The sequence below is a fragment of the Canis aureus genome, chromosome X (genome assembly GCF_053574225.1).
Source record: "Canis aureus isolate CA01 chromosome X, VMU_Caureus_v.1.0, whole genome shotgun sequence".
Classification (NCBI taxonomy): domain Eukaryota; kingdom Metazoa; phylum Chordata; class Mammalia; order Carnivora; family Canidae; genus Canis; species Canis aureus.
The window spans coordinates 47854616-47926704 of record NC_135649.1 but is presented as its reverse complement, the minus strand read 5'-3'; the positions used below and the strand labels follow the sequence as shown (position 1 = coordinate 47926704).

The window sequence follows — 72089 nt, the reverse complement described above, 5'->3', positions numbered from 1 at the left end:
ATACTCTAGGATTTATGTGGATTTTACCACTTTGTTCACTGTCTCTTTCTTTGCAGGTTTCAATCCAAGATGCCACATTGCATTTAGTTGTCATATTTTCCCAGTCTCCTGGCTTTGATCACTAAAGTTTGTTAACATTGGATTGTTTCTACTGTGAAGTCCTTTTTTTAAAAGATTTTCTTTATTCCTGTGAGACACACACACACACACACACAGAGAGAGAGAGAGAGAGAGAGAGAGAGAGGCAGAGACAGAGGCTGAGGGAGGCTCCATGCAGGGAGCCTGGTGCGGGACTCGACCCCGGGACTCGATCCCAGAACTTGATCCTGGGACTCCAGGACCACGCTCTGAGCCAAAGGCAGGCACTAAACCGCTGAACCACCCAGGGATCCCCTACTGTGAAGTTCTTAAACATTTTTGCTTCATAATATTAAAGCAACTCAGCTTAAAGACCCTTTCAACATGAAAGGTTTGTAGTTAAGACATTAAATATGTTTTATTGCTTATAATAAAAATAATCTATACTTGAGTGTTAATTTTAATATTTGCACAAGACCTGTTTTACCATGAAATGTTAACACCTACAGTTTCACTAATTGTTGATGTTATTTTCTATTGAGAGCTTGAAGCCTAGAGGACTATGAGTTCTTTTGTTTATTTTCTTCCTTATTGCCCTGAAGCAAGAAGTTGTAGAGCCTTTGGTGCAGTTTAGAACAATTCTTTGCATTATAATTGGTTGCCTCTTGGCTATAAAACTTCTGAGTGTAAGTCATTGAACTATTTAACACAGTATTATAGATAATAAATAATAATGGGCTTTAAAAATGTGAATTCAGGAGGTAGGCAGAAACTATCTGGTAGATGGGAGTCCATGGGACCCAGAGTCAGAGAGCACATAAAGGGAGTGGATGATTTCCAGAGTGGTAGATTCAATTAATTATAAAAAATTTCGTTTAAAATCAGCTTCCTAATATTAATGAAGGTTTAGGGAACTAAACATCCTTTTGTCTTCACTGCTCTCAATGCTTCTGGCCCTTCCCTGCCACCATGGATGAGTGACAAAGGTGTGGGCTTTCTTCTTATCAACATTTGTGTCATTTAGTGTGTAAAGGGGCTATGTAGCATTCCATTGAAGCAAGCATCTTCCTTTTCTCATCAGTCCTAACCGTGGACAAGCTTTCACCCATAAAGTTTCTAATCATTTATCTCTGAGCCCTTGTCTGCTTGAATAGGAGGCCCCTACTCTTCACTCATTCAGGCTAGACTCCCTGTCCCCTCTCTCTCACTCAACATTGCATAAGCTCTACCTGCCAAGTCTAACTCCTCTTCAAGGAGTCTCTGACAACTTCAGTGAGGCTTCCCTTCTCTTTATATATTAACATGGTTTTATAGAATTCACCCTAACTTCCACAAGAAACTAGACCTTGTTCAATGATTTTCTTAATGTTTCACAGCATGTAGGCCACGGATGCTGAGAGTAGCTACACAGGTGCTCATTCATTCTGATAATTTCTCTTGAGAGGTTCTGGAGTACAGTAGTTAAGAGCCCTGGCTTTAAAGCCATACCTACAGAGTTCAAATCCAAGATTTTGCCCCGTTGATTAGGATAATGATTGTGGAAGTAAAATTCTGCCTCTTGGATCAGGAGGTCTGGGTGTTGGAGTTATGCACATTGACTGGTCCCTGAGGTACTGTGTTATTCAGGCAGAATCCTAGGTTCTTAACACAGGGTAACTGACCTAAGAGGTAGAGAATTAAAATTATAGAATTATTGTATTCCAGGTATTATACATGCTTATCTCATTTGACCTTACCTTTTATTATTACCATGACTAAGATCATGTGTTAAGAGAATTGATTTTCCCCAGGGAAAAATTCATGTCAATTACTTTTCAGGGACTCAAACCCTGGAAATACTCAACATCCCAATATTTTTCTATTCTATCATGTGAACAGACCTTCAGTGTCCCCAAGTTTATCTTTTTCTCCTAAATAATGAAAGGTACTACTTCTTAAAATTAAGAAATATATGTATATATATAATGTGAAATGTCTTATGTATAGCTATATATATATGCATATGTTTAATGTACATATATGATATTTATGAATGTCTTTATATGGCCTCCTCTATAAATAGCTATCATATTACAATTGGAAGAAGATAAATTGCATATATATTTGCATAAATATATTTGCATAATATATATATGCAACAGCTTAAGAAAGAAATAGGCAATGAATAAAAATAGAATGCACATAAGAACCATGTAATATCCAAAAAGCATTTGAATATGTGCTCAACCAAATGAAATGGCAAATGAAAATTTAAAGGTAGCACAATAAGAGAAAGAAATAGGGTAATATATAGAGTGCAGTCACAGTTTTGTGAACTAATGTTTTGTTATGTGTATATATATTTGAATATTTTTTATATAAAGAGTACATTACAGAAATAGAAATAGTCTGCAAAATATACACCTGAGATTAATAGAGAATGGATAATAAAGTGCTGAAAAATCTCTACTAACAATTGCTAAAATTTATTTTGTCATTCAACCCTCAAACATATCTATAAGGTATATCTAGAGAAAGGATTAAATCACTTTACATTTAGGCAAATATAAGATTTAGAAGTATGAATTCCCCTTAAACAATAGAAATTAATTTGAAACCTCCAAAGGACTTGCTGGCTCAAAGTGGAAGGCCAACTGCTTCAATTACTGTTCTGAGTTATTGACACCCCCCAAAAAGAAACATGAAATCAGGTGCTAAAAAATACTTAGATTACTTTTCGATATACCCTTTGATCTTCCAAATGTCCTTGAAATATTCTTTTTTTTTAATTAAAAAAAGTTTTAAGTAGTCTCTACACCCAAAATGGGGCTTAAACTCATAACCCCAAGATCAAGAGTCATATGCTTCACCCATCAACTGATCCACAAAGGCACCCTCATCCTTGAAATGTTATTAGGATAATTACAAAAGCCATAAAATAGCAGTTATTATGAAAACTAATGATAAGTTTTTAAAAAATTATATCACAGGCATATTTCAGTAGTGAGGTCATTAAGCCTTCCTAAATGTGTTGTATTCAGGCTATATAAATTCAAAATGTAATTATGATAAGTCACATTTCTGATCCATGGGTAATTGGAGTCAGAGAAGACTTGGGGAGGAAGATTGAATGGGTCAGAAGCAATATTTGAAATGATAATTGATAAGGAGTTTTCAATTCTGATAAAAACTATCAAGCCACATAGTCGAAAATATCCATGAAATTTGTAAGATAATCATATACACATGGAATCTCCATCTTAATAAAACTTCTAAGAAGTAAATAAAAAAGAAAAATTTTTAATCAGTAAGAGGAAAAAATTCCACTACTATTAAAGAAAGAACCAATAAAAGTGATAGCTAAGATTCCAACAACAGGTAAAAAAGGAGGTCAAAAGATAATAGAATGACATTTTTAAGTGGTGAAAAGAAATGAGTACCAACATAGAATTTGGTGCAGAGCGAAAATAATCTTTATATATTGTGGTAAATAAAGAATTTTCAGACAAACAAAAGAAGAATTTATCTTCCACAGAATTACATTAAAAAAATAGGAGTTATCCAAGCAAAAGAAAAATGATCCCAGACAGAAATAGAGAAATGCAGGAATAGATAAAGATCACTGTGAAGTGGGAGCCCTTGGTTCTTGTCTCACAGAGTCGAAGAATGAATCTCACAGACAAAGGAGAGTGAGTAAAGCGATAGAGGTTTATTAAGCAAGGATACAGAAAAAAACTCTCAGAAGTGAGGGGTCCCAACAGGATTGCCACCAAAGGTTTTTTGGCTGGCCTTTCATTGAGAACCTAACCAGGGAGTTTTTGGCCTTGAGATTTCTTGTGCCATCTTGAGGGAATGACATGTGGCTGCATTTTGGTCTGGTGAGTCTCTGTGACTACTTTGTAGCTGTCAAAAGAAGATACTCCCTAACATTTGGGGCCAGGTGGCCAGATCTATTTCCTTATCTCTGGTTTTGTTGCATCTAGGTGTCCTTGGTCTTTATGGGAGCCTGACTCTGGGCCTTTCTCTTATATTTCCCTGCCTAGCCCCATTTGTCCCTAACTCAACTGCAACAGGTAAAAGTGTGGGCAAATCTAAATGAATATCAATTGTATAAAATAACAATGATGATAATGATGGTGATGTTTCTGGGAGTTTAAATAACATGTAGAGATAAACTCCAAAGAAACAATATCAGAAAATAATGGAGGAATATAGTGCTAAAATGTCCTAAGTTCTCAACGTTGACAAAGGAGTGCTGAAAAGCATTTATTATAAGCCTAAATAGGTCAAAGGTACATGTAAAATCTAGGATAACCTAAAAGAATGATAACAGATGACATAGCTAGCAACCTAATGGAGAAACTTAATATTTTTTAAAATAATCAATTTACTCAAAAGAATTAAGTACATGAAAGAAAAATGGACATTGTAACAAATGAGAAAAATAGAAAATGAATAGTAAAATGCAGATTTAAAACCAATTACAGAGAAGGAGACCAAGATGGCAAAGAAGTGGAGACCTTAGATTTGTCTGGTCCCAGGAATTCAGCTAGATAGCTATCAAATCATTCTGAACACCTGTGAACTCAACTGGAAGTCTAAGAAAAGAATTGCTGCAAATCTATAAATAGAAAAAAAACCACTTTCTGCAAGGTAAGAGGTGCAGAGAAGTGAATCCATCCATGGTGATATATCAGAAGATAAACTGAGGGGAGAGGGAGGCTCTGATATAGCAGCAGAGCACAAAATTGGAACTTTTGGAAGTCTTCTCTGATGAGGGACATCCCTTCCTGAAAGGCACTCAGGTGGCAAAGTGGGGTAGAATCCTAAGTGGGAAGTGTGTGCTCTCAGGATTCCCAGGGTCACAGAAAGAACAGGGGTGCCTGAGCGTGGCAGAGTTCCCAGTCATCAGAGTGAGAAGCCCAGTAAGCCCAGGAATGGGCTTTCAGCTCCATGTTTCCAAAAACCACAAACCCCTGCAGGGTCAGGGGACTGCTCTCCAAGAAGGGGCCCAGCAAGTGCCAGGACTGTAAGGAGACTCCTCTGGGTCTCCCAGGAGGAGCGTTGGAGTTGTGGGCCACAGAAGTCTGCAAGGTTTGGATACTAGAAGTGGGGTTGTATGGCTGACATAGAAATGCTTGGTCACAGGCTGGGTGAGCACAGAGTGGGGCAGAGACTAGGGAGACAGGAGTGATTGCTTTGCTCTGAGAGTGCAAGGAGGAGTGTGGGACATGACCTTTCAGCTCTGGGGCTGGAGACTGCCATCTTCATTCTCATCCTTTAAAGCACACAGAAAACCTTCAGGGAATAAAAGTCACCTAGAGCAATCTGGAGTACCTGACTTACCCTGGCCCCTGGCAAGGGTGGTGCAATTCCACCCAAGGCATGAGAATCAGCCCAGCAGGCCCCTCTCCAAGAAGATCAGCAAGAAATTCCTGCTAAGACCAAGTTTACCAATCACACAGAACTACACAACTCCAGTGCCAGGGGAAAATTGTCAAAGAATTCATGGGGCTTTTCCCCCATGACTCTTTAGTCTTCCGATTTTAATTTTTTTCCTATTTCCTTTATCAACCAATTTCTTATTTTATCAACTCTTTTTAAAAATCTTTTTTAATTTTAATTTTTACAGTTACATTCTATCCTTTCATTGTGTATATACTTTCTTTACAATTTTGGGATCTAGTTTTTTAACAGACCAAAATACACAGGATCCAGTGTGTTGCTTGTTCTGCTCACCTGTCTCATTATGTTTTCTCATTAAAAATTTTGTTTTCAGCTTTGAATCTCTTTTGTTTACTGTATATTTCTCTGTGGTCATTGTTGCCGTTTTAGTATTTTGTTCTCTTGTTCATCTATTCTCTGGACATAATTACAAGATGAAAAAACTTACATCAAAAAAGAGAACAAGAGGCAGTACTGATTGCCAGGGACCTAATCAAAATGAATATAAGTAAGATGTCGGAACTAAAGTTCAGAATAATGACTCTAAAGATAATAGCTGGGCTTGAAAAAACATAGAAGATACTAGAGAATCCCTTTCTGAAAAAATAACTAAAATCTAATCAAGTCGAAACCAAAAAAGCTATTAATGAGATGCAATAAAAAATGGAGGCTCTAAATGAGACAGAAGAATGAATTAATGATATGGAAGACAAAATGATGGAGAATAAAGAAGCTGAGAAAGAGAGATAAACAACTACTGGATTACAAGGGGAGAATGTGAGAGATAAGTGATACTATAAAGCAAAACAGTGTTACAATAATTGGGATCCTAGAAGAGAAAGGAGATAGAGAAGGCAGATGGCATATTAGAGCAAATTATAGTGAGAACTTCCCTAATCTGGGGGAGGAAACAGGCATTCAAGTCCAGGAGGTACAGAGAAGCACATGCAAAATTAATAAAAATTGGTAAATAATACCTTGATACATAATAGTGAAACTTGCAAATCTCAGAGACAAAGAGAAAATCCTGAAAGCAGCTCGGGACAAGAGGTCTGTAACCTAAAAGGGTAGACACATAAGATTGGCAGACCTATCTAGAGAGTTCTGTCAGAGGAGAAATGACTGGCATGATATATTCAGAGTGCTAAATTAGAAAATTATACAGTCAACAATACCTTATCCAGCAAGGCTATCATTCAGAATGGAAAGAGAGGTAAAAAGCTTCCAGGACAAAAAGAAACTGAAAGAATTTGTGATCATTAAATCAGCCCTGCAAGAAATATTAAAGAGGATCCTGTAAGCAAAGAAAGAGACCCAAAGTAACATAGACCAGAAAGGAACAGAGACAATCTATAGAAAGAGTGACTTTACAAGTAATATAATGGCACCGAATTCATTTCTTTCAACAGTTATTCTGAATGTAAATGGCTAAATGCTCCAATCAAAAGACACAGGGTATTAGATTGGATAAAAAAAAGCAAGACCTATCAATATGCTGTCTGCAAGAGGTACATTTTAGATCCAAAGACACCTCCAGATTGGAATTAAGGGGATGGAAAACAATTTATCATGCTAATGGACATCAAAAGAAAGCTGGGGTAGCAATCCTTTTACCAGACAAACTAGATTAAACCAAAGACTGTAATGAGATGAAGAAGGATACTATATCATAATTCAATGTCCTATCCAACAGGAAGATCTAACAATTTTAAATATTTATGCTCTTAACTTGGGAGCAACCATTTATATAAACCAATTAATAACAAAACTAAAGAAATACATTGACAAGAATACAATAATAGTAGAGGACTTTAACACCTCACTCATAGCAGTGGAAAGATAATCTAAGCAGAAGATCAACAAGGAACAAGGGCTTTGAATGACACACTGGACCAGATGGACTTCACACATATATCCAGAGTATTCCATTCTAAAGCAAAAAACAAACAAACAAACAAACAAACAAACACATTCTTCTCAAGTGCACATGGAACTTTCTCCAGAATATCTCACATACTGGGTCACAAATCAGATGCCAATAAGTACCAAAGTTTAGGATTACTCCTGTATATTTTCAAATCACAATGCTTTGAAACTTGAACTCAATCACGAGAGGAATTTTGGAAGAACTCAAATACACTGAGGCTAAAGAGCAACCTACTAAAGAATGAATGGGTCAACCAGGAAATTAAATTAAAAATCATGGAAATAAAAATGAAAACACAGTTGTTCAAAAACCTTTGGGATTCAGCAAAGGTGGCCCTATGAAGGAAGTATATAGCAATACAAGCCTTTCTCAAAAAACAAGAAAAGTCCCAAATACACAACCTAAACGTTCACCTAAAGCAGCTGGAAGAATAGCAAATAAAGCCTAAACCAAGCAGGAGACAAGAATTAATAAAGATCAGAGCAGAAATCAATGAAATAGAAACCAAAAGTACAGTAGAACAGATCAATGAAAATAGGAGCTAGTGCTTGAAAGAATTAATAAGATTGATAAACCCCTGTCCAGACTTATCAAAAAGAAAAAAGGAAGGACCCAAATCAATAAAACCATGAATGAAAGAGGAGAGGTCACAACCAACACCAAAGAAATACAAACAATTATAAGAACATATTATACCAGCAAATTAGGCAATCTGGAAGAAATGGATGCATTCCAAGAAACATATATAACTACCAAAACTACCAAAACTGAAACAGGAAGAAATAGAAAATCTGAACAGACCCATAACAAAATTGAAGCAGTAATCAAAAATCTCCCAACAAGAAAGAGTCCAGGGCTGGATGGCTTCCCAAAGGAATTCTACCAAGAATTCAAGGAAGAATCAATACCTATTCTTCTGAAACTGTTTCAAAAAATAGAAATGGAAGGAAAATTTCCAAACACTTTCTATGAGGCCAGCATTACCTTGATCCCAAAACCAGATAAAGACTCCAGTAAAAAGGAGAATTACAGACCAATATCCCTGATGAACATGGATGCCAAAATTCTCATCAAGATACTAGCCAATAAGATCCAATAGTACATTAAAAGGATTATTTACCATGACCAAGTGGGATTTATTTCTGGGCTGCATGGGTGGTTCAGTATCTGCAAATCAATTAATGTGATGTATTACAGTAATAAAAGAAGGGACAAGAACTATATGATCCTCTCAAGAGATGCAGGAAAAGTTGAGAAAGTATAATATGCTTTCTTGAGTCAAACTATTCACAGTGTAGGGCTAGAGGGAACATATCATAAAAGCTATCTATGAAAAGCCCACAGCAAATATCATTCTCAATGGGGAAAAAGTGAGCGATTTTCCCCTAAGGTCAGAAATGTTCACTCTCACCACTGATGTTCAACATAGTACTGGTCCCTCAGCAATTAGACAACAAAAAGAAATAAAAGGCATCTGAATAGGCAAAGAAATCAAACTCTCACTCTTTGCAGATGACATGATACTCTATGTGGAAAACCCAAAAGACTCCACCCCAAAATTGCTAGAACTCACACAGGAATTCAGCAAAGTGGCAGAATACAAAAATCAATGCACAGAAATCAGGTGCATTTCTATACACAAACAATGAAACAGAAGAAAGAGATATTGAGGAGTCAATCCCACTTTATTTTCACCAAAAACATAAGATACCTAGGAGTAAACCTAACCAAAGAGGTGAAGGATCTGTACTCAGAAAACTATAGACCACTCCTGAAAGAAATTGAGGAAGTCACAAAAAATGGAAAAACATTCCACGCTTATAGATTGGAAGAACAAATATTGTTAAAATCTTTATATGACTCAAAGCAATCTACACATTCAATGCAATTTCTATCAAATACCATCATATTTTTCACAGAGCTGGAACAAAGAATCCTAAATTTTGTATGGAACCAGAAAAGACCTCAAATAGCCAAAGGAATGTTGAAAAAGAAAACCAGGGATCCCTGGGTGGCGCAGCGGTTTAGCGCCTGCCTTTGGCCCAGGGCGTGATCCTGGAGACACGGGATCAAATCCCACGTCAGGCTCCCGGTGCATGGAGCCTGCTTCTCCCTCTGCCTATGTTTCTGCCTCTCTCTCTCTCTGTGTGTGTGTGACTATCATAAATAAAAATTAAAAAAAAAAAAACAAAGCTGGTGGCTTCACAATTCTGGACTTCAGGCTCTATTACAAAGCTGTGATCATCAAAATAGTATGGTACAAAAAGAGACACGTAGATCAATAGAACAGAATAGAGAGCCCAGAAATAAACCCTCAAATCTATGGTCAACTGATCTTTGACAAAGCAGGAAATAATACCCAATGGAAAAAAGACAGCCTCTTCAACAAATGGTGGTGCGAAAATTGGACAGCCACATGAAGAAGAATGAAACTGGACTACTTTCTTACACCATACACAAAAATAGACTAAAAATAGATGAAAGACCTAAATATGAGACAGGAATCCATCAAAATCCTAGAGGAGAACCCAGGCAGCAACATCTTTGACCTCGGCCACAGCAACTTCTGACTAGATACATCTCCAAAGTCAAGGGAAACACAGGCAAAAATGAGTTATTGGGACTTCATCAACATAAAACGCTTTTTCACAGCGAAGGAAACAGTAAAAAAAAAAAAAAAAAAAAAAGACAACCTAAAGAAGGGGAGAAGAATATTTGCAAATGTCTTATCAGATAAAGGGCTAGCATCCAAAATCTATAAAGAACTTATGAAACTTAATACCCAAAGAACAAATAATCCAGTCAAGAAATGGGCAGAAGTTATGAACAGACATTTCTCCAAAGAAGATATACAATGGGCTAACAGACATGAAAAAAAAATGATCAACATCACTCGGCATCAGGGTAATACTAATCTAAGCCACAATGAGATACCACCTCACACCAGTCATTATGGCTATAATTAACAAGTCAGAAAGACGATGTTGTATAGATATTCAATGGAATATTACTCAGCCATTAGAAATGACAAATACCCACCATTTGCTTCAACGTGGGTAGAACTGGAGGGTATTATGCTGAGTGAAGTAAGTCAATTGGAGAAGGACAAACATTATATGGTTTCACTCATTTGGGCAATATAAAAAATAGTGAAAGGGATTAAAAGGGAAAGGAGAGAAAATGAGTGGGAAATAATCAGTAGGGTGACAGAACATGAGAGACTCCTAACTTTAGGAAACAATGTGTAGTGGAAAGGGAGGTGGGCGGAGGGATGGGGTGACTGGGTGGCAGGCACTGAGGGGGGCACTTGACGGGATGAGCACTGGGTGTTATACTATATGTTGGCAAATCAAACTCCAATAAAAAAATATATATATAATTAAAAAAACAAGTCAGGAAACGATAGATGTTGGTGAGGATGCAGAGAAAGAAAGGGCAGTGCTCTTACACTGCTGGTGGGAATGAAAGCTGGTGTAGCCATTCTGGAAAATAGTACAAAGGTTCATCAAAAAGTTGAAAATAGAGCTACCCTATGACCCAGCAATTGCACTACTAGGCATTTACCCCAAAGATACAAATGTAATGATTCAAAGGGGTACCTGCAGCCCACTTTTATAGCAGGAATTCCCAGAATAGTGTGTATGTATGTGTGTGTGTGTGTGTGTATATATATATATATATATATATATATATATATATATATATACTACTCAGCCTTGCCATTTTCAATGACATGAATGGAACTAGATGGTATTATGTTAAGTGAAAGAAGTCAATCAGAGAAAGACAATTATCATGTGATCTCACATGTGGAATTTAAGAAATAAAACAGGATAATAGGGGAATGGAGACAAAAACAAAACAAGACAAAATCAGAGAGAGAGACAAGCCATAAGAGACTCTTAATCATAGAAAACAAACAGGGTTTCTGGAAGGGAAGTGGTTGAGGGATGGGTAACTGGGTGATGGACATTAAGGAGGGCACATCATGTGATGAGCACTGGGCATCATATAAGACTGGTGAATCACTGCAATCTACCTCTGAAACTAACAATACATTATATGTTAATTAATTTAATATAAATTTAAAAAGACTCAAGGAAGACTAAGAATCCCAAGCAAAATAATTCTAAAGTAAACATCTTTTAAACTTACATTGTCAAACTGCAAAAGAGAGAGAGAGAGAGAGAACATCATGAAAGCAACCATAGAAAATAAAGGCATGGGCTTCAGAACAGGACATTGGGAGTGACAATTGAATTTCAAATAAACAAGGAAGTCCAGAAGTCTGTAGGATGAAATATTCAAAGTGCCAACTTAGGGCTCTTTTACCAGGAATAAGTCCCTTCAAGATGGAGGTGAAATAAAGGCATTTTCAGACAAACAAAACAATGAATGTTTCATATTCCTATTATGCGATCCAGTTATGCTTCTTGGTAGTTACCCAAATACATTGAAAATATTTGTCCACTCTAAAACGTGCATGCAAAAATTTATAGCAGTTTTATTCATAAGTGCTAAAACTTGGATACAACCATTACATCATGGTGACTACAGTAAATAACAGTATATTGTGGGGATCCCTGGGTGGCTCAGTGGTTTAGCGCCTGCCTTTGGCCCAGGGCGTGATCCTGGAGTCCCGGGATCGAGTCCCACGTCAGGCTCCCTGCATGGAGCCTGCTTCTCCCTCTGCCTGTGTCTCTGCCTCTCTCTCTGTCTCTGTGTCTCTCATGAATAAATAAATTTAAAAAAAATCTTTTAAAAAAAAACACTATATTGTATACTTGAAATTTGCTGAGATAGTACATACCAAGAGTTCCCTGTCCAAGAAAGGGGTAACAATGTTAATTATTATGATTATGGTAGTCATTCTACTGTGTATATCAAAAAATTATGTTGTACCACCTACATATATGCAATTATTACTTGTCAACTATATCCCAATAAAGCTGAAATAAAAGATGACCCACAATAGGTAAGTGAATAAACTCTGGTACATCCATATAATGCAGTATTATTCAGCGATAAAGAAAAGAACTACTGAGTTGCAAAGAGACATTCAGGAACCTAAAAGCATGTTGCTACATGGAAAAAAAACACTCTGAAAAGGCTAACTACTGTATGATTCCAATTGCCACATATAATATTTTGGAAAAGGCAAGACTATGGAAACCCTAAAAAGATCGTTTGCCAGGATTTGGGGGGAGTGAAGGAAGGAAGGATAAATCGAGCAAAAGGGCATCTTAGGACAATGAAAGTATTCTCTGTGTTACAGTAATGATGGACCTGTCATTATGTTTTGTCAAAAATACAATATAAAGAGTGAACTGGGATGTAAACTATGGATTAAAATAATCATGAATCAATATTGATTGTTTCATCAATTGTAACAGATGGACCACAATAATACAAGATGTAAATGGTAGGGGAAACCAAGAGCAGGGTGCAGGTGGTGGGGATAAGGAGTATGCAGGAACTCTCTATGCTTTCCAATTTTATTCTAAGTGCAAAACTGAGGTAAACATTAAAATTTATTAATTTATTTTTTTTCTTTTTTTAAATTTTTATTTATTTATGATAGGCACACACAGAGAGAGAGAGAGAGGCAGAGACACAGGCAGAGGGAGAAGCAGGCTCCACTCCATGCAGGGAACCCGTCGTGGGATTCGATCCCGGGTCTCCAGGATCGCGCCCTGGGCCAAAGGCAGGTGCCAAACTGCTGCGCCACCCAGGAACCCCCAAAATTTATTAATTTAAATTAGTAAGGGATGTTTCACCAGCACACCCATTCTAAAGGAAATATTTAAGTGTATTCTATAAGTAGAAAAAGAACCACCCGTGATCAAACAAAGATAAGGATGTAATGAAGAGTGACATATAGGATAAATGTGTGGGTATATTTAAATGATACTGGTTTTATAAAGTGATACTAAAAATAACAATGTCTTTTGAGGTTAAAAATCAATTATATCAATAATTACATTAAATAAAGGTGAACTAAAAGGTACAATTTTATGGTGTGCCTGGGTGACTCAGTTGATTGAGTGTCCAACTCTTGATTTTGGCTCAGGTCATGATCTCAGGGTCACAGGATCAAACCTTGCCTTTGGGCTCTATGTTCAGCGGGGAGACTGCTGGAGATTCTCTCTCTCTCTCTCTCTCTCTCTCTCCCTTTTCCCCTCCCCACCAAAGATAAAGAAATAAATATTTTAAAAAGGGACAACTGTGAAGCTGAATTTAAAGAGAAAACTATTAGGCTGCATCAACAGATATAGCATAAAAATTAAAGCACAGGAATTTTATAGGATGTAGCTATAATAATATTAAAAATGTAGACATAAAGGGAATAAACATTATTAGAAATAGGGAACTTTCATAAAGTTAAGGGTCAATCCACCGTGATATTATAATCCTACATTCGTGTATTCCAAATAACATAGTTCCAAAACATACAAAGGATAAATTGTAGAAGTAAAAGGACTAGTTAAAAAAAAAAACACAAGGTGGTAGGCATTAACATGAGTCTTTTGATAAGTGTTAGAACAAACAGAAAAATCCAGTTGATATATGGAAAATTTGAAACAAATGACTAATAAACTTAACCTCATTGACATAGAATTGTAAAATAAACAATTAAAGAATGTTCATTCTTTATTATATACATTTATATACAATATTATAAACATTTTTTCAAGTGAATATAGAACATGGAACATTTTTCATGAGAACAAATTTCTCAATGCATTGCAAGCAACTGAAATCAACAATATTGTTAAAAACAAAACAAAAGGCCCAAAGTGGAGTCATTTCTGCTAAGAACCAAGTTACCAAGTCAAGTTTTACCTTAATTATATTTTTGACCTCCCCCAGAAGTGTAATCTTGGACAAGTCAGTCAGGAGCTACCTGATCAGCACTAGTGAAGTAGTCTACCTGGTAGACCCCTGCAATTCCCCTAAAGAAAAGCAATCTTTCTACAACAAATCCACTTTTTGCTAGTATAACTTTCTTGTTTTTGCTCCTTTCTGCCTATAGGCCTTTCATTTTGTATAATTCCTTGGAGCTCCTTTCTTTTTTTAAAGATTTTATTTATTTATTCATGAGAGACACAGAGAGAGAGAGAGAGAGAGAGAGAGGCAGAGACACAGGCAGAGGGAGAAGCAGGCCCCATGCGGGGAGCCGGACATGGGACTCGAACCCTGGTCTCCAGGATCACACCTTGGGCTGAAGGTGGCGCTAAACCACTGAGCCACCCGGGCTGCCCTTGGATCTCCTTTCTATCTGCTAAATGGGATGCTGACTGATTCATGATTCAATGAATAAAGTCAATAAGATCGTCAATATTTACTCAGTTGAATTTTGATTTTTAACAGTATATTCCTCAATAACAGTGAAATTATGCTAACAATTTAAATATATATAATATATATACTATAGAAAATTTTTAAATAATTTTGAAATTAGGCAATACAGTTTCAACCTTTAAAATAAGCTTTAAATTCAATATCCTCCAGCCAAAGAACACAGGAATACACTTGAAGTTGAGTAAGCTGTATCCATTACTCTTTGTTTTGTGAGACAACATACAGCATGCAGAACCATGGGACATCTCGGTTAGAGGGTATTAAAATAGATTTAGTGTAGTATTTGAGGTTGTGTTACACTACTTTATGGAAAATTTAAAGCAGTGATATTTTGGATTTAAAAATTTTTGGTAAAATACAGACATCATAACATTTACCATTTTAAGCATTTTATTTATTTTTTAAAAGATTATTTATTTGAGAGAGAGAGAGAGAGAGATTGAGTGGGGAGAGGGGACAGAGAGAGGAGAAGCAGGCTCCCTGCTGAGCAGAGGGCCCCATGGAGTGGGGGCTTGATCCTAGGCTCTGGGATCATGACCTGAGACAAAGGCAGACCTTAACTGACTGAGCCACCCAGGTTCCCCCCCCCCCTTTTTTTTAGCATTTTAAAGCATATAATTAAGTGGCATTAAGTATACCCAAAATGTTATACAACCGTCACCATTATCTAGTTTCAGAAATTATTCAGAAACTTCATACCATTAATCACTCACTACCATTCCTCCTCCATCCTGTTTCTGGCAATCACTAATCTGCTTTCTGTCACTGTTGTTTACCTATCCTGGATATTTTACATAAATTACTTTTTTTTCATTTAGGAATGTTTCCAAGGTTAGTCCATGTTTTAGCTATTTTTTATTGTGGAAAATGTCACATAACATAAAATTCACCTTTTTAACCATTTTAAAGTATACAATTTAGTGGTATTTAGTATAATCAAATTTTCTACAAACATCACCATTATCTAGTTCCATAACATTTTCATCACCCCAAAAGCATTCTCATATCTGCCATATCTATTAAGCAGTCATGCCCCATTTCTCCCTTTCCCTAGCCTCTGGCAAACACTAATCTACTTTCTAGATCTGTGGATTCTGGATGTTTCATATAAATGAAATCATTCTATATATGGTCCTTTGTGACTTCATTTAGCATGTTTTCAAGGTTCATTTAGATTGTAGCATGTACCAGTGCTTCATTCCTTTTTATGGCTAAATAATATTCCATGGCATGTATATACTATATTTTGTTTATCCATTCATCTGTCAATGGGCATTTGGGTTGCTTCTACCTTTTTGCTATTGCAAATAATGCTGCAGTGAACATTGGTGTATAAATATCTGTTTGGGTCCATGCTTTCAATTCTTTTGGGCATATACATAGAAATAGAATTGCTGGATCATATGGTAAATCTATGTTTAATTTTTTGAGGAACTGCCATATTATTTTCCACAATTGCTGCCCCATTTTTGCATTCCCACTAGCAATACACAAGAGTTTCTCCACATCTTTTCCAACACTTGTTATGTTATATGGGTTTTTTTGTTTTGTGTGGTTTTTTAAAAAGATTTTATTTATTTATTCACGAGAAACACACAGAAAGAGAGGCAGAGACATACGCAGAGGGAGAAGCAGGTTCCACACAGGAAGCCTGATGTGGGAATTAATCCCAGGACCCCAGGATCACACCCTGGGCCAAAGGCAAGCACTAAACTGCTGAGCCATCCAGGGATCTCTGTTTTGAGTTGTTTTAATATAGCCATTCTAATGGGTATAGAGTGGTATCTCCCTGTAGTTTTTTTTTTTTTTAAGATTTTATTTATTTGAGAAAGAGAGTGCGCAAGCACAAATAGGCAGAGTGGCAGGCAGAGGGAGAGGGAGAAACAGGCTCTCTGCTTAGCAAAAATCCCAATGTGGGGCTAGATCCCAGTACTCTGGGATCATGAGCTGAACCGAAGGCAGATGTTTAACTGACTGAGCCACCCAGGCGCCCTCCCTATGGTTTTTAATTTGCATTTCCCTAATGATTTCTGATGTTGGTCATCTTTTCATATGCTTGGTCATTTATATATCTTCTTTGGGGAAGTCCCTATCCAAATGCTTTATGTTTTAATTGGATCTTTTTTTGTCTTTTTGTTATTGAGTTGTAAGAATTCTTTATATATTCCAGATCCAAGTTCCTTATTAGACATATTTTTCATAAAAATAGACAACCAAATTATCAAATTTATTTAAAAATTCAAAGGACCTGGAAGAGCAATAACAATATGAAAAGAAAAACAATGTTGAAGGACTTACACTGCTGATTTTTAAGCTATAAATGAGGCATTGGTATAAGGACATAAACATGGATTAATGCAGCAAGATAGAGTCTAGAAATAGACAAATATAAGCCATCAATTGATTTTTTAAAAAGGTATTCAGATAATTTAAGTGATCAAGGGAATGGACAGTCAGTCCTTCTAACAAATAAAGCTGGTTCTACTGTATATTTTTTTGGGGGGGGGGGCGGGAAATGAACCTAGATCCTTACCATACATTTTACAGAAAATTTACTTGAAATTTATTGTGGACTTCAAAATAAGAGCTCAAACTATAAAGTGTCTACAAGACAATGTAGGAGAAATTCTTTGTAACTTTGAGGTAGAAAAGATTTCTTAGGGACACCTGGGTGGCTCAGTGGTTGAGCGTCTGCCTTTGGCTCAGGGCGTGATCCTGGTGTCCTGGGTTTGAGTCCTACATTGGGCTCCCTGTGAGAAGCCTGCTTCTCCCTCTGCCTATGTCTGTCTTTCATGAATAAATAAAAAAAAAATCTTAAAAAAAGAAAAGATTTTTAGGACAAAAAATCATGAACCCTAAGAGAAAAAAAATTAAACATCTTAAAATGTTTTGCTCCTAGAAAGACAACATTAAGATAATGAAAATACTTGCAAGAGATATGTAACAAAGGATTTATATGCAGAATATATTTAAAAAGTTACAAATCAAAAAAAAAATAAAATTTACAAATCAATAATATGAAGACAATCCAATATAAAATCAAATATAAAATATTTAAAAATCCAATAAAATCCAATCCAATGTAAAATGCAAAACAAATATAATATCAAATGTGCAAACAACAGTGGATTTGTCACAAAAGGAGATATATAAATGGCCAATGAGCACATAAAGGGATATTCAACATTATTTATCATCATGGAATTGCAAATTAAAATTAAAATGAGAAACTTATATGAAATCTCGATAATTTCTAAATCTATTTTAATTTTTTAAAGATTTTATTTATTTATTCATGAGACACAGAGAGGCAGAGACTTAGGCAGAGGGAGAAACAGGCTCCCTGAGGGAAGCCCAATGTGGGACCCGATCCCAGGACCCCGAAACCATGCCCTGAGCCAAAGGCAAATGCTCAACCACTGAGCCACTCAGGCGTCCCTAATTCCTAATTTTAAAAAGGCTGACAAAAAAAAAAAAAAAAAAAAAAAGGCTGACAGGGCAGCCCCGGTGGCTCAGCGGTTTAGCGCCACCTTCAGCCCAGGTCGTGATCCTGGAGACCTGGATCGAGTCCCATGTTGGGCTTCCTGCATGGAGCCTGCTTCTCCCTCTGCCTGTGTTTTTGCCTCTTTCTCTCTGTGTGTATCTCTCATGAATAAATAAGCAAAATCCTTAAAAAATAAAATAAAAAGGCTGACAATATCAGGTGCTGGAAAGAGTGTGATGCAATTTGAAATCACATGCATTTTTGTTGGGAATATAAAACAGTATGGCAAGTTCAGACAATGGTTGTGTAGTTTATTATAAAATTAAAAATATACTTACTATAATATATATAAATACCACTCCCAAGTATCAATCCCACTCCACTGTGAGATCTTTTAAAATAATACTGAATTTTTCATGAATATAATATAATTACTGTAGAAATGTGGGAAATACAGGTTATAAAACTATGGGGAAAACTATAATCGAAATCATAAATACAATCACTACTGATTTTTGGTTTTCTTTGCACATACCATTTCCCTATATAATTTATATTCTGGATAAAATTGTTTTAGAGAATATATTTTTTCACTTGGCATCATTTCATAAGAGTTTTCCCTATGTCATTAAAATTTTCCTAAACATAATTTTAAGAAAGCAAATTGCAAACTACTATAAATAAACAAGTAGAAAAATCTTTGAACCAAGAAATGGTGGAAGCAGAAGCTTTGGGGGAAATAGGGGCCTCAAGATAGTGTGTTTTTAAAATGGGAGAAAAAAAACAGCATGTTTTATGCTGCTGAAAAGATAACTGATTACAATGAAATAAGTATAATGAAATCTTTTCTTGAAAAATGTGTGTGTGTATATGTGTGTAAATATATATACACATATTGGCATTGATAAAAGTCTGGGAGGGTATATATCAAAATGTTAGGAGTATTTATCAGTGTTAGGAAATGCAATATATATATTTTTAATTTTCCATATAATTACTAGGTTTTCTACTGTGAACATATATAACTTATGTAATAAAAAATAAGTTAAAGGATATGGAAGAGACACATTCCTAGCAATTTCAATAGAAAAAATACAATAGAAAAGAAGCTGAACCATTTTTGGGATAAGGAACATTTCTTTTTTTTTTTAAGGATTCATTTATTTATTTTTGAGAGAGAGTCAAGAGAGGCAGAGGGAGAAAATATTCAAGCAGACTCCCTGCTGAGCACAGAGCCTGATACAGGGCTCAATCTCACTACCCATGAGATAATGATCTGAGCTGAAACTAAGAGTTGGACACTTAACTGACTGAGCCACACAGGTGCCCCTAAGGAACAGTTCTAAAGCAACCTATGGATTTAGTTAAAAGTATGATCGTGAGAACTATCTCACTGTTCTCTGTTTCCTCCAATGGATGTGCCCAAATCTGGAACCTTTCCAAAACAATAAAGGTGCCTAAGAAATAGAATGTATATCTCCCATATACAAACAATAATCATAAACAAACAATAATCATTGTTTTCAATAGGTACCCCTTCTATTCTTTGAGTGTTTCATAAGTATCAACAGTGCTGTTTTACATCTGATTTCTGTATGGATTCAAATACATTCTCCTAAATGGAAAGCATTATCTTTGGTAGTAGTAGTAGTACTAGAATAGCATTTATTATGGACTTACTTAGTAAACTACATTGTGAATCGCACAGGAAAAGTGTGTAAAGAAGTATTAGAAGCTCGTCCTTCAAATCTGGAGGGTAAGCCACCTACCCTCACTAATGTTATTGCAGAATTAGAAATATTCCTAAACAAACAAAAAGGACTCTCTCACTGTTTTTTCCTGACACAGTGGCCCAGCTTAGAATCCAAGGGTGTAGGCCTGCAGAGTTTTAGCATTCCTAAGAACATGTGGTATAGGTTTTTTTTTTGGTATAGGTTATTAAATATCCTATGATTCTAAGGAATATATTAAATTAAATTTTATTTTTGAGTGGTTAATACAAACATGGGGTTCCAAATTCCAAAAGCACAAAAGTTCACACAGGTAAGTCTTCAAGTCTCCTTCCACTTTCTCTGCAAATAGGTTACCCTTCAAAAAAGGCAAGCACTGTTACCAGTTACTTGTTGATATTAACAGGGATATTCAATGTATACATATATGTAGTAAAGTATCATTAAGCAAATGATGGCACACTAAACATTGCTATGCACCCTGTTTTCTTCACTTAAAAATGTGTTTTGGACATCATTCCATATCAGTATACATAGATAGAGCTGCTCTTTCTTTTTAATAGCTGCATATTACAGGGAGATACACCACAATTTTACTATTTATAATTATTTAGAATCTTTCCAATCTTTTACTATTAAAAAATTCTGCAGTGAATATTTTTTTACATATAGTATTTTGCAATGTACAAATATTACATTAGGATAGATTCTTTAAATATAATTGCTGGTCAATAGTTACGTGCATTTGTGCACATGTCCCTTGACTTGTCTTTTTAATGAACAGTCTTGTCATTTGTTTTTCTACTGGATTGTTGGTCATTATCCTTTCTTTATAAGTTCATAGGGGTTTGCACTATATTAGGGAGCTTAGTAAGGCATAATTCTAAACATGAATAGAAGACCAAAAAAGAGGGAATCCCTTGGTGGCTCAGGGGTTTAGTGCCTGCCTTTGGCCCAGGGCGTGATCCTGGAGTCCTGGGATGGAGTCCCACATCAGGCTCCCTGCATGCAGCCTGCTTCTCCCTCTGCCTGTGTCTCTGCCTCTCTCTCTCCTCTGTGTCTTTCATGAATAAGTAAATAAAATCTTTAAAAAAAGAAGACCAAAAAAGAGTAACAAAGCACCAAATCCAAATTATATGTATCCACCAAATGTTATTACAGTATGAGATATTAAGATACCCCAAGTTTCTTTCTAAAATATATTTTAGTAAACTCTTGCTTCCTCCCTCCTCTATTGAAAAATCACATATAAAGCATCTCCTGTGTGGCAGACTCTAGGCTACGCTCTGGGGTTACAGACATTAAAGACAAAGACATACTTTTAGGCAGGCATTGATCTATAATCAACAGAAGATATCGTGGAATTCTCATGAGTCAATGGTCTTCACTTCCTTCAACTATTAACTGACTACTTTGTCTTCCATGTATAACACTGAGAATACAGTGGTGAACAAGACTGAGAAAGTGGCCCTTCCTTCATGGAACTTACAGTCTAATTCAAATTCCCTCCTGACAGTGCTTGGAATGCAAATTCAAAGAATTTTATATATTCAGAGATAAAGCATATGCATTCATTAGGCAGGTGAGAGAAAAGGAGGCAGGAGAGCAGCTAGGATCTGCCTTGAGAAGTACATGGGTAGTATCCCTTTCCTTAGATAGAAATGTGGAAGAGAAGCCAGACCATCCCTAACTAGTGCCTGACACCTGGCCGTGAGGTGACAGATAGGAAGGATTGCATGACCGGTTTGGATCCTTACAGAGACAGGCCCTTTTTCTTGAGCAACTGTAGGGACCTAGAAATGGCACAGTGTGCTACCGTTTCAAGTGAGAAAAAAAGCAGCGTGGCATAAAGAATGACTTGGCACAGATCAGTGGTTTGTTTCTTTGTGTTAGAGGGCAAGGTCTGCTTTCCTTTAGAACAGAAACAGTAACGAGGCCTCCACGGGAACCCCTTCCCACCTTCTTCCTTTCCACCGCCCCATAAGCAATGAAAAAATTTGGGAAGGCCACCATAGAACCTCCAACATAGGTGGTTTACAGGTACAAGGTTATTTGATGAGTAAGCTTCTTTCATGAGTACAGAATTGTTACCCTCTTGTGCACGCTCAAGACCACACATATTTAGGTGCAAGAAATACTGTGGACAGGAGGAGAGGCAGGGCGTGAGAATGGGATAGGTACACACAAGAATATTTGGAATTAAGATGCTTCTCTCCTTTACTGCTTTCCCCATATCTTTATCCCATTTTGCCTTTACTATTTTAGTACAAGAAACACGGTAGGCAATAAGATGAGAAACTTAGAAGATAGCAATAAAAGCCCATGATGTTTGATATTGTTCAGCAAGTCAGACCAGAGTAGTCTTCCAGACACCAAGCCCACAGTATCCCATTTTGTGCAGAGAATTAAGTGCTTGGTGCTTCAGCTTGAGGTGTCTTCTCTCATTGACGGCTTTTGGAATAGATTAGAATGTACCCTCTTCCCTCAGTCTTGAGCCTCTTTGTCGACCCTCTCATCCCCTCCCCCAACCCGCCTCTTTAGGTGGACCTAGGACTTTGGAAAGTGTGTAAGACACTGAGGTATCCTTCCGCATGGTCGGGCCAGAGTGGAGTCAGCGACGCCACCGCCTGATAATCCACATGCGCTTCAGTTCAAGAAAAAACAAAAGTGTTGGCTTGGTTGGGGGAAGATCCTGAAAGAAGGGAACTAACTAATGCTGAGACCCTTTAGTGTTGGTCTGCTTCCCTCTGTATCGCGCCGCTTCTTCTACGTTCAAATGCCGCTCCAGCTCTTACCAGGATGAGAAAAGGCTAGAGTTGAGCTCACCGACAGAGGGCGCAGTGGCGCTATACAAAGCTTAGTATCACTCCGCTTCTGTAAGGCCGGATCGCCTTACACAACTCTCCAGAGACTGCGGCTGCGGATGTGGGTACGGGGACGTGGCAAAGCAAAGTCTGCGGAGGAGAAGGTAGCTGTTAATTAGTCACTAGACGTGGGTATCGGAGGAGCTTTGGGTAGGGGGGGAAGGGAATACCAAAAAGTGGCAATTGTTTGCCAGTTACGGCCCTTAATATGACAAAGCAGGTTTCACGTCCGAAATCCCAGGTGCCGGGCCAATCCACAAACGTAGTCGCCGCCATTGTCTCGAGTCCTCGTGTCCAGCTGACTGTCCGTCCCTCTTTCTGTAGGGCACAGCACCCCTTGAGGCAAGAAAATAAGAGAACTGCCTCTGATCCAAGCAGAGCAGGTCAGTGAGAAGGCGGGCATTTCTTGGGAGTGTGGATATGGTATCAGAGAGAAATCTGGGAAAAGTGATCTGGTCGTGGGGCGCGGGCGGTGAAAGGGAGAGGGGGACAGGGGTAATTTGAGTGGCACGCAACTATAAATTTAAAATGATCTTGCTAGCTTGATTTCCAGACACTAACTCCACCTCCGACCGTATTTGGGAAGGTAAAGGAGTATAGTAGCGGCTTCTAGCGGAGAAATGGCGGTTTGTATAATGGAAGGAGGGGCTATTGCTGTAGGTGAGCGTGGTTGTCAGGGGAACCCTGGGAGGGAGAGTGTAAAAAGCAGTTTCAAGTGTTTGATAATCAAGGCCCTGGATTAGAAAATGGTCTCATGTCCTGGTTACTAGTCAGACCATTAATAACCAAGTCTCTCTCACTGCCTTTTTGTTTGGTCTTTGGGTGTGTATCATGCGTTTACATATTTAGGTCTGTTCTGAAGTTTTCGGTACAGATGTTTTTGTAAAGATCTGTAGAGGGCCTTGGACCTCAGAGGGAGGGGATAAGAAAAGGACGCTGGGCCTAATTTCTGTGGAGTGGGCAGTGTTTGGAGTTGGTAGATGGCTAAGACTAGAACAGGCAGGAATCTAGGTGAAACTCCAGATCTCCTTTCTACATGCTTTGTAAACAGTCCTCCCTTACTCCTGCTGTGTTGCAGAAAATGATAGGCTTTAGGGAGAGGAAGGAAACAAACGCTTAGATGAAATTTGGAGATAATACTTTTCATTTATTTGCAGCCAATTTCCATGGCTTGTCTGAGCATTTCATCTCTACTACCACCACCACTATCTTGTTAGGGATGTAGGAGTTGTCTGTGTAGGGGAATTGTCAGACTTTAGGAGTGGAGCAGAGGAACATGAAGGGAGAGGGAGGAAGAAAGGGACACAGAAAATTTTGGCAAACAGGTACCTGTCTCCAGAAAGGATAGGTGTCCCAGGTGCTGATCTCTCCTAAGGAATTAGTCTCCATTGTCTCATGTGTCTTCATTTACTTATTTATCACCACATTTGTGACTCTCTGGCTATGGACCCATCTCCAGGTCTGTGGAACTCTGTTGTGAAGGTTTACAAATGGTAACCCAGCTTGAACCTAGGAAATAATGAAAAGAAACATGCCCTGTATCAGTTAACGATTGGTGTGAGGGTAGACAGGAGAAGATTGAGACTAGGGAATTCTATTCTCTTTTGTTTTGCCAGTTTACTAACCCCTCTTTGGTTCCCTGCTGATTTAGATAGGAGTCTTTGAAAGCTTTGGGAGTATAGAAGGGTAACACTTGTTTTTCCGATTTCCCACTTGCTTTTCCTATTTTTATGCTTCACCTAAGCCAATTTTAAACTAGAGAAATGAAAGGACAGTCACTGAATAGTAAAATGGTGGGCAACAGGGAGAAGGAGGATCAGTCCTGAATTAGGGCGATGGTGGTATGGGACCAGAAGGAGGGAAACATTACACAAACTACAAATATAGGGACTAGACCAAGGACCATGATCTTTCTACCATGAGGTCAGTGTCCATATCCTCCGATTTGTTTATTTGTCCATTGATCTGCCTGTAGGTCTGCCATAGGGCTTGTCAACATCGGAAGCAAGGAAAGGAGGAGAAAATTACTCCAGATCAGTGAAGTTTGGTATGAATATGGAGACTTCCTCAGTAGACGTGTAGGATGAAGTAGTAGTCCAGCAGGGATAAAGAGCCAGTCTAGGGATTCCTTAGTCTCTCTCATTCCCATTAAGCTTTCCCACTCCATACTCCTGTTTTGTGTCTAGAAAGAAAATTAGTAGCACCTGAAGTTTTGTAGAGAGTGTGAAATGAGGAGAGAGAGAGTTTGATAATTATCTACCTCTCTCACTTAGCCCTGAATGTTCATACTCTCCTGTCTCTCTGTGCTAATCAACGTAAGAAATACATTGGAAGAGACTCAAAGCCCCATTTCCTTCCTCCACTCCTAGGTCCAACTTCAGTGGCAGATCTGGTGGCCTTGGAGTGGCTGAAGACCACCACCCTCCACAGGGCTGCGCTCAGGCACAAAGCCATTCTTCCTTTCCCTGAGTGAGCTTCCTCTGCACGTTGTTTATATCATTGGCAGAGCTTGTAGGTGGAAAGGGGGCTGAGTGACGAATGGACTTTGTATGAAAACACCAACCTGGGACAGACCTTCAGTCAAGGCTGAGACGGGGTTGGGGTATATAACTTGGCCTTGCCTTTAACTTGGATCATGACTGGCTCTGAGGCTGAGGCAGGGGCAGAGCAGGTGCTGGGACTGCCCTAAAAGCTGGAATCAGTAGCCCTGCCAACCCTAGAGCCAAGGCTAGGATCCAGGCCAAGGCAGTGGGTGAGGCAGAACTGGAAACAGGAACAGTGACCCAGGCCAAGGCTGGGGATGGAGCAGTGGCCAGGACACAGACAGTGACCTGCACTGAGGCCGTGGCTGTGACAAGGGATGTGGGCAAGATGGAAACTATGACTAAGAATAGAGTCATGACTGAGACTAAGGCAAAATCCGTGGCAGAACCTGGTATAGTGCCCCAAACCAAGTCAAAGGTGATGCCTATGGCCAGGGTCAGTGCAGTAACCAAGTGTGAAGTCAAGGCTGCTGCTGGAAGTAAAACTGCTATCAGGTCCTTTGCCAAGGCTGATGATAAGGCCAGTATTGATTCCAGGCCCGAGAGAAAGAGAGAGGATGACATCAAATTCAGGGCTGAGGCTGGGGACAGAGCTGGTATTATAATCGAGTCCAGTGATGAGGATGAAGAAAATGTCTGCTCCTGGTTCTGGACCGGAGAAGAGCCTAGTGTAGGATCCTGGTTCTGGCCTGAAGAGGAGACTCCTTCTCAAGTTTATAAGCCTCCACCTAAGATCCAGGAAAAGCCCAAGCCCATACCCAAACCTGAACTCACCATAAAGCAAAAAGCAGCAGCATGGTCAAGGGCCAGGTATAGTGTCCTAGTCCCAATAGAGGGAGGGGAGCCATCCTTGCCTCCAGAAGGGAATTGGACTCTGGTTGAGACCTTGATTGAAACTCCTCTGGGAATTCGGCCTCTGACCAAGATCCCACCCTATAAAGGGCCCTACTTCCAAACCTTAGCTGAGATAAAAAACCAAGTTAGGTATAGGGAAAAGTATGGGCCCAATCCAAGAGCCTGCCGCTGTAAATCACGTGACTTTAGTTTGGAGCCTAAAGAGTTTGATAAACTCGTTGCCCTACTTAAGTTAACTAAGGATCCTTTTATTCATGAAATAGCTACTATGATAATGGGCATCAGTCCTGCTTATCCATTTACCCAAGATATAATTCATGATGTAGGTATTACTGTTATGATTGAAAACTTGGTCAGTAATCCCAATGTTACAGAACACCCTAGAGCTTTAAATATGGTAGATGATAACTCTGAGTCTTCTGAAGAACGAAAACCAGCAGAGTCATACATACATCAAGTTTGTAAGGACATAATCTCTTATCCATTGAACTCCCCTGTGCAACTGGCTGGACTAAAATTATTAGTGCACCTGAGTGTGAAATTTGAGGATCACCATATAATTGCAAATTACATTCCAGATTTCCTTACTTTGTTAAACAATGGAAGTGTCAAAACTAAGTTTTATGTTTTAAAAGTCTTCTTGCGCTTGTCTAAAAATCAAGCCAATACAAGAGAACTGATTAGTGCCAAAGTACTATCATCATTGGTCGCACCCTTTAACAAGAATGAGTCAAAGGCCAATATTCTTAGTATCATTGAAATATTTGAGAATATAAATTTCCAATTCAAAAAGAAGGCGAAGCTGTTTACCAAGGAAGAGTTCACTAAATCTGAGCTTATTTCCATATTCCAGGAAGCAAAAGAGTTTGGTCAGAAACTCCAAGACTTAGCAGAGCACAGTGATCCTGAGGTGAGAGATAAAGTTATACGATTAATACTCAAACTCTGAATAGCTGTATGTTCTCACAAAACCGTGAACAATTTTTTTGGTGTTGTAATATGAAGCCATGCATATTATAATTGTAAGTTAAATATTTATGTTATTTCTATTGATTGAAGGAAGCGATTTTATGGATACCAAATGATCTTGAGAGCTTTGAGTGTTTGTTGATTTTTATTGTGCTATATAAATTGAGATATTTTTAGTATTTCTGCAGCATTACCTGATAATGAATCTATTCATCCTGAGTAAGCTATATTTCTGTGCTTTATATTGACATAAGTGTATTCATTTGAGACTTTATTTACATGTTAATAAAGTTATACGCTAAAACTGATGAAAACATTGTCGTAGTTCTTCAGTTGAAGTCTAGTTAGAGGGATCCCTGAGTGGCACAGCGGTTTAGCGCCTGCCTTTGGCCCAGGGCACGATCCTGGAGACCCGGGATCGAATCCCACCTCGGGCTCCCGGTGCATGGAGCCTGCTTCTCCCTCTGCCTATGTCTCTTCCTCCCTCTCTCTCTGTGTGACTATCATAAATAAATAAAAATTAAAAAACAAACAAAACAAAAAAAAAACATGAAGTCTAGTTAGAAGGATAAAGCACAATTATCACAAAGATGTTATAAAGAGTACTGTCTGTGTGTGTGGGACGGAGGGTACAAACAAAATAAGTTCACATAGATCCTGTAGTTTCAACGTGTTCAAGGAATGGAATCACTCAATACCATGAGAGAGGACTATGCTACTAGATGACATTCTGGGCTCATCTGGGGAAGGGGGTGAGGACACAGTCCTAGGAGAAAGGGAACATATATACTTTCATTCCAGTCTGAGTCCCAGAACCTCTGTTCACCCTTTAACATAGGATATCTCATCAGGATACCTTGAAGCTTTTTAAGTCCCAGGAGGATTCCTGGTTCTCACTCCCATTCAGCAAAGACATGGGAGTATGATTCTGAAAGGACCCAGCCCCACCATGCCCTCAAACTCCAGGTACCCCCATCAAGGTACCAGGTTTACTGCTTCATCCCCTGTAGTCCGGGCCTTAAAGAAAGGTCTTCCTGGAGACCAACTACAAAAACTGCTTCATGGATAGTCTCATTTGTCTTGCCTTGGTGACTGTTTACTCTCATCCTTGCTTTTGTTTGCTTGCCAGTACTTTGGGCTTGGTACTTTGCACCTATCCTGGTGGCAGCACCTTGTTTGTGCTGACCCCTTTTGGTCAGATTTCAGCAAGCTGAGCTCAGTGAGATGGCTATAGGATTCCAAAGTCCTTTAGGGATGTGTGGTTAGGAAGAAATTAATTCCCCTAGTTCCATTATCCTATCTATTGGTGCAGGTTACAGAGCTGAAGCCTTGTCTGTACTGCTTCAGCTCCTCCTGCCTATACTTAATGAAAACTAGGTTCTGGCTGGGGGTTACTGGCATAGATTTCAGAGTATAGATTGGGATCTGGGATCATCTCTGCTTCCTTTGCTGTTATTGTTCTCTTTCCTTTACTACTAAGAATTGAGAAATATAGATATTAGGATCAGTGTACAAATACTAGTCTTTCTTTTAAACTTCCTCTTGTTCCTAGTTTATGTTTTTGATGGAAGACCTAAACTGAAAAACTTGAACAAGGTTTCATATACTCCCAGTTTTAGAAGCCATGCTTAGTTTAATTTCCATTAAGGTCAGTTCTGAACTCATCTTTTATACACTTAGGAATTGAAATGAAGGATAACTGGCCACACATGTACATTAAGTGTGAAAAAAGTAGGGTTTTTGCAATATGTAATTGCAGCTTAGATTTTTGAAGTTCTTTGTAATTTTTTTTAAGTAGGCTCCATTAAGCATTGAGTCCAACACAGGGCTTGAACTCACAACCCTGAAATCAAGACCAGAGCTGAGATCTAGAGTCAGATGCTCAACCTATTGAGCCACCCAGGTGCTTGTTTATAATTTTTTTAATCCCCTGGAATTCCAACTATGTGTACTAATTTCAGAGTTGGGGTTGTCACAATACAATTGGACCAGGCCCTTTGGAAATATTCTCTATCTCAAATGCTCTATGGAGCACACAATCAGTTGACATCTATGGAATTTTCTATCAGCTAAAGAGTGGGGTATGCAGCTATTTGTTTCAAAGCAAGAAGCTGATGGTTTCTCCTTGGGTGGGAATTAGGGGAGACATTCATTTCCTAAATTGTTCCTGGGGTGTGCTTGAAGTCAAAACCCTATTGCTCATCCCTTGTTTCACTCCTTTCCTGGAAAAATAATTCAGGCAACTCCATGTAGTATCAGGGCTGATCTGATACTACTTCTAAAATGTTGCTGCCTGGGAGTAAAAATCAGGATGGATTTCTCATCTTCCTGTTACGAAGTAATCTTCCTACAGCACACCTGGACTGTTAGCACACACTGACACTGTCTACCATACCCTCAATTTTAAAAGAGGACTTTTCTATGGGAATTCATCTTTACAATATCACCAAATTCCCCAGTAAGACTTTCAGAGCTCTGTATCCTTCACCTTTCTATTTTTCCCATTATATCCCACTATGTGGCCTACATTCAAACCACAATGGGCCAATGTTTCCATACTTTTAATGCACTTTCCTGCTTTTGTTTGTTTGCTTAGGCCAACTGCAATGCTTTTACAAACCTTTTTTTTTTCTTTTTTTTTGCTTTTGGGCATACTACTCATTCCTTTTAAGGTCAGCTCAAATGCAAGGTTGTTTTGAAGTCTTCCCTGACGTGCTTATCCTCCTTGTGTCCATGTTGGAATTAATAGCCCCTTCTGCATTTCCAAAGTTTTTTATTTACTCCTCTATTTTAGCATTTGTGTCTTTATATTGTGCCTTGGAATCTTCTTAGTAAGTTGGAGCTTGTATTTAGAGTCAGCATAGAGGGGGAAGCTTGGGCTTTGAGAATATCTGAATTTCAAAGCCTGAACTTTTTATTATGTGTAGTAATAATAATTATTAATACTTATACATTCATTAAGTGTTTACTGTGTGCCAGATACCATCCTATGTGCTTTACTTGTACTAACTCATTTAAATCCTAAAACATCCCTATGGAGTAGGTCCCCCTATCCACATTTTACATGGAGAAAGCTGATATACTGATTGGTTAACTAACTTGCCCAAGCTCATTGAGTTGGTTAGCAGCAGAGCTGAGATTCAAACCTTTGCAGTCTGAGTCTGGAGCCAGCATATGTACCCACTTTTTAACTCCATAACCCCACATAGCTTTACATTAGTAATGTACATGGCCCGTCTCAAACTTAAGTTTGAGTGATGTAAGATTGCACAGGTCCCTTATCTCTTCTGCTTTGTTCCTGTAGGACACCTCCTGGCTTTATCTTCATTCCCTACCCAACTAAGCATTTATGGTCCATCATTTTCAACATGTTTTTAAGTACTTTTTAGTGTGGTAAAATACATATAACATGAAAGTTGCCATTTTAATGACTTTTATGTGCACAATTCAGTGATGTTAATTGCATTCACAATGTTGTGCAGCCATCAGTACTATCTATTTCCAAACTTTTTCATCACCCAAAAGAGAAACTATATAAACCATTAAGCAGTAACTCTCAATTCCCTCCTCCCTTCAGCACCTGGTAATTCCTAATCTACTTTCTGTATCCATGAAAATGCCTATTCTGAATATTTCTTTTATATATAAATATATTTTTATTGAAGTTCAATTTGCCAACATATAGTATAATACCCAGTGCTCATGCCATCAAGTGCCCTCCTCAGTGCCCGTCACCCAGTCACCCCATACCCCCACCCGCCTCCCCTTCCACTACCCATTGTTCATTTCCCTGAATATTTATTATAGGTAGAATCATATGATTTTGTTCTTTTGTGTCTGGTTTATTTCACTTAGCATGTTTTTAGTGTTTATCCATGTTCAGGCACCTGGGTGGCTCAGTCAGTTAATCATCTATCTTAGCTCAGGTCATGATCCTAGGGCCCTGGGATTGAGCCCCGAGTGGCAGGAGTGTTGGCTCCGTCCCTCAGCACAGAGTCTGCTTCTCCCTCTCCCTCTGCCCCTCCCCCTTTCCCATGTGTACACTCTCTCTCCAAAAATAAAGTTTATCCATGTTGTAGCATGTATTAGAACTTTATTCCTTTTTTGTGCCTGAGTATTCCACTGTGTGTGTGTGTCTGCATATCTGTGTATCTGTGTGTGTGCACCAAATTTTGTATATTCTTTATCTGTTGATGGGCACTTAAGTTGTTTCCACTTATTGGCTATTATAAATAATACTGCAGTGAACATTGGTGAACAAGTATCTGTTTGAATCTCTTCTTTCAAAATTTTTATTTATTTTTATTATTTTTTTAAAGATTTTATTTTATTTATTCATGAGAGACACACAGAGAGAGAGGCAGAGACACAGGCAGAGAGAGAAGCAGGTCCCATGCAGGGAGCCCAATATGGGACTTGATCCCAGGACTCCAGGACCACACCCTGGGCCGAAGGCAGGCACTAAACCGCTGCGCCATCCAGAGATCCCCTGCTTTCAAAATTTTTAAATATAAACCTAGAACTAGAATTTCTGAACCATATAATAATTTTATGTTAAGCAATTTGAGGAACTGCCCAATTTTTCCACCGCAGCTGCACCATTTAACAATTCCATTAGTAACAGCAGGGGTTCTAGTTTATCTACATCCTTAGCAATACTTGTTATTTTACATTTTTAGTAGCTATCCTAGTAGGTATGAAGTACAATTTCATGGTAGTTTTCATTTGCATTTCCCTAATGACTAATGGTGTTGGGCTTTTTTTCATGTGTTTATTGGCTATTTGCATATCTTCTTTGGAGTAATGTCTAGTCAAGTTCTCTGCCTATTTTTAAATTGAGTTGTTTTGTTGTTATATTGTAGTAGTTCTTTATATATTAAGGATACAAGTCACTTATTAGCTATATGATTTGCAAGTATTTTACTCTAGGTTTTTTAATGTTAATGATGTCCTTTGATGCATAAAAGTTTTTAATTGTGATGATGTCAGATTTATCTATTTTTTGTCTTTTGTTGCTTGTGCTTTTGGTGTCATATCTAAGAATACATTGCCAGATCCAAAAGCCAGGAAGATTTATTCTTGTTTTCTTCTGAGAGTTTTATAGTTGTAACTTATATTTAACTCATTGATCCCTTTTGAGTTGATTTTTGCATACGAAATGAAGAAAGGATCCAACTTCATATTTTTACATATGGGAATCCAGTTGTTTCAGCACCATTTGATGAATAATATAGTCTTTCTCCATTTAATGGACTTGGCGCTCTTGTCAAAATCAATTTGCCATAGACATATTGGTTTATTTTGGGACTCTCAATTCTGTTCCATTCATCTCTATGTCTATCTTATACCTGTACCACAGGGTTTTGATTACTGTAGCTTTGTAATAAGTTTAGAAATCAAAAGTGTAAGTGCTCCAACTTTTTCTTCTTTAAAAAATTTTTTAAAAATCTGAATCCCTTTCCATTCCATTTGAATTTTAGAATCAGCTTTTCCATTTACATCACAGAAGCCATTGAGTTTTTTATGTATATTTTTATTGAAGTTCGATTTGACAATATATACTATAACACCCAGTACTCATCCTGTCAAGTGCCCCCCTCAGTGCCTGTCACCCAGTCACTCCATCCCCCTACATTGGGATTTTAATAGGGATTGCATTGAATCAGTGGATTGCTTTGGGGATATTATTATCTCAACAACATTAAGTCTTCCAATCTATGGACATGGGATACCTTTATATTCATGTAAATCCTTAAATCCTTTTAGCAGTATTTTGTAGTCTATATACAAGCCTTTCATCTCCTTGGTTACACTTATTCCTAGAGGTTTTATTCTTTTAAATACTAGTGTAAGTGAAATTGCTTCCCTAATTCCCTTCTCAGATTATTCATTGCTGGTATATAGAAACAACTGATTCTTGTGTGTTGATCTTTTGTAAATTTTTGTGTGCTGTAACCTGCAACTTTGCTGTATTTGTTTATTAAATTTAGCGGCTTTTTTGGTGAACTCTTTGGGAATTTCTCTATATAGGATTATGTCATCTACAAATAGCAATACTTTTTTTTCTTCCTTTCCTATTTGGATACCTTTTATTTCTTTGTCCTAATTACTGTGGCTAGATCTTTCAGAATAATGTTGAATAACATTGGGGAATATGGGCATGCTTGTCTTTTTCCTGAATTTAGGGGGAAAACTTTTAGTCTTTCATTACTGAGTATAATGTTAGCTGTGGGCTTTTCATAAATGCCCTTTATCATGTTAAGGAAGTTCCCTACTCTGCCTAATATTCTGAAATTTTTTTATCATGATAGAGTATCAGACTTAATCAAATGTCTTTTTTGCATTAAATGAGGCTGTTATGTGGGTTTTATTGTTGCTGTTCTATTAAGGTGATGTATTACACTGTTCTAGTAAAGTGATGTATTACATTGATTGACTTACAAATATTTACACTCTTGATTTCTTGGAATAAATCCCTCTTGGTTATGGTGTATAATCCTTTTGATATGCTGTTAGATTTAGTGTGCTGGTATTTAGTTGAGAATTTTTGCAACTATATCTCATATCTACATTCATAAGGTCTCTTTTGTTCTTTCCTTGTGATATCTTTATCTGGCTTTGGTGTCAGGGTAATGCTGGCTTCATGGAATTAGTTAGGAAATGTTCCCTGCTCTGTTTTAGAAAAGTTGAGGATTGGTGTTAATTCTTTAAATATTTGGTACAATACTCCAGTGAAACCATCTGGTCCTGGACTTTTCTTTGTTGGGAGGTTTTTGAGTACAGATATAATCTCTTTACCATTTATGGTCTGTTGAAATTTTCTATTTCTTCTTAAGTTGGTTTAGGTAATTTGTGTGTTTTGGGGACTTTCTCAGTTTTATCTAGGTTATCTAATTTGTTGTGTACAATGTTTATAGTATTCTTGTAGTTTTTAAAATTTCTGTATGGTTAGTAATAATGCCCCCACCTTCATTTCTGAATTTTGTTATTTGTTGTGTCTTCTCTTTTTCTTTGTCAGTCTAGCTAAAGGTTTGTCAGTCTTGTTGATCTTTTCAAAGAACCAACATTTGGTTTTGTTCATTGTCTCTTCTCTACTGTTTTTTTATACTCTATTTTGTTTATCTCCACTTGAATCTTTATTATTTCCTTTCTTCTGCTAGGTTTGGGTTTCATCTTCTTTTCCTAGTTCCTGAAGATGGAAAGCTAGGTAATTGGGGATTTTTCTTACTTTTTAAAGCACACATTAACAATGATAAATTTCCTTCTGAACACTGCCCTTGCTGCAAACTGTTAAGATTTCATATATTATTTTTTTCATTTTCATTCATCTCTAAGTATCTTCTAATTTCCCTGTGACTTTTTCTTTGACCCATTGCCTGTTTAAGACTGTGTTATTTAATTTCCACATTTGTTAATTTTCCACTTTTCCTTCTGTCATTGATTCTTAGCTTCATCTCTTGTCAGTGGAGATACTTCATATCATCTCAGTCATTTTAAGTTTATTGAGATTTGTTATAGGACACTTGCAGTGTCCTAACATGTCTGGAGTATGTTCCATGTACACCAGAGAAAAATGTGTATCTTGCTGTTGTTTTGTGGAGTATTCTATATATGTCTGATAGGTCTAGTTGATTTATAACACTGCTGAAACCCTCTGTTTCCTTTTCCATATTCTTACCAAATGTTCTACCCATTGAATGTAATGTTGGGAGTCTTCACCTATTATTGTAGAACTGTGAACCACCCAGATGCCCTATTTTTACCATTTTTAAGTCCACTCTATCTATAGGTTCCTTTAGAACTCTCAACTGCATGAGAGTATATATATTATATATTGTTATTATATATATGAAAAGGAATAATAATTTTTTCAATTCTAACTCCACACACTTTTCCATCTACTACTCCATCTTTCTCTACCCTTTCACAACAGTGTTTTCTCCATTGTTTTTTTTTCCTGCTTTCTCATCTCTTACTTAGTCCTCACACAATTGCAATCTAGTTTCTTTCTCTATTCTGTATGGGAACTCTGCCCCAAAACTCTCATCTTCCCTAAAGAAAAGGGACAATTTAATTTTTAAAATATTTTAAGCATGGTATTGGAGATTAATGCATATTTTCTACTTTTGATGTATTCTTCCATGTGGTGGGAACTTCATTAGAATGACAACTGTGATGTTTCTCTGCCTTCACCCTTACTTTTGTTTCTCTATCTTCCCTTTCTCTTTGAAAATTTGCCTTACCACAGAGGGCTGTGTCCTACTTTGCTTTTCCATAATATAAATTTTCATGTGTATATTGGAATAGATCCCCAGTTTCTAACTGGGTGGGATATTGTAGCAAATTCTTGGATTTATTTTTAGGGATACTGTTGTCTAAAATTCTAAGTTACATTCATCTGTGTAAAATTTGTCAGTAACAAAGATTCTTTTATTTGGATGTCTGGGTGGCTCAGCGGTTGTTGAGCGTCTGACTTTGGCTCAGGGCATGATCCCGAAGTCCCGGGATGGGTTCCCACATCAGGCTCCCTGCATGGAACCTGCTTCTCCCTCTGCCTATGTTTCTGCCTCTCTCTCTGTGTCTCTCATGAATAAATAAATAAAATCTTTAAAAAAGGGAATCTTTTATTCCCCAGCTTCACAGAGATATTATTAACATAATAACATATGTAAATTTGTATAACATCATGATTTGATACATGTATATATTGTGAGATGATTACCACTATAAGATTAGGTAACACCACCATTCCCTGACATGATTACCATTTTCTTTGTGGTAATATTTAAGACTTACTCTCTTAACAACTTATTTATATGTGTAATACAGTATTGTTAGTTATAGTCACCATGCTGTACATCAGATCACCAGGGCTTATTCATCTTATAGGTGGAAGTTTGTACTCTTTGACCAACATCTCATCTTACCCATCCTCAGCCCCTGGCAACCACCATGCTACTCTCTATTTCTATGAGTTTTTTTTTATATTCCACATATGAGTAAGAACATACAATATTTGTCTTTCTCTCTCTGGCTTATTTCACATGATGTAATGCCCTCACGGTCCATTGTTACTGTTCCTGTACTGCAGGATTTACATTTTTATGGCTGAATAATATTCTTCTGTATATATGCCCATCACCAAACAACTCATCCAGGGATTCTGAATGAGCTATCCACTGGTGTCCATGTTGGGCTTTCTATTGGACAGGCAGGTTTGGTATCTGGGTCAGCAAGTGGGCAGATCTCATGCATGTGTACATGGGGATCCAACTGGTACCTGGTTCCAAGGAGGCAGGCCTGGAGCCTAAGTTCACTGGGGCCTGATAGGCACCAGGGACCACTGGAGTTGGCCTGATGTCTCAGTCCAAAGGGTCCAGTCCTGTACTAGAGGAAGCTGTGAGCCTGGTTTCACAGGAGCCAGCCTGAAGGCTGGGGCCATTGTGGCTGCTCTGGTGATGGGGAAGGCCAGGCACATGGTATGTCGGAGCTGTCTTTGAGACTGGATCACAGAGGCTGGCCTGGTGCTAGGGCAGGGCTAAGAGCCTGGATCCATAGGAACTGGCCTAGAAGTAAGGGCTGCACTGGGGTGAACTGAGACTAGTGCTGCAGGAACTAGCCTCGTGCTGGGGTGGATCAAAAGCCTGGGTCTGCAGTGGCCAGCCTGGTGTTGGGCCTAGCTGGGAGCCTGAATTCACAATGGTTGTTTGATTGCCTGAGGTGATAGGAACCACCTGGGTCTACGGGAGCTGGCAAGCATGAGGATGTGCTGAGAGCCTGGGCCACAGAACCACTTATGGCCTCAGGAGCCAGCCAGCAATGTGGTAACCCAGGAAGCTAGGTATGCAGGAGCCTCCTATGAGCATGGGCCCACAGACACCACCCTAGACCATTGGGGCTGGTTGTTGCCAGGGTGAAGCAGAAGCTTGGGTTTATGAGAACCCTCTGGAATCCTGATGCCACAGAAGCCACCTGAAGCCTGAGGAGTTGACAGACACCAGGAGAAATCAGAGGCTTGGGTTTGTAGGAGCCCCCCAGGAGTCTGGTGCTCTGAAAGCTGTCTGGAGCCATGGGAGCCACTTGGGCATGCTGGAGCTGATAGGCACTGAGGTGAGCCAGGAGCCTGAGTTGGCAGGAGCTGACTGGGAACCCAGTGTCATGGGAGATGCCTAAAGCTGTGGAGCTGGTAGGCACTGCAGTGAGCTGGGTGCCTGGTTTTGTGGGAGTCTACAGAGAGCCACTTAGGGCCACAAGAGTTGGCCTTGTGCTGGGACAGTCTGGCTCTGGAGTCTGGTGAAATTGGGTACTCACTTTGCTCTCCGTTTTCCATGGGAAGGATATCTTCCCATGCTGGGCTACTGGGTCTGGGGGTAGATGGAGTTAATATGAATCTATCTTTCCTACCCTCCTCAAAACATCTTTTCTTATTTCTATGCTTCACCCAGGTGCTGTCATCCCTCAACTGGAATCCTTGGCTCTTTTGAAGGTATTTTTGTGCATGGATAGTTATTCAAGTTGATATTTCTAAGGTAGTTGAGTACTAGACAGCTCTTTGCATCTGTGTTGCTGATATCACATCCTTACTTTATTATTTTTACTCATTTTATCTAGAGTATGGGTAGGGCAATAGGATAGATACTTACTTGGTCCCTCAAACCTCTATTTGTGCAGTATCTTAATACAGTGAGGTTTCAAAAAATTAGACATCATAAATAAATACCTCTTTGAATGCAACTCCAATCCCAGTCCCCTTCCTAGAGGCAACACATAGTCAGTTTCTAGAACTTTTCTATGCATTGCCTACATACAAAGATATGCAAGTATCCTGAGAATTAAAGTATTAAATTTTGTCATAGTATATATATTATTCTTTAACATTTTTTCCAATTGTATGATTTAGAGATTTTTCCATATAAGTATGTTTCTATATCTTTCTTATTGCTGTATCATATTTCATGTATTACAATATCATTTTTGTTTCTCTGGGTGATTCCAGGTAGACTTATGGGTTATAGGTACTTTTAGTTTTAATAGAATTTGATATCTCCTTAGAAAGGTATATCATTTTACACACTGACTACCAGTATATGAGAGTCCCTGGTTCCCCACACACCCACTACCAGTTCTGAGTATTTGCATATTTAAACATATCTGCCAGTCTGATAGATGCAAAATGATATCACTTTGTTTATTTTATTTTATTTTTTTAAATTTTATTTATTTATTTATGATAGTCACACACACAGAGAGAGAGAGGCAGAAACACAGGCAGAGGGAGAAGCAGGCTCCATGCACCGGGAGCCCGACGTGGGACTCGATTCTGGGTCTCCAGGATCGCGCCCTGGGCCAAAGGCAGGCGCTAAACCACTGCGCCACCCAGGGATCCCTCACTTTGTTTAAATTAAAATTTTACTAATATTGAAGAAAATATATAAGTTCTGTTAACTCACAGAAAAGAATCAGATGAAGAAAATGAATTTCCCCTTTAAAAAAATACAGTGCAGGGACACCTAGGCATGATCGGGTTATGATCTCAGGGTCATGGGATTGAGCCTTATGTTGGGCTCGGTGCTCAGTGCAGAGTCAGCTCCAGATTCTCTCTCTCCTTCTGCTCCTCCCCTCGCTATCTCTCTCTCTCTCTCTCTCTCTCTCAAATAAATAAATAAATAAATAAATAAATAATAAAATCTTTTTAAAAAAGAAAATACAACTCAATCTGTAAGCAGATAAATGCTTCTTAGCAGCTTTCTGGGGGCTGTGGAAAAGTCTGAAAAGAAAAAATTTTTTACATAAACTTAAGATTCACAAATCTGTGATGTGTAAAGAAAAGATAAGAATTCTCATAGTGCTACTAAATTTGAGAGTTTACTATTATATTTTATTATTTTAATTGTTTCAAATATGTGGAGATACTGTTCAGATATTATATAAATCATCAATAATTAGTGTGGTAAATGAATATTTTGAAGTAAGATTACTAAACTTTTCTAAAGAGAAGGGACACAAGAAGTTATTAACTTATTTATATGGGAGGCAGGGGACGCCTGGGTGGCTCAGCGGTTGAGCGTCTGACTTTTTTTTATGAATTTATTTTTTATTGTAGTTCAATTTGCCAACATATAGAATAACACCCAGTGCTCATCTCATCAAGTGCCCCCCTCAGTGCCCGTCACCCGGTCACCTCCACCCCCCCGCCCACCTCCCCTTCCACCACCCCTAGTTCGTTTCCCAGAGTTAAGAGTCTCTCATGTTCTGTCTCCCTTTCTGGTATTTCCCATTTATTTTTTCTTCTTTCCCCTTTATTCCCTTTCACTATTTTTTATATTCTCCAAATGAATGAGACCATATAATGTTTGTCCTTCTCTGATTGACTCATTTCACTCAGCATAATACCCTCCAGATCCATCCACGTGGAAGCAAATGGTGGGTATTTGTCGTTTCTAATGGTTGAGTAATATTCCATTGTATACATAAACCATATCTTCTTTATCCATTCATCTTTCGTTGGACACCAAGGCTCCTTTCACAGTTTGGCTATTGTGGACATTGCTGCTATAAACATCGGGGTGCAGGTGTCCCGGCGTTTCATTGCATCTGTATCTTTGGGGTAAATCCCCAGCAGGGCAATTGCGGGGTCGTAGGGCAGATCTATTTTTAACTCTTTGAGGAACCTCCACACAGTTTTCCAGAGTGGCTGCACCTGACTTTGGCTCAGGGCGTGAAACCAGGGTCCTGGGATTCAGTCCCACATCGGGCTCCCTGCATGGAGCCTGCTTCTCCCTCTGTCTCGGTCTCTGCCTCTCCCTCTCTGTGTCTCTCATGAATAAATAAATAAATAAATAAAACCTTGAAAAAAACCCTAAAAAAAGAAAAACAAAACTTATTTATATGGGAGGCGGAAGAGAAGGAGGAGTGAAGCTTAAAAGCTGACACTAGTCAAAGATCAAAATGTGGAGCCAGCCTTTTGTTACACAGACTATAAAATACCTGTTTTCTTTACCAGTCATAACTAGAAGCATATACAGATAGGTTTCTCTTGTGATTGAAGCAAAATGTCACTTTTGGTTGATCAAACTTCTCTAAAACACATACTTTTGTTCTGGCATCTTTGTCCCAAAAACTAAATGTATCAGAATATCCTGGAGTTGCAAGGATTCAATAAATCAATGGCATAGATATCTTGAGTAACTTAAGTATTGGATTCACTACATCAATACCAGAGTTTGGTGATTAATAGAATGAATATCAAGTATTTTCCTTCAGTGCTTTTAGAGCAAAGCTATTAGGTTTACTCACTTTGCCTTTAAAAATAGCAACAAGTTTCAAATGATGTCATCAATAAAGTAAAAGGATGACTCATAGCATAGGAGAAAGTATTTGCAAATTATATGTATGATATAGGTCTGGTACCTAGAATATAAAATGAACTCTTACCACTCAATGAAAAGAAAAATAAAACAAAAAATAGGCAAAGGATTTGAATAGATATTTCTCCAAAAGATATTCAGATAATCAATAATGATTCAAACCAAAACCATGATAATATCAATTCACACCCACTAAATAGCTATAATTCTTTAAAAAGTGAATAATAGCAAATGTTGGCAAGGATATAGAGGTACTGAACCCTTGTACATTCTGGTGGGAATATAAAAGGGTATAGTCACTATACAAAGCAATTTGGCATTTTTTCTAGTGTACCATTTTTATTTACTTGTTTCTGTTTTTAGTTTTTTTTTCTTAGTGACTACTATGGCAAATATAACGCCCAAGTTTGAACTAATATCAACTTAGTTTTAATAGTATACAAAACTCTGCTCTTTTACAATTCTGGTCCCCTCTTTATGTTATTGTCACACATTAGATCTTTTTACATTGTGTATCCATTAACATAGATCTTCAATTATGGTTTTATGCATTTGGCTTTTAAAATGCACCAGAAAAAAAAAAACAACAAGAAATGACAAACCAAGAATGCAAATAATATTGGCTTTAAAAAATTACTTGACTGTTTTAGAGCAGTTTTAAGTTTACAAAAAACTTAAGGAGAAAGTATAGAAAGCTCCCATATATTATGTCTCTCCCACCACTCTTTTTCCATATAGTTTCCCATATTATTAGTATCTTGCGTTAGTGTGATAAATTTGTTATAATTGATTAATTACTACATTATTGTTAACTAGAGTCTCTAATATACATTACTGTTCACTTTTTGTGTTGTACATTTCTGTTTTTTTTAATTGTGGTAAAATACACATAAAATAAAATTTGCCATTTTAACCAACTTTATGTGTACAATTCATTGGCATTAAGTACATTCACATTGTGTATCAACCATCACCATGTCCATCTCCAGAACACTTTTTGTCATCCCAAACTGAAACTCTATCCATTAAACAATAACTTCCCACTTCACTACCCACTCCTGGTCAGCCACTAATGAGCACTATTCTATTTTCTGTCTGTATAACATTGCCAGCTCTAGATATATCACAAAAGTGGAATTTTACAACATTTGTTACTTTGTGTCTGGCTGTTTAATATAGTGTAATATTTTCAAAGTTCATCCTTAAAATATGTCAAAATTTCATTTCTTTGTAAGATAGAATAGTATTTCATTGTTTATATATACCACATTCTGTTTATCCATTCATCTCTATGTGTATTTTGGTTGTTTGCACTCTTTGACAGTTGTGAATAATGCTTCTAAGAACACTGGTTGTACAAATATCTGAATCTCTACTTTCAGTTGGTTTGGGTTTATAACTAGAAGTGGAATTGTTTCATCATGTGTTAATTCTGTGTTTAATTTTTTGAGGAACTACCATACTGTTTTCCAAAGCAGCTGCAGTTTTACGTTCCGACCAGCAATGCACAGGGGTTTTAAGTTCTCCACATCCTTGCCAACTTTTGTTGTTTTCAGTGGTTTGATTATACCCATCTTAATGTTTGTGAAGTGGTATCTCATGGTTTTCCTTTGTATTTCTCTAATGACTAGTGATCATCCTTTCATGTTTTTATTGGCCACTTGTATATTTTCTTTAAAAAAGTTCCTATTCAAGGATTTGGCCCTTAAAAATAAACCATTAAAATAGGGTTATTTGGTCTTTCTGTTGTTGTTGAGTTTTAGGAGTTCTTTATATATTTTTGATATTAACCCCTTATCATATTTATGATTCAGAAGTTTTTTCTCCCGCCTGTGGATTGTGTTTTCACTCTTAAAAGGATCTTTTGATGTGCCAGAGATTTTAATTTTGATGAAGTCCACATTATCTATTTTTAATGTTTTTGATGTCATATCCAAGAAATCATTGCCAAACCCAATGTCATGAAGTTTTTCTCTATGTTTTTTTTCTAAAACTTTCAAAGCTTTAGCTCTCAAGTTTGTCTTTGATCCATTTTGAGTTAATTTTTGTATATTGTATAAGGTAAGGGTCAAAATTTAGTCTTTTGCATATGATGTCCAGTTTTCCGAACACCGTTTCTTGAAAAGAATGTCTATTCCTGATTGAATGGTCTTGATACCCTCGTCCTCCTCAGAAATCATTTGGCCATATATGCAAGGGTTGCTTTCTGGCCTCTCTATTCTATTTCACTGGTTTATATATCTGTCTTTATGCCAGAACCATAGTGTTTAGATTACTGAAGCTATTGTAGGAAGCTTTGTGTGATCTTGTGGTTTATAAGAAATAAATATATTTGTGGTCTTTATCCATGATTCCTGGCTTACACCTAAAAACCCATGGGAATTCTTAAGTGATAATAGCAATGGGGTCATCTTTTGTCATAATATTTGGTCTCTTGTCCTCAATTCCTGAACTCTTCTTTAAAGCCATTAACATGAAATGGATGTCATGTTATTCATAACACGTACCTTTTTACCACAACTGGGTTTATGTTAATAAGGTGACTTTTGGAAAGCACCCAAGGGTGGTAGCTGACTTCTAGAGGAACCCACCACATGATTAGAGAGTTGGGGGTTCAGTCCAACCCCTCACCCCCCATTTCACCCCTACTTCCTGGAAGAGGAAGGGTCTGGAAGTAGAATCAATCCCCAGTGGCCAATAATTTAATCAGTCATGCCTATATAATAAAACTCCCATAAAGACCCAGAAGGAGAGGGTTCAGAGAGCTTCTGCATTGGCAAACATGAAGATTCTGGGAGACGAGCACTGAGAGAGAGCTTGAAAGCTCCATACCCATTCCTCATACTTTGCCCTATGCATTTCTTCCATCTGGCTATTTCTGAGTTATATTTTTTTTTCTTAATGAATGGTAATCCAAAAAATAAAATGTTTTTGTGAGTTCTGTGAGTTGCCCTAGCAAATTAATCAAATTTAAGGAGGGGGTCATTGGGACCTCCCATCTATAGTCTGTCCGTGGGAAGCAGAAATGGTAATCTGGTTTTAAAACTGTCATTCAAAGGTTGAGGGGGTGTAGTCCTATAGGACTGAGTCCTTAAGCTGTGGGATATGATGCTCTTTCCAGGTAGATAGTATCAAAATTGAGTTGAATTGTAGGGCACCCTGCTGGTGCCCAAGCATCTCTTAGTGGTGTTGGAACTCTACCCCCACCATACACACACACATTGGAATTGGTGCCAAAATACCTTTACTTTGAAATTAGGAAAAATGAGTGACAACTTTTTTTTTCAGGATTATTTTGTTAATTTGGGATCCCTTGAGATTCCATATGAATTTAAGATAGGTTTTCCTATTTCTGCAGAATATATCCTTGAGATTTTTAGAAGAATTTTATTTATTTATTATATAGAGAAAGAATGTGCTTTGCACCAGCAGGGGGAGGGGCAGAGAGACAAGGGGGCAAAGGGGTGGTAGAGGGGGAAGGGAAGGGGGAGGAGGAGGGGGAGGGGGGCAGAGAGGGGGTGGGAGGGACAGGCAGAATTCATGCTTAGTATGAGCCAAACTCAGGGCTGTATCTCACAACTCTGAGATCATGACCTGAGCCAAAATCAAGAATTGGATGCTTAGCCGACTGAGCCACCCAGGACACCCCTATGATTGGGATTTTGATAGGGATTGCAGTGGATCTTACAGATCACTTTAGGTAATAGTGACATCTTAACAATGTGAAATCTTATAGTTGATGAACACGAGATGTGTTTCCATATATTTATATCTTCAAATTTCTTTTAGCAATGTTTTATAGATTTCAGTGTATAGTCTTTGGCCTGCTTCATTGTGTTCTTGTGTATTGTGTTCTTTTGATGCTATTGTAAATGAAATGGCTTTCTGAATTTCTTTTTAAGATTGTTCATTGTTATTGTATAGAAATGCAACCCATTTTGTGTGTTGATTTTAAATCCTGGAACTTTGCTGAATTACTTATTCAATCTTTTTACTAAATATAGGTTTATGCACATTTTCCAATCTTTCATGATTCAATCTTGGTAGGTTGTGTTTTTATGAGTGTGTTCATTTCCCCTATATTATCCAATTTTCTTTGTATGCAGTTGTTCATAGTATCTCTTTATAATGCTTTTTATTTTTGTGATATTGGTAAAGTTTCCATTTTAATTTATGATTTTAGTAATTTGAGTCTTCTCTTTTTTTCTTTGTTAATCTAGCCACAAGTTTGTCAAGTTTGTTGATCTTTTGAACTAAGTTTCAGTTTCATTGATTGTTCTCTATTTTTATATTATATATATTTATTACTTTCTCCCATCTGTTAGCTCTGGATTTCATTTGCTATTCTTTTTCTAATTCCTTAAGGTATATGGTTTAGTTGTTGGTTTGAGATATTTCTTCTTCTTCTTTTTTAAAAGATTTTATTTATTAATGAGAGACACACAGAGAGAGGCAGAGATGTAGGCCGAGAGAGAAGCAGGCTCCCCACAGGGAGCCCAATGTGAGACTTGACCCCAGAATTCTGGGATCACACCCTTAGCCGAACGCAGACATTCATCCACTGAGCCACCCAGGCATCCCAGATCTTTCTTCTTTTTAATGCAATTAATTAGAACTATAGCACTGGTTTTGCTGCATCCCATAGTTATTCCTATGTTTTGTTTTAACTTGCATTTCTTCAGTTATTCTTTAAATTTCCTTTGTGATTTTTTCTTTGGCCTTTTGGTTGTTGAAGAGTGTATCATTTAATTTTCACAAATTTGTGAAGTTCCCAATTTTTCTTCTATTGTTGATCTTTAATTTCATTCTAATATGATCAGAAGTGGTATTTTGTTTGATTTCATCCTTTTAAAAATATTAAGACTTGCTTTGTGGTCTAACATATAGTCTATTCTGGAGAATGTTTCATGCGTACCTGAGAAAAATGTGTATCCTGCTGTTGTTGGATGGCATGTTTTTTATGTCTATTAGATCCCATTAGTCTGTAGTGGTTGGTATTCAAGTCCCCTATTTCTTTATTATCTTCTGTCTGGTTTTCTATCCATTATTGAAAGTGGGGTTACTGATGTCTTTATTAATGTAGAACTGTCCATTTCTACTGTCAATTCTATAATTATTTAATATATTTTGGAAATCCAGTGTTTTGTGCATATGTCCATAATTGTTACATTTTCGTGAATCGGCCCTTCCTTTTCAATATATGCCTCTTCTAACAGTTTTTGAGTTTCTTTTTATAGCTCCTGTAACAAATTACTACAAATATAGTTGCTTTTTTTTTTTTTTTTTTTTTTTTTAATTTATGATAGTCACACACACACAGAGAGAGAGAGGCAGAGACATAGGCAGAGGGAGAAGCAGGCCCCATGCACCGGGAGCCTGACGTGGGATTCGATCCCGGGTCTCCAGGATTGCGCCCTGGGCCAAAGGCAGGCGCCAAACCGCTGCGCCATCCAGGGATCCCCAAATTACTACAAATATAGTTGCTTACAACAACATGAATTTATTATCTTAGTGTTCTATAAGTCAAAGATCCAAAATTAGTCTTACTGGGCTAAAGTGAAGGTATCAGCAGGGCTGCTTCCTTCTGGAGGTTGTGAGATGAAAATCCATTTTCTTGCTTTTTTTGAGCTTCTAGAGTCTGCCTGCATTCTGTGGCTAATGGCCCTTTCCTCGAATTACTCTAACCCTTGATTCTATTGCCTCATCTCTGTCTTCTCTCTTTCACCTTCTTGTCTCCCTCTTTTAAGGATCCTGTACTTACATTGGTCCATCTCATAATCCAGGATAATTAACCTTCCTATCTCAAGAGCCTTAACATAATTACATTAGCAGAGTAGCTTCTTGCCATGTAGGGTAACATACTGATAGGTTCCAGGGATCAGGACATTGGCATACTTGGGGAGGGGAGACATTATTCAACCTACCGCATCACTTATAGTAAAGGCTGGAGTCACAGAAAACAGTAAAGCAAGTTCCAGATAGGTAAATAAATGCTGTGGTAAAGCAGGCTACTCATATACTTTGAGTTTTGGGCATTATTATGGACATCTTTGACAGACTTCCATCCAGTTATCACCATGTCACCATCCATGAATTCATAAAAGGGTATATTATAATAAGTAAAAACAGAGGAGTGTCAAACTCCCCAGGTTTCCTTTAAAAAGTGAAATTTGAAAAAAAAAAGTGAAATTTGACCATTCGGAGTTTCACCTCACAATGAACTATAAAGCAACTTGGAAACATGTCCTTTGGTGGAGTTTCTAGAAATATGATAGGGGTTCATTTTAACATTGTCTTTTCCATGATAATTCACTGTTATGGTCTGAATTGTTCCTAAATTCATATGTTGAAGCCCTAATCTGGTATCTCAGAAGGTGATTATATTTGGATACAGGGCAAAGAGGTGATTAAGTTAAAATGAGGCTATTGGACTAGGCCCTAACACATTCCTATGAGTATCCTTATAACAAGTGCAAATTTGAACACACAGAGGGACACCAGACATGCATGCACACAGAGGAAGGACCTTATGAGGACATAGCAATAAGGTGGCTATTGAAAGCCAAGAAAAAGAGGCCTCAGGAGAACACAAACCTGCTGACACCTTGATCTTGGACTTCCAGCTTCCTGAACTGTGAGAAAGTAAATTTCTGTTGTTTAAGCCAAGCAGTTTGTAGTATTTTATTATGATAGCCCCAGCAAACTAATACATCCTCAAACTTTCATTTATTGGCTCAGCATCTTATATCAGCCTGAGAAAAAAGAAGCCCCATCTTTGTGGTAGATAATATAGAATTTTGTGGAAGCTTCTTTAAAATTCCAAACTGGGGATCCCTGGGTGGCGCAGCGGTTTGGCGCCTGCCTTTGGCCCAGGGCGCGATCCTGGAGACCCGGGATCGAATCCCACATCGGGCTCCCGGTGCATGGAGCCTGCTTCTCCCTCTGCCTGTGTCTCTGCCTCTCTCTCTCTCTCTGTGACTATCATGAATAAATAAATAAAAAATCTTAAAAAAAAATAAAATAAAATAAAATTCCAAACTGTATAAATCTTAGCAAACCTACAGCATTTTTTAGTATTATGTTCCAGCATGGTGGTGTACACATTAGCTTTCCACTTGCTTTAGATAGCAGAATGGGGGGGGAACACTGTGAGACATTTTCATCTTCAACACAAATATCATCTCCCAATAAAATAGTCTAAAGATTTTTAATGGGGTGCTCCTTAGTCTGTTTGGTCAATGATAGAAGCATAAAGCACAATAACTCTGCCCAGATTTTTAAATTATGGTATTTGATTTATATAACCAACAACAAAAAAGCACCTAAGAGTTCCAGAGACATTTACATATTCAGCAAATATTTATTGAGCAATCTATTATGTGACAGGCACTATTTCTAGTTGTTGGGAGTATATAGAACAAGATAAAGTGTCATACTCATGGAGCTTACATTTAAGAATGAAGGAAAACATAATAAGTCAATGTATAAAATATGCAATATAATATTTAATAGTGATAAATGCTATGGGGAAAAATAAAATATGAGAATAAAGTATATTTGAAGGGGGAATACCATTTTACATTGGATAATCAAAGAAATTCTCTCTGAGCAAGTATCTGAATGAAATGAGAGAATGGACCATGAAACTATCTTAGGGAAAATCATTACAGACAGTGGGAACAACAAATGCAGAGCTCCTTGGGTAGAAATATGCTTGGTGTGTTCAAGAAATAGCAAGGAGGCCAATGTGGCTCAAATGGAGCAAACAAAGGGAGGATGGTTGAACGTGAGTTTAGAGTGATAGCCAGGGGCCAGATCATATGAGATATTGTAAACCTTGGAAAGAAGTTTGGATACTATTCTAAGGGCTATGGGGAGCCATTAGAGGATTTCAGTAAGTGGATCAGCATGATATGACTTGTGTTTTTAAGGGATAAACCCGGCTACTGTGAAGAGAATAGACCCTTGGGAAACAAGAATGAAAATAAGGAGAAAAATTTGGAGGTAGGAAGAAATCAGTGGTCTAGGTAAGAGATGATAGTCTCTTTAGCTTGGACTAAAGTGTTAGCTGTGGCTATGGTGATGTGTCCAGCTTTGGCATATATTTTGGAGGTAGAGACAATGGAGGTTGTGGATGAATTGAATATAATGTAAGATAAAAAGTGGAATCAATGATTATTCTGAAGCTGAGCAACTTAGTAAATAATCATTTATTAAGATGGGGGAAGACTGGGAGTAGCAGGTTTCAGGAGGAAGCTCAGGAGCTCAGGTTAGGACATGTTGAGTTTGAGATGCCTTTTACACATATACTTGGAGATGAAAAGTAGGCAGTTGGATATATATAAAAATCTAGGATTTTTGAGAGAGATCCAGATTAGAGATAGAAATTTGAGACTCATCAAGGAATGGATGGTGTTTAAAGCCATGACACATGATGAGATCACTAAGAAATATAGAATGTGTATGTAGTAATGGAAGAAGCCCAGAGATTGAGTGCTGGAACATTTCAGTATTGAGATAGAGGAGATGACAATGAAATAGCAAAAGCAACAACAAAAAAGAAAGCTAAGCATGTGCAGTCAGGAGTACCCAGTAAATTAGGAGAAAAACCAGGAGAGTATGGTGTCTTGGAAACTAAGTCAAGATATTTCAAGAACGGAGTTTTCAACCTTGCCCAACATTACTGATAGGTAAGGTGATCAAATATCCCTATTTTTCCAGGACAAGCCCAGTTTATGAATTTTGTACAGGAATAACTTGTTAACAACACTTTTTAAAAAGTTTTCTTTTTACTCTCAGAAATGTTTTGATTTGAATGATAAATTATATGGTCACTAGGATAATAGGTCAAGATGAGGATTGAGAATTGATTATTGGATTTACCAACACAGAGAACATTAGCAATCTTGATGAGCAGTTTCAATAGAGCAGTGAAACTTCATTAGATGTTGAAGATGAAGAAATAGAGTAGTATTAAGAAAAAGGAGGAGACAGTGTCAATAAACCACTGTTTTGAGGAATTTTGCAGCAAAATAAATGCAGTGGTAGCTATGGAATGATATGAGATAAAGGAAGAAATTTGCTTTTAAGATAGGAAATAGTAAAGCATGTTTAAATGTTGATGGGGATGTTTCACTAGAGAGGGAAATTTTTATGGTAAAAGAGAGAGAGAGAGAGAGAGAGAGAAGGAAATTTTGGAACAATGACCATGAGTAGAAGAGGTGGGACATTATCCAATGGAAATATGAAGAGGCTGGCTTTAGATAGGATCATGGCCAGTTCATTCACAGAACATTAGAATAGGAAGAATTTATGGGCACAGATGCAAATGGTGAGTAGACATGGTGGTAGGAGTTTGTGGAAGGTCTCTTCAAATTCCTTTTATTTTTGCAATGAAATAAGCAAAGTCATCAGCTGAGAGAAAGTAATTTGGGTCTGAGGAGAGAAGAGAGGATGTGATATCTTTTTTTATTTAGGTGAAATATATGTGACAAAATTTTCCATTTCAACCATTTTTAAGTGAACAATTAAGTGGCATTAATTACATTCACAGTTATACATCCATTACCACTATTTATTTCAAACATTTTTATCATGTTATGGGTTGAACTGTGTCTTCCAGAAAAGATATGTTAGAGTCCTAACATACACAAACATCAACTCAAAATGGATTAAAGACTTTAAACATGTGGCCTGAAACTCTAAAACTCCTAGACAAAAGCATAGGGGAAAGGCTTCTTGATAGTAGTCTTTGGATATAGTACCAAAGCCACAGGCAACAAAAACCAGAATAGACAAATAACATTATATCAAACTAAAAAAGCTCATGTACTGCAAAGGAAATAACAGAATGAAAAGGCAAACTACAGAATGAGAGAAAATGTTTGCATACCATATATCTGGGGGGGGGGCTAATACCCAAAATGTATAAGGAATTTCCACAACTCAATAGCAAAAAAAGAAGAAGGAGAAGGAGAAGGAGAAGGAGAAGGAGAAGGAGAAGGAGAAGAAGGAGAAGGAGAAGGAGAAGGAGAAGGAGAAGGAGAAGGAGAAGAAGAAGAAGAGGAGGAGGAAGAGGAAGAGGAAGAGGAAGAAAAGAAAAGATATAGAAGCAAAACAGGCAAAGGGCTTGAATAGACTGGTGCAGCCTCTCTGGAAAACAGTATGGAGGTTCCTCAAAAAGTTAAAAATAGAGATACCCTATGACCAAGCAATTGCACTATTAGGTATTTATTCAAAGGATACATACATAGTGATTCAAAGGGGAACATGCACCCAAATGTTTATAACAGCAATGTCCACAATAGCCAAACTATGAAAGAGCCCAGATGTCCATCAATAGATAAATGGACAAAGGAGATGTGGTATGTATATACAATGGAATATTATTTACTCAGTCATCAAAAAAGAAATATTGCCATTTGCAACAACATGGATAGAACTAGAAGGTATTATGCTAAGCAAAACAACTCAGTCAGAGAAAGACAATTGTCATATGATTTCACTCATTTGTGAAATTTAAGAAACAACAGATGAACATAGGGGAAGGGAAGGGAAAATGAAATAAGGTGAAAATAGAGAGGGAGGCAAACCATAAGAGACACTGAACTCTGGGAAACAAACTGAGGATTTCTGGAGGGCAGGTGGGTAGAGGGAAGGGATAACTGGATGATGAGCAATAAGGAGGGCTCTTGATGTAATGAGCACTGGGTGTTATATGCAACTGATGAGTCACTAAATTCTATCCCTGAAGTTAATAATACAGTATATGTTAGGTAAACTGAATTTAAATAAAAAAGTTTAAGAGATAAAAAAATGAAGATATACAAATGGCCAACAGTTATAGAATAGGTGCCCAACATCACTAACCACCAGGGAAATGCAAATCAAAACCAAAATGAAATATTACCGTCCTAACAGATGGTATTATAAAAAAAAAGTCACAAGTGTTAATTAGCAAGGATTTGAAGAAATTGAAACACTTACACATCATTGATGGCAATGTAAAATTGTGCAGCCATTATAGAATACAATATAGAGGTCCCTAAAACATACATAAATACATACATACATGCATACTTATCTTTCTAGATAGATAGATAGATAGGTAGATGGATAGATAGATAGATAGATAGATAGATAGATAGATAGATCGATCGATCTACCATATCATCTAGCAATTCCATATCTGGGTATATATCCAAAAAAAAATTGAAATCAGGATCTCAAAAGGATTTCTGTTCTCCCTTATTTATTACAGCATTATTCACAATATCCAAGATATGGAAACAACCCAAGTGTCCATTGAAAATTGAATAATAAAATGTGGTATACCTAGAATTGAATATTATACAGCCTTAAAAAAGAAGTAAATCCTGCCATTTGTAATAACATGGATGAATCTGTAGGACATTATGCTAAGTGAAATAAGGCAGTGACAAAAGGACAAATACTACATGATTCCACATCAAGATTGTGATAGATTCCACATATAGGTGATATCTAAAATTATCAAACTCAGATGTGGATAGTAGAGTGGTGGTTAACAGGGGTTGGAAGGAGGGAGAAATGGGAAGTTGTTGAGGATGTATAAAGTTTCAATTGTGCAAGATGAAAATGTCCTAGAGATTTGTACAACATAATGCCTATAATAATACAGTTTTGTGCACTTAAAATTTAGTTAAGAATGGTAGATCTTGGGCAGCCCAGGTGGCTCAGGTTTAATGCTGCCTTCAGCCCAGGGCGTGATCCTGGAGACCCAGGATCGAGTCCCATGTCAGGTTCCCTCCATGGAGCCTGCTTCTCCCTCTGCCTTTGTCTCTGCCTCTCTCTCTGTGTCTGTCATGAATAAATAAATAAAATCTTAAAAAAAGGAATGGTATATATGGTATATATGTCAATAAAGCTGTTTTAAAAAGTCATCATTACACTTAAGGTCATCAAGCTTTCTCCTATGTTATCTTCTGGGACTTTTTTAGTTCTCCTTTTTATTTAGCTCTGTGATCCATTTTGAATTATTTTTTGTAGAGTATAAGGTCTGTGTCTAAATTCGGTTTCTTGCATGTGCATGTTCATTTCTTCTAGCACCATTTGTTAAAAAGACTATCTTTGCTGCATTATATGCCTTTGCCCCTTTGTCAAAGATTAATTAACTGTATTTATGTCTGTATATTTCTGGACTCTCTTCTGTTCCACGGATCTATTTGTCAAATCTTTTGTCAGTATCACACCATCGTGATTACTGTAACTATATAATAAGTCTTGAAGTCAGGTAATATCCGTCCTCTGACTCTGTTCTTCTTCAATATTGAATTAGCTATTCTGGGTCTTTTGCCTCTTCATATAAACCTTAGTACCAGCTTGTCAACATCCATAAAATAATTTACTGGGATTTTTATTGCGATTGCATTGAATCGATAGACCAGGTTGAGAAAGACTGATATCTTGACAATATCGAATCTTCCTATCTATAAACACGGAATATCTCTCCACATTTATTCAGTTCTTCTAAGATTTCATTTTAGTTTTCCTCATATAGATCTTGTACATATTTGTTAGATTTATACCTATGGACTTCATTTTTTGGGGTGCTAATATAAAAGGTATTGTGTTTTTAATTTCAAGCTTCACTTGTTCATTGCTGGTATATAGGAAATCAATGGACTTTTGTATATTAGCCCTATCCTCTAGCCTTGATACTATCACTTATTACTTCCAAGAGTATTTTTTTGTCTATGTTTTTCCAGTTTTCTATATAGACAATCATGCCACCTGCAAATAAAGGCAGTTTTATTTCTTCTTCCCAATTTGTATTCCTTTTATATTCTTTCCTGGGATTAATGCATTAACTGAGGATTCTAGGACAACTTTGAAAGGGAATGGTGGGAGAGGACGAACATCCTTGCCTTTTTCCTGATCTTCCAAGTTTATCACTATTAAGTATGATGTTAGCTATAGGGTTTTTGTATATGTTCTTTATCAAGTGAAGGAAGTTTTGCTGTATTCCTGGTCTGCTGAGACAACTTTATTCTTCTGCAGGTGGATATCCACTTGTCCCAGCACAGCTTGTGAACAGACAGTATTTTCAATAAATGGTGATTGAATTCCAGTCAGATGAATGTGAGATGAAATGATGTGAGCATTTCTTGACCACGGATTTTAAGAAGAGTGTGGACTACCTCTACTCTTTTTTTTTTTTCTCATTTTGCTGTGTAGAAGCAGACGTTGATGATGTCCTGTCATAGCAAAGCAGTAAGTGATGGTTAGGTAATGAGAAACATAACAAAATGTACTATGGACTTATATATATATTTTTTTTTCTATTTTAAAAAGTAATTTGACATTCAGTTAACTTAGATTTGCTGACAGTGTGGAAATTCAGGATTTCTTATCCCTTCAAAGCTAATAACCTTAGCTTACCAGCCCTTTTAATTCCAGAAATCTTCAAGAGGCACTCATAATCCCATGTCCTGAATTATGGTTTTCACATGATTTTTCCAGGTGTTGTTGCCACATTAAGCTTTACTATCCCAAACACTTAAGTTCCTCCAATGACTCCCTCGAATTTTCTCATTCCAGAGTCCTCATGATGTCAGAGTTGAGTACTACTCTAAACTTTAAATGCATGTTGTAGAGGAATATATTTTCCTCTCTTTATGTTACACTTTATAGGTGGGATCTGCACACCAGAGTTTTACAAAGTGATATGCAACAGTTGTTTCTGGAATAACTTGCCTTTAAAAAATTTTTTTTTAATTTATTTTTTATTGGTGTTCAATTTACTAACATACAGAATAACACCCAGTGCCCGTCACCCATTCACTCCCACCCCCCGCCCTCCTCCCCTTCCACCACCCCTAGTTCGTTTCCCAGAGTTAGGAGTCTTCATGTTCTGTCTCCCTTTCTGATATTTCCTACCCATTTCTTCTCCCTTCCCTTATATTCCCTTTCACTATTATTTATATTCCCCAAATGAATGAGAACATATAATGTTTGTCCTTCTCCGACTGACTTACTTCACTCAGCATAATACCCTCCAGTTCCATCCACGTTGAAGCAAATGGTGGGTATTTGTCATTTCTAATAGCTGAGTAATATTCCATTGTATACATAAACCACATCTTCTTTATCCATTCATCTTTCGTTGGACACCGAGGCTCCTTCCACAGTTTGGCTATCGTGGCCATTGCTGCTATAAACATCGGGGTGCAGGTGTCCCGGCATTTCATTGCATTTGTATCTTTGGGGTAAATCCCCAACAGTGCAATTGCTGGGTCGTAGGGCAGGTATATTTTTAACTGTTTGAGGAACCTCCACACAGTTTTCCAGAGTGGCTGCACCAGTTCACATTCCCACCAACCGTGTATGAGGGTTCCCTTTTCTCCGCATCCTCTCCAACATTTGTTGTTTCCTGCCTTGTTAATTTGCCCCATTCTCACCGGTGTGAGGTGGTATCTCATTGTGGTTTTGATTTGTATTTCCCTGATGGCGAGTGATGCAGAGCATTTTCTCATATGCATGTTGGCCATGTCTATGTCTTCCTCCGTGAGATTTCTGTTCATGTCTTTTGCCCATTTCATGATTGGATTGTTTGTTTCTTTGGTGTTGAGTTTCTTAAGTTCTTTATAGATCTTGGAAACTAGCCCTTTATCTGATATGTCATTTGCAAATATCTTCTCCCATTCTGTAGGTTGTCTTTGAGTTTTGTTGACTGTATCCTTTGCTGTGCAAAAGCTTCTTATCTTGATGAAGTCCCAATAGTTCATTTTTGCTTTTGTTTCTTTTGCCTTCGTGGATGTATCTTGCAAGAAGTTACTATGGCCGAGTTCAAAAAGGGTGTTGCCTGTGTTCTCCTCTAGGATTTTGATGGAATCTTGTCTCACATTTAGATCTTTCATCCATTTTGAGTTTATCTTTGTGTATGGTGCAAGAGAGTGGTCTAGTTTCATTCTTCTGCATGTGGATGTCCAATTTTCCCAGCACCATTTATTCAAGAGACTGTCTTTCTTCCAATGGATAGTCTTTCCTCCTTTATCGAATATTAGTTGCCCATAAAGTTCAAGGTCCACTTCTGGATTCTCTATTCTGTTCCACTGATCCATGTGTCTGTTTTTGTGCCAGTACCACACTGTCTTGATGACCACAGCTTCAGAGAGTTAGAACAAATTATTTTAAGATTTGTGTGGAATCAGAAAAGACCCCGAATAGCCAGGGGAATTTTAAAAAAGAAAACCATATCTGGGGGCATCACAATGCCAGATTTCAGGTTGTACTACAAAATTTGTTTTTGTTTTTGTTTTATTTTGTTTTATCTGCTTTTGTTGTGACAGACATATAGTTGAGGGCATATGCTAATCCAGGCAAAAATAAAAGTCCTAATCCCAAATGTGGCCATTAAAATAGCTATACTTCCCTGATGACAAGGTGTTGTTTCTGGACTGAGGTCATTGCGCCTGGCTCTGTTTTCCCTCAAGATAAACTCTCTTAAGGCAGAACCCACTCTAAATGTGACCTGAAAATATTCTTGGGTCAGGTCTCCCTACAAGTTTTTTTAATGTGCCTTGTCTCATGTAGTGGACACAGGCTGAGATCTTTCCCTGAGGCTTGTAAGACTACGGAAGCAGACATCTTTTGAGCCAGTTTCATCAAATAGTTCACAAGAACTGAACCCAGCTTTCTTGGTCCTGTGAGGGACTTGGGTTCCTGTGTAAAGCTCCTGAAACTCAGAGATAGGAGAATGGATAAATTCCAAGAATGCATAGTTTGGCTCTATCTTAGACAAAAGGGAAATCTTAGATGGAAAATTTGCCTGAGGCAAATGAAGGACAGAAGAGAGACAAATTAACTTAAGTGGGCAAAAAACGGGTCCATGACTCTGATGATTGAGAGACAAGAGGAAATTATTTGACCTGCACAAGTAAAAGGATATGCTAGTTTGAAAGTTCACAGGCATGTATGCAGCACGGTGGGGGTGGGGGGTAGCTTGGGGCACAGCTGCTTCTGTATCCCTCCCTGACTTAATGCTTGGAGGATTATTTTGTTCTAAAGTTGTTCCATAAGTCCCAAGCATATGGTGGGGGGTGGGAGGGAGAAAAGAGGTAGGATTTTTCATTTATTAGGATCTGAGAATAGAGAGCCTAGGGTTCCACACATATACTCCTTATTGGCTAATTTAAGGCATAAGATTGGGAATTAGGACAGTGAAGGAAAAAGCAGAATGAGTCAAGAGCTCAGTTGTTTCATTTAACCAGGGCATTTTGAAAGGTACCTTCATGGATGGGGGTGGCGGAGTTCCTTATCTGATTGTTTTGCTAGTAGGTGGGTCATACACCTAGCAGTGTGTCTATACGAGATGGATGTCTTTTTTTAAGTTTTTATTTTAATCCCAGTTAGTTAACATACAGTGTATATTAGTTTAAGGTGTACAATTTAGTGATTCAGGAGTTCCATACATCACCCAGTGCTAATCACAAGTGCATTCCTTAATCCCCATCACTTATTTAACCCATATTCCTACTCACTTGCCCTCTGGTCACCACTATTTTCTTTCTATAATTAAGAGCATTTCTTGATTTGTCTTTCTCTCTCTTTTTATTTCCTCTGCTCATTTGTTGTGATGCTAAAATTCCACATATGAGTGAAATCATATGGCATTTCTCTTTCTCTGATTTACTTATTTTGCTTAACATTATACTCTCTAGCTCTATCCATGTCATTGCAAATGGCAAGATTTTGATCTTTTTTATGGCTAATATTACATTGTATTTATACCACATCTTCTTTATCCATTCATCAATAGATGGATACTGAGGCTGCTTCCATATTTTGGAAATAATGCTGTAAATAATGCTGATATAAACATAGGGGTGCATGTATCTCTACAAATTGGTGTTTTTGTATTCTTTGGGTAAATACCTGATAGTGAGATTGCTGGATTGTAGGGTAGTTCTGTTTTTATCTTTTTGAGGAATTTCCATACTGTTTTCACAGTGGCTGCACCAGTTTTTGCATTCCTGCCAATAATATGAGAGGGTTCCTTTTACTCCACATCCTCACCAGTGCTTGTTGTTTCTTGTGTTGTTGATTTTAGCCATTTTGACGCGTGTGAGGTCAAATCTCATTTGCATTTTCCTGATGATGAATGATGTTTAGCATTTTTTCATGTGTCTCTTGGCCATCTGGAGGTCTTTTTGGGAAAAAAATGTCTCTTGTCATGAGCATGCTATAAAGGTGCATACATGACTTGTATTTTTCCAGAATGTCAGTTTTATTCAATCATAAGACAAAGTTAATCACAGTTATAAAGCAGGTTCCAGTTTCCAAACTCTGTGATTAAACTTGGCTTTTTACATAACACATAGAGCAGAACGTAAGCAAACCACACAACAAACAAGATAAAAGAAGGGTATAGGAAGTTAATGAACCAAATGGGAAGTTAGTCTGTGAGCACACAGTTGAGATAAGGCCAGTGTAGGTTGGCTCTTGGCACTAACTGCATATTATGTTCAAGCAATGAAAGATCTCCATTCTGTTTGGAGATCAATTGGGCAGAGCCTTTGATGGCAGTTGCCTTTTTTTAAGTGGTCAGACATAAAGGGGTCATGTCTGAAGAGTCTATAACAGTTTGCTGTAAAAATCCTACCCCCTTTAAAGGGATTTAATCGGTCTTGAGCCCCTGCAGACCTCCTGTGGTTCTTCTTGTTATCAGTTCTGTGGTGTCAGTTGATGCTGGTCTCTGTAATATCTCATGGCTGTAGTGTATTTAACTCCTTGAGTCATTGCTTGACATAGGCCCCTGCTTGACACAGACTCCTGCTTAACATGAGAGACTCCATTTTGCTTTCTACATCTGTTCATGTCTTCTCCCCAATTTTTGAATGAATTATTTATTTTTAGGATGTTGAGTGGTATCAGTTTTTTTAATAGTTAATATACAAAGTTTTATTAGTTTCAGGTATGCAATATAGTGATTCAACAATTCTATATATTACTGAGTGCTCATTGAGATAAGTGTACTCTTAATGTCTTTTGCCTATTCCACCCATTCTTCACCTGCCTTCCCTCTGGTAACCAGCTGTTTCTTCTCTATAATTAAGAGTCTGTTTTTTGTTTTTTTCCCCTTTTGATCTTTTGTTTTGTTTTTTAAACGCCACATATCAGTGAATTCACATGATATTTGTCTTTCTTTAACTGACGTATTTCACTTAGCATTATACTCTCTTGCTGCAACTTATTTTGTGTGGCTGAATAATGTTCCACTATCTATATATCTATGTCTATATATCTATATCTATATCTATCTATCTATATCTCCTACATCTTCTTTATCCATTCATCTGCCCCTGGACACTTGGGCTGCTTCCATAATTTGGCTATTGTAAATAATGCTACAGTAAAAATAGGGGTGAATATATCCTTTTAAATTAGTGTTTTTGTATTCTTTGGGTAAATACCTAGTAGTGTGATTACTGGATCATAGGGTAGTTCTATTTTTTTTAAACTTTTTTTTTTAATATTTTTTATTTATTTATGACAGTCACACAGAGAGAGAGAGAGAGAGAGAGGCAGAGACATAGGCAGAGGGAGAAGCAGGCTCCATGCACCAGGAGCCCGACGTGGGATTTGATCCCGGGTCTCCAGGATTGCGCCCTGGGCCAAAGGCAGGCGCTAAACCGCTGCGCCACCCAGGGATCCCGGGTAGTTCTATTTTTAAATTTTTGAGAAACTTCCTACTGTTTTCCACAGTGACTGCACCAGTTTGTATTTCTACCTACAGGGCATGATGGTTCCTTTGTTCCTACATCCTTGCCAACACTTGCTATTTCTTGTGTTTTTTATTTTAGCCATTCTAATTCATGTGAGATGATATCTCATTGTAGTTTTGATTTGCATTTCTCTGATGATGAGTAATGTTGAGTATGTTTCCATATGTCTGTTGGCCATCTGGATGTCTTCTTTGGAGAAACGTCTGTTCATATATTCTGTCCACTGGATTGTTTTTTGGGCGTTGAATATTGTAAGTTCTTTTATATATATGTATATATATAAAATATACATATATATTTTATTGAAGTTCGATTTGCCAACATACAGTATAACACCCAGTGCTCATCCCATCAAGTGCCCCACTCAATGTGCGTCACCCAGTCACCCCATCCCCCTGCCCACCTCCCCTTCCACTACCCCTTGTTCGTTCCAAGAGTTAGTAGTCTCTCATGTTTTGTCACCCTAATTTCTCCCACTCATTTTCCCTCCTTTCCCCTATAATCCCTTTCACTATTTTTTATATTCCACGTATGAGTGAAACCATACATTGTCCTTCTCCGATTGACTTACTTCACTCAGCATAATACCCTTCAGTTCTATACACGTCGAAGCAAATGGTGGGTATTCGTCATTTTTAATGGCTGAGTAATATCCACTGTGTGTATATAACATCTTTCCATTCATCTTTTGACGGACACCGAGGCTCCTTCCACAGTTTGCCTATTGTGGACATTGCTGCTATAAACATTGTGGTGTGCAAGGTGTCCCAGCATTTCACTGCATCTGTATCTTTGGGATAAATACCCAGTAGTGCCATTGCTGGGTCATAGGGTAGCTCTAATTTTAACTCTTTAAGGAACCTCCACACAGTTTTCCCGAGTGGCTGTACCAGTTCACATTCCCACCAACAGTGCAAGAGGTTCTCCTTTCTCCACATCCTCTCCAACATTTTGTTTCCCGTCTTGTTAATTTTCACCATTCTCAATGGTGTGAGATGGTATTTCATTGTGGTTTTGGTTTGTATTTCCCTGATGGCCAGTGATGCAGAGCATTTTCCCATGTGCTTTTTGGCCATGTGTATGTCTTCTTTGATGAAATTTCTGTTCATGTCTTTTGCCCATTTCATGATTGGATTGTTTTTTTTCTTGGGTGTTGAGTTTAGTAAGTTCTTTATAGATCTTGGATACTAGCCCTTTATCTGATATGTCATTTGCAAATATCTTCTCCCATTATGTAGGTTGTCTTTTAGTTTCATTGATTGCTTCCTTTGCTGTGCAAAAACTTGTATGTTGATGTAGTCCGAATAGTTTATTTTTGCTGTTTCCCTTGCCTCAGAAGACCTAGTTAGAAAAACTTGTTATGGCTGATGTCAGAGAAGTTGCTACCTGTGTTTCCTTTTAGGATTTTTATGATTTCAGGTCTTATATTTAGATCTTTAATCCATTTTGAATTTATTTTTATATAAGATGGAAGAAAGTGATCCAGTTTCTATCTTTTGCATGTTGCTGTCCATTTTTCCCAGCACCATTTATTGAAAACATCTTTTTCCCACTGACTATCTTGCCTCCTTTGTCAAAGATTAATTGACCATATAATTATGGATTTATTTCTGAGCTTTCTATTCTGTTCTTTTGCTCTGTTTGTGTGCCAGTACCATACTATTTTGATTACTACAGCATTGTATTATAATTTGAAGTCCAGAATTGTGATGCCTTCAACTTGCTTTTCCTTTTTAAGGATGCTCTGGAAGCTTGGGGGTCTTTTGTGCTTCCATACAAATTTTAGGATTGTTTGTTCTAATTCTATGAAAAATACTGCTGTATTTTTGAAAGGATTGCATTAAATGTATAAATTGCTTTGGATAGCATAGACATTTTAACAGTATTTGTTCTTCCAGTCCATGAGCATGGAATTTCTTTCCATTTCTTTGTGTTGTCTTCAATTTCTCTCATCAGTATTTAATAGTTTTCAGAGTATAGGTCTTTCACATCTTTGGTTAGCTTTATTCCTAGGTATCTTATTATTTTTGGTTCAGTTGTAAATGAGATTGTTTTCTTAATTTCTCTTTCTGATGCTTCAATATTGCTATATAGTAATGCAAGATTTCTTTACTTCAATTTTGTACCCTTTCACTTTACTGAATTTGTTTATCAGTTCTAACAGTTCTTGATGAACTCTTTAGAGTTTCTGTATATAGTATAATGGATGATTTTTTGAAGTGGATAACTTGGAAATCAAAAGCTCAGTGTCATGCACTTACACTAGATTTATAGTTATATAACTAGTCAATGTTATATAGGTGCTAGTGGAGACACTGAGGAGTGAAACTTTGGCTGTTGCAATCATACCAGAATTCATTTTAGAAGGAAGTAAATAGACTATTACTTAGCAGCCACAGAGACATATGACACCGTCATGTTTCAATCTTTTATATGTTCTCACATATTAAAGATGGCACTTATACGATTTATACACACAAAGTGCTAACACATAAAGAGCATAAAATAGGACATTTCACAGTTTAATTAATATTAAATAGCGATAGGGCCTGTTCTCCAAATCCATTGAGAACAAATTGTCCAACAAATTTTCAAAGTCTCACATTGTAACCAGTCAGCTTCTGGTAGATCCACTCCTCTGTCAGTATATGTCTTGGGATGAATACCTGATAACCTTGATAATTATCAGACAACTTTATGCTGGTATAACTACAAAATTTTTGGATAAGAAATTGAATAAGAAAGATAAGAAAGAAACTACAAGTAGATGTAGCTTCCACAAGAACAGGGATTTCTTTCACGACTGTTTCTACTCTGATTCCAGTGCCTAAGATAAAAGTATTCATATGTATTTCTTGAATTAATGAAAGGCACCAGAGACTTTAAGAAAGTGAAAGAACAGTTCAGGGAGGTAAAGACCTTCACACACACCCACAGATCCCAGCAGAGCTCAGACTCCCTTCTTCAAGCCTGGCATTCAACCAAGAGGGTATGCTATGGAACAAAGAAAAAAATGATCCACAATTCAACTAAAGCCATTTAAACAGCACAGTAAAAAGAAGCCCTCCTCTGATAATTGATATCCACTGTCAGTCCAGATACTGTATAGAATCATCTCCAGATATTTTTATCACCTAAATATTGCACAGTTGTAATAAATGTTTAAAAACAAAACTTGAAATGAAAATATCTGAAAATTCCTGGAATGAAATTAAAATATCTGAAAATTCCTGGAAAGAATATGGTTCCCTTTTCATCCTCAAAAACATCAGTGATTTTCAGCAAATGGGGACTTTCTTCAAGATAAACCTCAAAGGCCACTGCAAAAATCTCTTCTTTAGAAAATAGAGACGGGGGTTGCTGGAGAGGGTGGTTATAGGGGTAAGAGATGAGCCCCCAAGGTGATCTTCCCAGGGGTTCAAGGCTAAGTAAAGTAAGTCAAGGGGAATGGACTTTATCAACATGGTGAGTAAATTCAGTTCCTACTGCTGTTGTCAACACATTACTACATTCTTGGCAGCTTAAAATAACACAAAAGTATTATCTTACAGTCCTGGATGTTGGGAAAACAACAAGGATCTCACTGGTCTGAAATGAAGGCGATGGCCAGGATTCATTTCTCTGAAATGCTTTTGCCTTTTCTAGCATCAGGAAGCTACCTGCATTCCTTGGGCCTTGGTTTTGTTTCATCTTCAAAGCCAGCAATGCTTTCTCTTTCTACTTCACTGTGACACTGACCCTTCTGCCTACTTCTTCCACATCTTGAAGTACCTTTGTAATTACACTGGCCAGGAAGAGACCCAGCATATTTTTATTTTAAATTCAGCTGATTAGTAATCTTAATTTCGCCAACAATCTTACTTCTCCTTTGCCCTGTGACATCACATATTTACGGGTTCTGGAAAATAGGATATGGACGTCATTGAGGGACCTTTATTCAGCCTATCACAGTGAAAGTGCCATTTAATTGGGTTTAAAATGGGCACCAGCAGGTTTGTGCTCAACCACAGTGGAGCCTAAACATGTTGCTCTGTTTGTGCCATGGAGCACAGAAAGGAAGGGCTCAAGACGACAGGAAGGATGTAAAGGTAAAGAAATGAGAGGATTCAAGAACCACCACACCAGGCTTCTGTCTTGGGGCAGTAGGTACAGGATGACGCCTTCCTCCAAAGTGTGGCTGGGGAAACTAGACAGGTGTGTATGGCAAGTGGCTGAGATCCAAGCTGGTTCTAATCCCTGCCACATTTCCACACTGCCGAAGTTCGTGAGAGCTTGGATGGGACTGCAAGAGACTTGATAGCCCAGTTGAAGAGGAGCCAGGACCAGCCCGGCACCGGGCCACGGGGGCAACAGACAGGAAAGATCGTATGACCCAGTGCGGGTCCTGATAGGGAAAAAAACGGCCCTCCTTCTTGGGCAACTAACTGTGAGGACCGCGAAATGGCAAAGCATGTTACCGTTTTTTTTTTTTTTTTTTTAATAAATTAATTTTTTATTGGTGTTCAATTTACCAACATACAGAATAACACCCAGTGCTCATCCCGTCCATGTTACCGGTTTGAATGAGGCGGGGAAAACAGCAGTGTGGCAGAAAGAATGGGCGCAGAGCAGTGGTTGGTTTGCTCAGGTTACAGGTGTGTAGATCGCCTTGCATTAGAAAAGGCGCAGTGGTGAGGCCTCCATGGGAACCCCCGCCCACCTTCCTCCCTTCCGTGGCCCCGCGAAGCAATGAAGGAAAGGGCCACCCCAGGACCTCCGGGGCAGTCTGGGCTTAGGTCGTCTCTCCCCTTGCAGCCTGCTGTCCTGACAGCCCCTCGCCCACCAGCCTCGAGTGAGGGTGGCGGACGGAATGGGGGAGGGGGGCAGGCAGACGGTGAGCAGTCTGGGGGCTCTCCCACACCGAGGGGCGGTTGATATCCATCCGCTGCTGCCTGCAGCGCACTTTCTCCGCCCTTCCCCCCCCGTCCCCCTCACCCCCGGTCTCTCGATGCTAGCCCCCACCGCTAACGGTCCCCCGGTCCCACATATCGCGGTGCCAGCAGTGAGGGGGTGGTCGCCGCCGAGGTCTGTCTGCAGAGGCGGGCTGCTGTGAGCCCGCCCCTTAGGCTGGGGCTCCTCCCGGCCCCGCCCCCTCTGGGTCGGAACTAGGGTGGGCCGGGGAGGGGGCGTCGAGCCCATTCGTGCCGTATCCCTCCGCCCCCCTTCCCGACACCCTCGCCGCGAGCGTTTCGTGCCGCATCCTGCGCAGCCCCTGCCCAGTTTGGTGCGGCAGCGCGGGGGGGGTGGGTGGGGGGGGGCGGGACGCCTCTTTGCAATTGTGGCCGCACGCAAGGCGGTGGGAATCCGGGTGAGGAGCTCTGAGAGGAGCGGGAGCCCAACGACCGGCACCTTGAGCCTGTGAAGGCAAGTGGGGCTGTCGTGGGGTGGGGGAGGCGGGGAGGCCCCCACTGTCGCCCGCTTCCAGCCCTCCCGGACCCCAGACCCTGGCAGCCTGGCAAAGAGGAGGCGACCCGGTCGTAGCTGGTGCCTGAGAGAGGTGCGCAGCGCCACGGGACCCCTGGCGAGGAGAGGCGACGACCCGCGCGGGCCGGGCCCAGGGCACGGGGCTGGCCGGAGAGGCTGGCTCCCTCGGATCCTGTGGAGACGAACTGCGCCCTCCACTCCGCAGCCACCTTTCCAGGGACCCGCGACCCGCCCTCGACGGTGCCTGTGCCGGGGGAGAGCTCTGGGGGGAGGCTGCCGAGGAAGAAATGGCGGAGCGGGTGCTGGGGTGGGGGGCGCCCAGGGAAGCCGCCGGGGCGGGAGAGGGGGGCGGCGTCCGAGCGCTGTGCCCCGCTGGCGGGAGCGGGTGGCGGGTGGAGTTGGCCACTCCGGGCCCTGATTCTGGAAAGGGCCCTATTGGGCCCGCGCCGCGGGTGCCGTCCCTTACCACAGGCGGCTGATTGATGCCAAAGTCTTCTCTCTGCGCGGTAGGTCTGGCGGTTTCGTCCCGCAGGGTGCATCTGTAAAGGAGAGGCTTCAGAAAAAGGAGGAGCAGGACAATGGCCTGGATTTCTGGAGGTGTGTGTGGAGCTGGGGGCGGGGGGCGGCGGTGGGCAGCAGCCACAGTGTGGAGACCCGAATCGGGGTGGGGTGACTGCGACCAGAACAGGTCAGGCATCCAGGAATACCTTGTAAAATTCTTCTTTGTATTAGCTTTCTAAGCACTTCCCTTGTCTTCCTTCCTCACCTCCACCCAAAATTTGTGGCAGGAAAAGATGGACTAGGAGGTGAGGGTGAGACAGAAGAAGTAATTGCAAGTGCCAGTCACATTCTGTTTTTTGGAGTATGTTGTGTACTTTTCCTCCTTTCTGTAGTACAGAGCAAGGGATTTTGAACACCTAATGGTGAATCTTCAGAATTGGAGATGGGAATAATTGGACGTGAGTGATGTGAGGAGTTGTTACTTAGAACCCTGAAACAGAGGGCCTAAATTAAATGAAAATATTCTATCAACAGAACCCTAAATGTTAGAAGATAATATGGATATTCTTATCTTTAGTATTGTTCAGTCAGCTAAGCACTCAGTTGCCACCATTATTTCCTAAACGTTTGCCTTTGTGTCTGCCCATAGACCTGCTTTAAGGCTGTTCACTTCTGTAAGGAAGGAGAGGAGGAGAAGACTGGTTCAAATCTCTGGAGGTTAGTGTGAAGGTGGGTAAATCAGGGGAGTACTACAGAGTAAGATCATGGCAAGTGTCTTTGATCCAAGTGGGTCTCCTCCACCTCTCCTCATTGCTGCCAGATTTACACACTGCCACAGCATGTCCTTGTCTATTTCCTGCAGGAGATATTAGCAATATTGGGGTAGGTGTAGATTCTCTGTGGAGGAGAGGAGAAGACCTACCTGAGAGCAAAGACCAGGAAACAGCAAGTTGAACTCTTATGGTAAGGGAGAGGTTTACATCAAAGGTTGGCATGCCCTCTTATCTATCTAGCTATCATCCTCCATTCTCTTCTTTATTTTTACTTATTCCTAGGATAGCCTACAGGCTGCTTTAGGGCTTAACACTGGAATCAAGAAAGGAGGGGGAAATCACACCACATCCATACAGGTTGGTATGAAAGTGGGTACAACTTTGGGCAGGGAAGTGGAAATCAACACAGGCCCAAGAATGATTAGGGTATTCTAGGGGGCTCCCAAACCTCTCTCATTGCCAACACTCACCAATTTCACACCTGTTTTATATTAAGCAAATAACATGGCAAACTCGGGTAAAACATGGGTGAAATGAGGGTGACAGAAGACTTTCTACTAGTCTAACTGTCCCACTAAACATTCAAGGTCCAGTCTCTCTCTGTGAATCTCTGTATGGAGCAACACAATTAGTAGAGATTCAAAGCCCCATGTCATTCTCTTTCCTTAGATCCACCTCCAGTGGCAACTCTGGTGGTGTTGGAATTGCTGCTGACCACCACCCTCAACAGGTCTGCACCTACCCAGGAACATTCATCGTTCCCCAGCTTGATTGTGCCTCTTCTGCACTTTGTGAGGCTAGGCTTCGGAAGGAGGTTAATTGACTGCTGGACTGGTGATTGACTCTAACATTTGTTTCCAACTATACCACCTGAATCACTGAAAGATTAGAGTGTGAAGATACAAAACTGGGAGAGATCTGTAGTAGAGGCTGAGACTGGGGTAGGGCTATTTAACTGGGCCTCTTCTGTAAATTATACCATGACTAGGGCTGATATTAAACCTACTACCCAGGCAAAGCCTGAAAAGAAGGCTAGAGAAGAGGTTGGGGGTGGGGCTGAAAGAGAGAATGAAGTCCCATTGGTGGTCAGACCCAAGGTTAGGACCCAGGTACAGGTAATGCTTGGGGCAAGGCCTAAATCTGATGCCATGGTAGTAGGTGGTGTAAAGCCCAAAGCTGAAGATATGGTAGTAGGTGTGGTGCATCCTAAGAATGAAGCCAAGTTGATCCCTGGGGCAAGGCCCATAGATAAAGCCCATTCATGGGCCCAGACTGAGTTTGATGGTAAAGCAATGTTGAAGACAGAGGGAGTGTCCCAGATCAATGCCATAGCTTGGCCTACGGTCAGTACAGAATCTGGGTCAGTTGCTGAATCTAAGATTTTATCTCTGGATAGGGAACCAATCAGTGTGGACATTGAGTCCTTTCCTAGCACCAAAGTCAAGTTCCAATCAGGAATACAGCCTTTGTTTGGGTCAGAGAAGACCAGTGTGGGGTCTTGGTGGTACCCCAGGCCTACATCCAAAGAAGAGTTCTCTCACAAGTGTGAACACAGAGAGGATCTGAATTCATGGTTCTGGAGTGAAGAAGAGGTCAGTACAAATTTTCATCCTAGAGGCAGGGTAAAGGGCAGTCCCAGATCTAGAAGCATGGCCAAAGAAGAGGCCATGTCTAGGCTCAACACCAATCAAGAATTTTATATTTTGTCTAGTTCTAGCTCTGAGGATGAATCTAATAAGACATCCTGGTTCTGGACCAGAGAAAAGACTAATATCTGGTCCAGGCCCAAGGAAGAGACCAATAACAGGTCCAGGTTTAGGTCCAAGAAAGAACTCTATGAGTCCAGTTCTGGATCTGAATATGAGGACAATGTGAAGTCCTGGTTCTGGGCTAGAGAGGAGGCCAAATCCAGGTCCAAACCCAGAGCCAGGAAAGGGGCCAATGTCAGGGCCAGGCACAGGGCCAAGCAAGAAGATTACATTGATTTTGTGTCTGGATCTATAAATGTAGTAAAAAAAGAATACTGGATTTGGCCTGGAGAAAAGGCTCATAACTTGCCAAGGCCCAAATCCAAGAAAGAGGCCAGGGCCAGAATAATAGCTAAGGAAAAGCCCAAACCTAAGGCCAGGGCCAGGTCCAAGCAAGAAGCCAGGTCTGAGGAAGAGTTCCTCATTGGGACCTGGTTCTGGGCTACAGAAGGGTCTAATGTAGTAGGTGGGGACAGTGTCAAGTACAATTCTCAAGTGGAGGATGAGTCCATTGTTGGCTGTTGGTTCTGGACTGAAGAAGAAGCCAGTATGAGGATTGATGCCAGCAGTAAATCCAGACCAAGGACTGAGGAAGAGTCTATTAGCAATTCCATGTTTGTGTCTGGGGAAAAGACCATTATGGTAACTGGGGTTGAGACCAACTCCAAATCTATGGTAGTATGTGATAAAGAAAAAGTCATTGCTGATTCCTGTTTCTGGGCTAGTGAAGAAACCAACCTAGAGGCTGAGGAAGAGACCATTTTTGAGCCTTGGTTTTGGGTCAGTATTGAGGCCAGTGTAGAATCTGATGTTAGAGCCAACTGTGCATCCAGGCCAAGGTCTGAGGAAGAAGAGGTTATTGGTCCCTGGTTCTGGGATGGAAAAGTCAATACAGAGGCTGAGTTTGTAGAAGAAGCCAATCCAGAAGATAAAGAAGAGACAATATTCGGGTCCTGGTTTTGGGCTGGGAACCAAGCCCAGATAGATTCTGGGTCTAAAGTGAGCTGTGACACCATGCCAGGAGCTGAGGAGCCCATCATTGGGTCATGGTTCTGGGAAGGAGTAGAAGCTTGTGTGGGGACTGAGGTCAGCAACAAGTCTAGCCTGAAGGACAAGGAAGAGGTTATTATATCATCTTGGTTTGGGACCACAGAAGAGGTCAGTATGAAGTACGGTACTGGTGCCAGATGCAAATTTATGGCAAGGGCTGAAGACACCAATAATGAGTCTTGCTTCTTGGATGAAGATGATCCATGCATGTATACTGCTAATGGAAGCAGCTGGAAGTCTAGGCCAGAGGAGGAACAGGAAGCTGTTGATTCATCATTCTGGTCCAGAAAATACACAAGCCCAGAGACCATTATAGGGCCCTGGTTATGGGCTACAGAAGAGGTCAGTATAGATGATAGGACTGGAGAAGAGGCCAAGCCACTGATGGAGGAAGAGACCATGATCACATCCTGGTTCTGGAAAGGAGATAAAACCATTAGAGAGGCTACAGACGAAGAATCCAGGCCAAATGCTAAGGAGGAAGACATTATTGGTTCTTGGTTCTGGGCTGGGGATGAAGACAGGCTCAAGATAGCAGCTGAGGCTAGAAAAGAGGACAGGCTGGCAGCTGAGGAGGAAGCTATTGTTGGGTCTTGGTTCTGGGCCAGAGAAGAGATGATTAGGAAGGAGGCTGGCTTCTGCAACAAATCTAGTCCAGAGGCTGAAGAGGAGGTATCCACTGTTGGTTCTTGGTTCTGGGCTGAAGAAGAGGCCAGTCTGGAGGCAGGAGTCAGTTTCGAGTCCATGCCAGTTACTGAGGAAGAGGAATTCATTTTTGGGTCCTGGTTTTGGGCTGAAGAAGACGACAGTATAGAGATTGGGCATCAGGCAACAGGTGAGAGCAGGTCAAGGACTGAAGAAGAAATCCTTTTTAGATCCTGGTTCTGTGCTGCAAAAGAAGCCAGCATAGAAGCAGAGAAATGCTGTGTATCCAATTCAGAGGATGATGAGATAATTTTTGAGTCCTGGTTCTGGTCTGGAAAGAAGGACATTAATGAGACTGGAACTGTTGTTACCTGTGAGTCCAGACCAGAAAATGAGGAAGGGATAGTTGTTGGGGCCGGGTATGAGACCAGCCAGGAAACCAGGACAGTAGCTGAGGAGGATGAGGCCATAGTGGGGTCCTGGTTCTGGGCAGGAGATGAGGCCCATTTTGAATCAAATCCTAGCCCTCTGTTCAGGGCTATCTGCAGTTCTGGGTGTTCATTTGAGCAGGAGCCTGATGCTTCACGCGGGCCTCAGAGCTGGGAAGAGGTCACTGTTCTGTTCAAGCCTGGTCCGTGGGGTAGGGTTGGTTTCCCATCTCCAATCCCCTTTAGGTTTCCAAAAGAGGCAGCATCTCTGTTCTCTGAAATGTTTAGAGGAAAGCCCAAGCACATGGAACTTACCCCAGAATGGGAAGAGCAGGAATCTTTGCTTCAGCCTGATCAGCCTGAACCTGAGTTTCCATTTCAGTATGATCCATCCTACAGGTCAGTCAGAGAAATTCAGGAGCATCTCAAGGCCAGGGAGAGTGCAGAGCCTGAGAGTTGGTCCTGTAGCTGCATACAATGTGAGCTTAAAATTGGTTCTGAAGAGTTTGAAGAACTCCTTCTATTAATGGACAAAATCCAAGATCCTTTTATTCATGAAATATCAGAAATTACAATGGGTATGAGAAGTGCTTCTCAATTTACTCGAGATTTCATTCGGGATTCAGGTGTTGTCTCACTTATTGAAACCTTGCTCAATTATCCTTCGTCCCGAGTTAGGACAAGTTTTTTGGAAAATATGATTCGCCTGGCTCCACCTTATCCAAATCTAAACATGATTCAGACATATGTATGTCAAGTGTGTGAAGAAACCCTTGCTTACAGCTTAGATTCCCCTGAACAGCTATCTGGAATAAGGATGGTTAGACATCTCACTACAACTACTGACTACCACACACTGGTTGCCAAGTATATGTCTGGATTTCTCTCCTTGTTAGCCATGGGCAATACCAAAACAAGGTTTCATGTTCTAAAAATGCTAATGAATTTGTTTGAAAATCCTGTCATGACAAAAGAATTACTCCATGCTAAAGCAATGTCAGAATTTATGGGCCTTTGTAACAGGAAAGAGACAAATGACAATATTCAAGTTCTAGCGATGTTTGAGAATATTGATAACAATATCAAAAAGGAGACAGTATTGTTCACTGATGATGATTTCAGTCTTGAGCCACTTATTTCTGCATTTCATGAAGTTGAGGAATTTGCTAAGGAACTGCAAGGCAAAACAGATGATCAAAAGGACCCTGAGGCAGACCAATAAAATTAGTATGGTTAATCATTTGCCTTTGTCCTTATGTTCCTGAGTTAACAATTCCTCGAATACTGTTTTGATTTACATAGTTGGTTCTGTGTTGTAATGTACATCTTTATTGCTAACACTGACTTTACCCAACTCTGTATGAGCTGAATCATTTTGATGCCAAATGAATATTAGAACTGAAAGCACATTTGTTGATATTTGTGTTTTTGTCCAGATTGTGACATTTAGTATTTAAGCTAAAGTGAACTGAGCCATCCTGAGTAAGGCAGCTACCCTTCTGATTGTCATTCTAGTTTATTGAGGTCTATTTGAGTTTTGTTTGTGTTTTCAATAAAGTTGTGTTAAAGTTGTCAGAAGTCACCCCTATGCCTGAACTTAAGATACAGAAGCAAAGATAACACAGGAACACATACAGGTAATTAATGTATAAATAATATGTTCCTTGAAGAAGCTTATTCTAATAACTTTAAATGCAAAACTTACCATGGGCTGCTACTCAGGGCATGCCTCAGAGAAAAAGGACCCAATTAAGTCGGGCTCTGGAATGTGTGAAAGAGATTGGGTGGTGTGAAGAAAAGCATGGGGTTGGAAAAGGAGTTTGTACAGGAGTGAGTTATCCAGTCAGCCTGCAGTGGCTAAGGGATATAGAGTATGAGGTAAGTTTTGAAGAACTGAGAAGTTGGGTTTTGCAGCTCAAAGTATGGATGTTTCTTTCATAACTGCCTGAAAGGTAAAAGCATAAGACAGGAAAGTAGATAAAATTAACTGAGTCTGGAAAACCATTTCTTCAGGGTGGTGCCTGTGGAAAATGTTGCTGTAATACAGCCACTAAAAGTGAGGAGGTACAGATTTTTAAATTGAATCAGAAAAGCTCTGGTGCTTTATTTGGTGA

The 72089-nt window shown here is 39.0% G+C and overlaps 2 protein-coding genes across 13 annotated transcripts; both read left to right on the top strand.

Moving 5' to 3' along the window:
- The first annotated feature begins 22843 nt into the window (after positions 1–22843).
- On the top strand, positions 22844–71553 carry GPRASP1 (G protein-coupled receptor associated sorting protein 1). 12 transcript variants are annotated; one of them, XM_077889207.1, is made up of 9 exons: positions 22896–22973; positions 23194–23252; positions 27121–27177; positions 37682–37722; positions 65341–65427; positions 65981–66060; positions 66194–66294; positions 66387–66461; positions 66774–71553. In XM_077889207.1, the coding sequence occupies exon 9, from the start codon at positions 67085–67087 to the stop codon at positions 71195–71197; it is 4113 nt and encodes a 1370-aa protein (XP_077745333.1). In that variant the 5' UTR covers positions 22896–22973; positions 23194–23252; positions 27121–27177; positions 37682–37722; positions 65341–65427; positions 65981–66060; positions 66194–66294; positions 66387–66461; positions 66774–67084; the 3' UTR covers positions 71198–71553. The 12 variants fall into 12 exon arrangements, with proteins under 12 accessions (XP_077745336.1, XP_077745341.1, XP_077745342.1 ...); XM_077889204.1 differs by lacking the exon at positions 22896–22973 and adding an exon at positions 25239–25338 and having other exon boundaries at positions 23218–23252; XM_077889210.1 differs by lacking the exon at positions 23194–23252 and having other exon boundaries at positions 22844–22973.
- On the top strand, positions 25338–27550 carry ARMCX5 (armadillo repeat containing X-linked 5). The gene has a single exon (XM_077889221.1). It carries the CDS (start codon positions 25741–25743, stop codon positions 27214–27216), a length of 1476 nt encoding a protein of 491 aa, XP_077745347.1. The 5' UTR covers positions 25338–25740; the 3' UTR covers positions 27217–27550.
- Positions 71554–72089: the final 536 nt, after the last annotated feature.

Coding starts and splice junctions, on each gene's coding strand:
- ARMCX5 (XM_077889221.1), top strand. CDS start 25,741: ATGGAAACTATGACTAAGAATAGAGTCATGACTGAGACTAAGGCAAAA.
- GPRASP1 (XM_077889216.1), top strand. CDS start 67,085: ATGACTAGGGCTGATATTAAACCTACTACCCAGGCAAAGCCTGAAAAG.